At 37.0% G+C, this 72,089-nt stretch overlaps 1 protein-coding gene across 1 annotated transcript; it reads right to left on the bottom strand.

Annotated features, from left to right (window-relative positions):
- Positions 1–28,304: 28,304 nt before the first annotated feature.
- Positions 28,305–30,259, bottom strand: LOC132034401 (pectinesterase-like). The gene has a single exon (XM_059424749.1). The coding sequence runs from the start codon at positions 30,105–30,107 to the stop codon at positions 28,440–28,442; it is 1,668 nt and encodes a 555-aa protein (XP_059280732.1). The 5' UTR covers positions 30,108–30,259; the 3' UTR covers positions 28,305–28,439.
- Positions 30,260–72,089: the final 41,830 nt, after the last annotated feature.

The following is a 72,089-nucleotide window of genomic DNA, read 5'->3' on the forward strand; positions in this document are numbered from 1 at the left end:
ACATTTTGGTATTCTGGTTATTATGTTCACTTTCTGTACCTCTGTTTCGATTATGACTCAGATTTGTTACTATATCTTCTGCTTTGCATACTCAGTACATATTTCGTACTGACCCCCTTTCTTCGGGCTGCGTTTCATGCCCCGGAGTACAGACGCACAGTTCGGTGATCCGCCAGTCTAGGACACCTATTCTGCTGTTGGAGCGCTCCCTTTATTCCGGAGCCTACATTTTGGTATATATTCTCCCGTTGTATATGTATTTGTGTATTCAGGGGTACGGCGGGGCCCTGTCCCGTCATATGATTCTGTTGTTCTGTTTAGAGGTCTGTAGACATAGATGTGGGTTATGTATAGTTTTGTTCAGATGCGTTGTGCGAGTTGTGTTTGGGGCGGCCCATCCGCCGTGGCAGCCTTATCGGCTGCGTGTATGTATGCTTTGATACGTTATGTATATTATGACGGCCTTGCCGGCTTCTGTGCTGTATATATGTTCGTATGCATCGGTTTGGAGCCACGTTTGATATTTGTATATGTATGAGTCGTTTGTATGCCGAATCTGGTTAATGAGCGCGTATGGGTGCCCAGCTCGGGCACTAGTCACGGCCTACGGGGTTGGGTCGTGACACATAAATGGTGGATGAAAATCCTAGAACCCTAGAATTAGTAAACCCTTAAATAATTGAACGGATCCGAGGGTGAGTTCCTATCCATGCCATGCCACCTAAAGATCTCTATCTTTCAAATGTCTACTTTCATTCCATACATTATTTGTTATTATATTTGAGATATGCTTCATTCTTTAGACATTATTGGTTAGAGTCTTTGTACAATGACTTACAGATTCTGAAGATGTAATAGTTAGACTTCTGCACTTGTATCGTTTATTATTTATGGCTTGGTAGACTATTTATTCATTCACATGTTCATTGATTGTATAAGTATAACTGATTAAAGAAGTTAAAATTGGCTAGTAATTAAAGAGTTCACGGGTAAGGGTTCGCCTGCTAGTGATAATAAAGTAGGTAGCCGCACGACCGGTAATTTGGGTCGTGACAGTTGGTATAAGAGCCTAGGTTCGTGAATCTCGTTGTACAAGGACGTGTCTAGTAGAGTCTTGCGGATCGGTACAAAGACCTCCGTACCTATCTGCGAGAGGCTATGGGATATTTAGGAAACTTTCACTTCTTTCATTCTTTTGTGTTACTTCATTCAAATTGGTATCTAGACGATTCTAATTGGTATCTGCAATTCCGTGTCTTATTCTTCCATGAATGGTGAAAACCCCTTTCCTAAACTCTTATGCGAGTGGTTTGTGTTTGTGAGGCCTCGGATGAAGTGTTGTGTGGTAGAGTGGAAAATTGGTGGAATTAGCGAGCTCACTGTTCAGTGGCACCACTACGGCGGATAGTGTGCCGGCGCGGCGAAACCGGCCGCCGTTTTTACATTAATATGCATGTTTCGCTTATGTAGTGTGATATAGGAAATGGGGGATTCCGCTATGGCGGACACTGGACCGCTGTAGCGCTTGCGTTATGGCGGGTCTGTGCTCGCCACAACAGAAGTGGACAAAGGTACAGGAACCCTACAGCGAACCCTTGCCCACTATAACGAGACTGTTACAGCGGACAGAACAACCGCAGTGGTTGATAGTTACAGTAAGTCGTGTTTTTAAATACTTAGTCCGAATTCTTTATTCATAAAACTCCAACACAGTTCCTAAGAAACACTTAGGGTAACTTGGAGAGTTCTTGAATTTGTTTCTTTTGGGGGTGAGTTCCCTTGCCTTATCTTATGATTATCTATCATCTTAGGCTTGAATTAATGGTGCAAATGTATGGGGACTAGTTGGAGAAGATGAGTTTCTACCTTAGCATTGAGAATTGAATAATAGGCTTTAAATATTAGTTTAATTGGTGAGTCTTGCCAATAGTAAGATGGGATTTCATGAAGTAGTAAATCATAAGCTTGAATCTCTAATCTAGACTAAGATTGATTAAGCATAAAAAAGGGGGATCATTCGAAAGAAGAGATAATAATTTGAGAGTTATGTTGAGGTTGTACAATGTGAAGTCGACTCGAGGATTATGTATGAATTGGTAAGTTTTAGTACGTCATAGGATATAGGTGACATTGGTTGGATAACAGAAACGGAGACTCTAGTAGTTATTGTGTTACTTACGGCTGGTGCGAGATGATAGTATTTATTGTACTATATTTTTGTAATTACCTATGTGGCTATTGAGCTTGACTATATGTTTGTTTGTTAGTGTTCCCAAGTTTCACAACATCTTGCTAAGGTAAGGCTTAATTTCGAGATCTCTGAGTTAAATTCTGTCGTATTAAAGTAGTGGTGATCTTAGTTAAATTAGTTGTCTAAGTCAAAAAAGGGTTAAGCATGAACTTAGTGAAGCAGGTGTCTGAGTCCTGGTTTGTTGAGATAGATATGAGGAATAATTAATAAATTGATAGTAGTTGAGATTTGTCTAAGAGTTGATATACTGTTGTGACTTCCAGATAAATAGTAAATTTGTCATAATGTGGGAAATATAGGGAGGTTAAACAGTTCCGATAGGGCGAGATGTTGGGAAGTGTGTCCTAATAAAGTAGTCTCGAGGAAAAAGGGTAAATGAGTTGGTGGAATAGATAAGGCTGTTGGGTTTCACGTGGTCCTTTTGTAGTATTAAGTAAGTGATAGAAACAGGGAGTCTCGGGTAAGTCCATGATATACTGTTACTTGGCTTGAATGGTTGATAGGTAAAAGGTTGACATAGTAGTATTAAACAAAGTGTGTCGAGATATGAAATCCTAGTGTACTGATCTAAGAAAGATTTGTTGTTTGCTTTGGTGATCATAAGAGGAAGTTGTAATTGTTAAAAGTATAAATTGGGATTAGTATAATCAGACTCCGATATATTAGATGACGCCTATGTGTTGCAGTAATTCCTGTGGTAGGTTCGAGTACAGAAATAAGGAAATTGGGTCTTTGAGCTAAAGTTAGAAAAAGTTTTGGCTGATAAGAAGAATGGATAGCAGTTAGGGCGCACTTGGTGTCGTGGAGGATTCCGTGTGGTTATGATGCATATCCTTGGGTTTTCGGCAACCTTCGTACGCCCATTCTTCGTTTGAGGATGAACATTGGGTAAATTGGTATCTGATGTAACGACCCGTTTAGTTATTATAGTGTTTTGACCCATTTAACCTTGTTGACCCTTCCCCAAGTCCCGTTAGCATGGTTTATGACTTAATGAAGTCATTGGGTTGGCTTCCGCAAGGTTCGAGTGTAAATTGAGTCATTGATGGAGAAGCTAGTTAAGTTAGCGAGTTAGAGTTGACCACGGTCAACGTTGGATTAGAATGACCCCGTGTAAATGTTTTGGAAGTTCCAACATGTTAATATGATGATTTTGAACTTTTCTACAAGATTTGGTGAGGTTCCGAAGAGTTTCAGATGGGTTTGGGTTTTGTCGCGCTCGTATTCGATGTTTTCGCCGTAGGTCTGTGGATAGAAACGGATCCAGATTGATCAAATGACCTTTTTTTGTCTGAGGTTTGAACCATTAGGTCCATATCATAATTATGAAGCTATAGAAAAAAGAATCGTCGTGTTTCGCTTCCGGATAAGAGAGTTATGCCCTTTGTCGTTCGGGCTGTTCCAGCAGGTTCATTGGTAGCGGACCTAGGGCCACTATAGTGGATCCACTGCAGCGATCAACTGGCCGCCGCAGCAACTGACGGGGGTAGAAAAGCCCTATTTTTATACTCCAACTCCTACCCATTACCCACAAGACCGTAAAGTCAGTTTACAAGAGAGAAAGAGGCAAACTTCATTCCATTCTTTGGTGAAAGCATCTTGGAGGGTAAGTCCCCACCTTTATTTGTTCCTTTTCCTTTCTTCTTCAAGTTCCATGATTATTTTAAGGTCCATCAATGGTAGGTGAAAATCCTAGAACCCTAGAATTAGTAAACCCTTAAATAATTGGTGGGTTGTTATTTTTGTTGTTGATTAATCATCTAGGAGTATAGATTATCACTTTCTAGGAAAGGAATTTGATTTCTTATGGTTGAAATTGCATGTTGAGACTTAGGGTTCTAATAAAAATGAAATTTTTGTCCTAAAATCTTTTTGAAAGGGTAAATTGATTAGAAATACATTAATTGAAGGTTAATGATTGTAGAGATAAAAGTTATGATAAATTCACCATTAAAGGATGGTTTCACTAATTGAAAAGGGTAGAAGTAAGTGGGTCTTCGTCCCCAAATTTTTGTTCTTGTTTAAATACATGGTTTGTTGCTTACATAGGATCATATTGTTAGACTTTGACCGTTATGAGGTGCTTCAGAAATAGAAGACTCGTGTGGAGTAGTTCGTGGCTCCTGTTCTGCATTCGAGGTAGGTTACGGCTTACTTTAGTTAGACTTTGATTAGCGAAACGTATGTATTGTGTAGAATTGACGGGATAAAGCATGATTAGGTCCTTGGACATGGTGTTTTGGTTAGATATTAGCTAGGTTGGTATGACTTCTGATTTTGTGGGCTCGTCGCCATTACTTTATGTACTAAAATATGAGATGTAGTTGTATTCATACTGTGGCGATTCGGGATGGATTTCTATTAGGTTGATTATTGTTGCTGCTGGCTCGTTGTCCTATTATTGTGATTAGACTTATTACCTAAATTGTCGTGTTGTACTCAATTCTATCTTATTGTGACACATATCATCGGAGAGAGGAAGGATCCTAAGTTTAGACCTGAATTGTGATTTATATAAATATGATAGTACGTAGATGAACACTTGATGTATGATTTAATGTTGATGATAACATATAGAAAAATGAAGCATCTTGGTGATACAAGACTTAGTTGGGAGGCGTACTTGTTATATGTTGAAGTAAAGAGGGACATAGACTCTTATGTTGGCTAAGGCGGGTTGTATGATCCATTTCATGGTTGAGTTGATCCAAGTCTTGATATGACTTGTGGCTTTGTGACTTGTACCTTCACTGTTGCTTTATTGATTTGCGTTGATTTACTATGTATACACTCATTTATGCATTCATACACTCATACATGATGGAAATGGTTCGGTAACGATTCATCAAAGATTTGTGGCATGATGCCTTGTGTTTGACATTGATATTGCTATTGTTCATAGTATACATACTAATGAACTGGAATACGTGGAGACATACATTGTGATGTGGAATTAGTGAAGAAGTTAATATAATCTTCTTGTTGAACTTGTGATACTTTTTGATGCTAGTTGAGAGCTCGTGGTCCGAGGTTCATTCCAGAAACGAGTGGTAGATGATGTGGATCCGCGTCCAAGGTTCTTTCCGGAGCAGAGGATTTATGGCTCGAGTCCGATGAGTATCCGGAACAAGTGGTACATGAAAACCATGGGTCCCCTGCAGGTCATGACTACTGAGCAATGACATCAGTTAGCATGTGTGTATAGTTCGAGTGATTGGCCAGTGCATGGCATTGCATTGCATTGCACATAATAATATTTTGCATTGTACATCATTAGATTTTATTCTGCATTATGATATGCTCATTTGATTCTGATTTTGGTATGGATGTTGAATGCCTATTAAGATATAAATATGACCATTGACTGAGTTAAATTGTGGATTAGTGACTCTACCTAGGGACGGAACTTGGACTTATGATTATCAGGTGAGATTATTTAAACTTGACAGACTTGTGGTTTAGAGGCTTCATCTTAGGTTGTGACTCTGTTATGAGATGTTCTGTGACTTGAATTTGAGTATTAAGTGCCTATATGTGTATCTTGTTAATTTTATACTTATATACATGAACTAATCTTAATCGGCCTATGTTGCTTACCGGTACATAGTGTTTGTACTGATACTATCTTGTTGCACCATTTTTTAGTACAGATTGTGTTCCAGAGATTTCATCCAGACCACATCTCTAGCTTGAAGCGTATCTTGAACGGATCCGAAGGTGAGCTCCTATCCATGCCATACCACCTGAAGATCTCTCTCTTTCAGATGTCTACTTTCATTCCAAACATTATTTGTTATTATATTTGAGATATACTTCATTCTTTAGACATTATTAGTTAGAGTCCTTGTATGATACCTTTTAGATTCTAGGGATGTAATAGTTAGACTTCCTCACTTGCATCGTTTATTATTTATGACTAGGTAGACTATTTATTCATTCACATGTTCATTGATTGTTTAAGTGTAATTGATTAAAGAAGTTAAATTGGCTAGTGATTAAAGGATTGACGGGTAAGGGTTCGCCTACCAGTGATAATAAAGTAGGTGCCCACATGACCGGTAATTTGGGTCGTGACATTAAAAAAAAAAAAAAAAGACAAAAGGAGTAAGAGAAAAAAAAATTGATTGTTTTATAAAAAAAAAAATTGATTGTTTTATATCTTTAAAGATCTAGGATTCCCTCTTCTTGTTTTCTATCTTAACAAGAGAAAACAAATAGATGAAAGAAATTCTTGAAGAGCAAACAATATTCTTATTTATTTTTTTTAATTTTAAAAACTCTACTGTTCACTGCTACAGTTTTTTTTTTTTTTTTTTGATTTTTTTTTTTCAACAAATCCTCAAGTTCATTAAGAACGGAATCTTGATAGAACCGCTCTGATACCACTTGATAACAACGAGGTTAGGGAGATCCCAAATTTGTAATTAAAATATAAGGAGTGCAGAAGCAAATATAGAAAAGAATCTAAAAACTAGAAAATAAAAGATTTGGGAAATTCGAAGGAACAATCCATGAGTTTCCAAGAACGTAAGTTCTAAAGTCTTGACAAGATCCAAGTAATAACGTATAGATTTATAGGAAGAAATCTAACTCCCTTACTTGAGATAACAAATCAAAAACAATAGATTCGGATCTTGACTGCTTTGTGAGTAACTTAAGACAACAATTAGTGTTTAGAACTAATCGCCTTTCAAAGAATACCAAAAAGAAATAAAAAATATGAAAGAAGAAATTATCTTACTACCTTGAACTATGAACTAGTTAGGTTGAAAGATAAATCCCAAACTAATGATATAAAGGTTCAAAATAACTTTCAATATAATATATTCTTCAAAATCTGAATTATAATGAAAGAACAAGCACCCCTTTATATAGAAGGAGCTAGTCAAGACTTCTTATTTAACTTCAATAAATAAGAATTATGTTCCCTAGAAGCATACACTTAGACCAACGCAAGTCAACATACACTTAGACCAACGCAAGTCAAGATAGATTAAAATAACTATTAAATATATATTCTAGAAACTATTTTTGGACTGATTTGGGCTACTGGAAACTTCTTCTTTTGGAGCTGATTTGGGCCTTATTCCATGTCATTTTGGACTTTAATTTGGGCCTCCAAATAGATGTAAGACTTGAGAAAAATATCTTGATTGGGCTGGACCTATTCTTCCACCACCAGACACTTTTTAATTGCTAATTGAAGCCGATTGATCTTGGCATAAAATTTACTTGTCCTTCAATGGAGTTGAGCTTCCATGGCTGCTATCATTCTTACTCAAAGTTAAATTTTTAGGTCTTTGTTTCCATTCATCGGAATCCGATGTGGGCGAAAAGATGTTCGTCGACTCTCGTCACCCTCGTCCCTACTCGGGAAAACATTTCAAATCCCAAATTTCCTTGAGGTGATTCATGGATGAGTTGCTACCAAGTTCGGTCGAGACACTATGTTTTATATCATATGTTGCTGTTGTTTCTGATAAGCAAATGCTGCGCCAAAATATTGTATTCGATGAGAAGAGTTACTGCACTTGAGTTTCCATTTTCATGGGATAGCTTGCTGCTACATTTGGCTATACTTAACTGTTGTTTACATTGATGTTGCTATGCATGTTTGAGGGCTGATGGTTGCATGTTTGAGGGCTGAAAGATGCCACACGCTCAAGGTAAAAAGCTGCTGCCTTTGGTGTAACTATAGCTACTCTGCTGCTGCATTTTCTGAGTGACAAATTCCTGAATTGCTGCTACGATTTGAGCTGAGTTTTCTGCTGCATTTTGGGATGAACTATTGCAGTTCTTTAAGCCAAATGGCTGTTGCGTTCTGAGGCTATACTTGATGAGCTCACTACTTGTAGTTACTGCTTTGCTACTACTCGTTGATGCTACATGTAGCTGTGGCATCAAGCTAATTGCTGCACTTTGGTTGAATTGATGGCAGCATTCGTTTGAGGGAAAAATGAACCGATGCTGCATTGACTTAAAAAACTACTGTTTTGCTACTCTTGGCCTAAAAAAATGAACAGATTGCTACATTTGGTGAAAAACCTCATAAGCGATTTGAACATGATACTATACTTGAGCCGATGAGAACATTTAATTTGAGGCCACACCCTCCCGGAAAGGTTGTCCCTTGGTTTAGGCATTTTGCTAAAAGGCGATGATGATATTTATAATAAAATCACAAGGTAGAAATTGACGAGCACATGACTATGAACTAGTATGGCTAACAAGCAAACTTGTATTCGTGATTATGAAGTAGTATGGCTAAGAAGAAAACTAGTATTCGTGATCATGAACTAGTATGGCTAGCAAGAAACTAGTATTTGTAACCATGACTCGACTTGATTCAGTTTCTAACTTTAATTCGGAAACATAAATCTGAGCCTCCGTAATCAAACTCTTAAAAGTTTGATACGAGTCTGAAGAACATTATTGTTACGTTTATGGATGCCACACCATGGTGTGGAGTATCGTTTGACTAATTATTTTCTTTTCATCTTGCGAGGTATAAATTAAGCGAGTTCATAGAATGTTGCAAAGATGAGGCAAGGACTTGGATAATTGGACCTTTGGACGAGGAATTAGGAAGGAGCACGAATGCATTAAAGGTCCAAGAAGGTGAGGAGATAGGATTAGCTTACTAACCTATTTCCACCTTCCCCTCTCTCCCTCTCTTTATTTATTTCTTATGACATCTGCTGTAATACTTGTAACTATTGAAACCCGTTGTTTGGAACTTAGTTGAAAATAGGGAAACGATACATATATCGTTAGAATGAATAGGAATCCGAATGTATTTTTAAACTCGGACCGAACAAAAGATAAAGAATACCATTCTACCAAAAAAGGAATTAAAGAAAATATGATTTCAAAAAAGAAGTTTTTTTTATTAGGAAAGGATTTCACATGGTTTTAAATGACTTAAATAGTTCTCAAGAATAAAGTCTTGTTATTGGCAGAGCCCACTTTAATTGAAATAAAATAAAGGAAATTTCATTTACTTTAGTTTTAGGAAAGGATTCAAAATGGGTATAGTTGACCTTCAATATAAGTAAATAGATAAATGACTTGTAATTGAAAGGGAGTACTTTTTTTATAAACTTGCATAAATTAGATTACACTTTTTATGAAAAGAGATACACTTGGAATTTTTTATGAAAACTTATAAGGATAAAAGGGACATGACATTGGACCAAAGAAATCTTAAGTGTGTTTTGGAACGAAAATGGAATGACTCTAAACCTTACACATTTTTAAGGGAAATCTAACTCTTTTTACCTTTAAATAAAATGACTTTTGCCAAAAAAAAAAAAATGCTTTATGATATGCCATGACAGTTTTACAAGAAAGAAACCATTTTAGCAAATAATTATAATCAATCACACATTGAAGCTCAAAGGTCAACCGTATTCTATGGATCCTTAATACTAGGGTGCTTAAAACCTTCCCTTGGGGATCACCAGAACCCTTATCTCGAACTCTATTTTAAAAAGGATTTTTCTCTTGTTTGAAAAAACCCTTTTAACTCGGTTTTCCTAATTTTCCTTATAAGTTAGGTGGCGACTCTAAAAATCCAAAAATCCAAATAGAGTCCACAACCTCTGAGTAGCTTTTATGCACCCGCATAAAAGTGAACTGTAACATATGGAAGCTCCGTTGGGGATTTTCGATGTTCTAACCATAAGGGTTTCAATATAATGTGATTTAATTGTGAATATTTGCTTACTTGTTTACTTTCTTGCAAATATAAATTGGCATGCATTTCATATCATAAACTTCGCCACCTTTGGCAAAAAATATGGTTTCAAAGGGGACATGCGGGCTCGCGGTCTAACCTTCACTAAAAAACTGAAAAAGCCTTTCTTTGGAACACATTGAATGCGGAGTTGGTATGCAGTCGTCCAACAGACGACAACGGTTCACCCTAGGTAGTCTGCTCGGGTCCCTGTCAATTTGAAAAGCCCACTCTAGCATTGACTATGATAGAGTCAAGCCAAATCCTAACAGACTAGCGCATAATGACCTAGACGAGCTTGGATATTTGAGATGTATCTAAGCCCATTAAGAGGCCACCTTGTGTCATGGCAATCTATAGCCCGAAGACACCACATCCAACTATGTGAAAAATTGATAGATGTACATGCCGTTATGCGGACCGTTTGTTCTTGTGGTTGGGAATTTTTCCTTTACTTTTTAGACTTTATTCAAGAGGAGCTCGGAAAGTTCGAGAGACGATGAAGGACCCCCATGATGGTTTAGTTTAGGATTTGGCTTGACTCTATCATAGTCAATGCTAGAGTGGGCTTTTCAAATTGACAGGGACCCGAGCAGACTACCTAGGGTGAACCGTTGTCGTCTGTTAACGACTGCATGACATCCGCATTCAATGTGTTCCAAAGATACGCATGTTTTTAGTGAGCTATCCCATGGTATGTTCTATGTCCCACGCAAGATATGATTCCAACGGTGGCGAAGTTTTATGATATGAATGCATGCCAATTTATATTTGCAAGAAAGTAAACAAGTAAGCAAATATTCACAATTAAATCACATTATATTGAAACCCTTATGGTTACATACATAAAGAAAGTGACGGAGCCCTCTTGTTACGAGTTCACTTTTATGCGGGTGCATAAAAGCTACTCGAAGGATTGTGGACTCTATTTAGAAGATTTTTGGATTTTTAGAGTCGCCACCTAACTTATAAGGAAATTAGGAAAACCGATTAAAAGGGTTTTTTTCAAACAAGAAAAATCCTTTTTAAAATAGAGTTCGAGATAAGGGTTATATGTAAGTCCCTCCGGGAAGGTTCGACCCTATGTTATTCCATGAATACCGTGTCACGAGTCTTATATGTGTGATTTATTTATTTGCTAAAATAGTTTCTTTCTTTCTAAGCTTGTCATGGCATATCATAAAGCATTACGGTTTTTTTTTGGCAAAAGTCATGGGGTTTAAAGGTAAAAGGATTAGATTTCCCTTAAAAGGGGTGTGACACCTTTAGTGTCATTCACCAAGCACCGTGAAAACACACTTAAGATTTCTTTGGTCCAATGTCATGTCCTTTTATCCTTATAGTTTTCATAAAAAATTCCAAGTGTATCTCTTTTCATAAAAAGTGGAATCTAATTTATGGCAAGTTTATGAAAAAAAAGTACTCACTTTACTTACAAGTCATTTATCCATTCACTTATATTGAAGGTCAACCATACCCATTTTGAATCATTTCCTCAAATTAAAGTCTAAATGAAATTTACTTTATTTTATTTCATTAAAGTGGGCTTTGCCCAAAACAAGACTTTATTCTTGAGAACTATGGTAATCCAGGATTTAAAACCATGTGAAATCCTTTCCTAATAAAAAAAACTTCTTTTTGAAAGAATATTTTCTTTAATTCAATAGAATGGTATTCTTTATCTTTTGTTCGGTCCGAGCTTAAAAATACATTCGGATTCTATTCATTCTAATATGTATCCGTTTCCCTATTTTCAACTAAGTTCCAAACAACGACCTTGATCAATATTTACAAAGTATTACAACACATGTCATAGAAAATAAATAAAGGGACGAGAGGGGAAGGTGGAAATAGGTTAGTAATTAATCCTATCTCCTCACCTTCTTGGACCTTTAATGCAATCGTGCTCCCTTCTTTTCCTCGTCCAACAGGTCCAATTATCCAAGTCCAATTTAAATTCTATGAACTCGCTTAATTTATACCTCGCAAGATGAAGACTTAAATAATTGAAAGTGTACTCCACACCATGGTGGCGTCCATATAACGTAACAATAATGTTCTTGAAGACAAACCTATCAAACTTTTAAGAGTTTGATTACGGAGGCTCGGATTTATGTTTCCTAATTAAAGTTAGAAAGCTGTATCAAGTCGAGTCTCCGTTACAAATACTAGATGATTGTAATACTGCTAGTTCAGTTCACGAATACTAGTTTCTTCTTATGGCATCCTACTTCGTAATCACGAATACAAGTTTACAAAGCCATACTAGTTCATAGTCATGTGTCGTCAATTTCTACCTTGTGATTTTATTATAAATATCATCATCGCCTTTAGCGATAACATAGCACCAAGGCGAGAACCTTTCCGGGAGGTGTGGCCTCAAATTAAGCTGTTCTCATCGGCTCGAAGGATAGTATCATGTTCAAATCGGTCTTTTTCACCAATATGTATAATTTTTTATTGCTTTTGATTCGCTTTAGCAAAATATCTTTTTTATCAATAAACTCGGTTCATTTTTCCCTCAAACGTGGTGGTTCTTTTGGCTAAAAAAAATAAAGAAAAATGGCTATTCTACATGTAAATAATAAAAATAAAAAAGATTGGCAGTCTGTGTTTGGCTCATGATAAGCCTCGAGCCTTGGGACCAACTTTGGCTTAAGGCAAACTAGTTCATCCCAAAATGCGGCCTTAAGCTAGAAGTTTGCAAATTTCGGGAATTTTTTTTTTTTTTTTGCGGCTTGCGTAGCTATAGTTACATGCCAGAAAATCCCAACTCATTTACCTTATTTTTTTAATTTTTCAGCCTGAGTATGCAATCCATCAGCCTGGGCATGCGTAAGACAAAAATTAAAGACCATTAAGTATGGCAAAATTAAAGACCTATCCCATGAAAATGGCAACTCAGCAAATTGCCCTAAAATTTTCTACTACAATATTTTAGTTATTTAATGAAACTAAAAGTTAAAATATGATATAAAACTATAGAGTTTCTCGACCGAACTTCTATTGATCCTAACTCATCCTTTTAGAATCACCTCGGGGATAATTTGGGATTTTGAAATGTTTTCATGTATTATACGGGTATCAATTATAAGAACATTCATTTCTTAAGTTGTAAAGCACTAAAATCTTTTTCGCCCGCGGATTCCGATAATGGATGAATTTATTAGGACCTAAAAATTTTACTTTTGAGTAAGAATGATAGCAACCATGGAAGCTACGACTCCATATGAAGGATTTTCGAGTATTAATTTTATGCTAAGATCAATCGGCTTTAAAAGGGAAACTTTGCCCCCTACTTATTCGAGCCAAAAGTGTCTAGGTGGTGGAAGAATGGGGTCAGCCCAATCAAGATATTTTTCTCAATCATTGAATTTGATTTGGAGGCCCAAATTATAAGTCCAAGATGACATGGAATAAGGCTTGTCACACACTCATACTCCAAAATAGAAGTTTCCGATGGCCAAATCGGTCAAAATAGTTTCTAGAATATATATTTAATAGTTATTTTAATCTATCTTGACTTGCGTTGGTCTAAGTGTATGTTGACTTAAGAAAGTCTAAGTGTATGCTTCTAGGAACATAATTCTTATTTATTGAAGTTAAATAAGAAGTCTTGACTAGCTCTTCTATATAAAGGGGTGCTTGTTCTTTCATTATAATTCGCTTTTTGAAGAATATATTATATTGAATAGTTATTTTGAACCTTTATATCATTAGTTTGGGATTTATCTTTCAACCCTAACTAGTTCAAAATAGTTCAAAAATAATTAAATTTTTCTTTCATATTTTTAAATCTTTTATTCTTTGTAAACATGATTAGTTCCTAAACACTAATTGTTGTCAATTAAATTACTCACAAAGCGAATTTAAGATCCGAAAATTGAAATTTTGATTTGGTCTCAAGTAAGGGAGTTAGATTTCTTCCTTATATAATCTATACGTTATTAATTGGATCTTGTCAAGACTTTAGAACTTACGTTCTTGGAAACTCATGGATTGTTCCTTCGAATTTCCCAAATCTTTTTGTTTCTAGGAATTAAACAACATTGCTTTTCTATGGAATCCAATACCTTATATTTAATTACAAATTTGGATCTCCCTAACCTCGTTGTTATCAAGTGGTATCGGAGCGGTTCTATCATGGCTCCGTTCTTGAAACTGAACTTGAGGATTTGTTGAAAAAAAAAAAATCCAAAAAAAAAAGCGAAAATATCGGTGAAATATGAAGAGTTTAATAAAATTAAAAAAAATGTTAAATAAAAAGATATCTAATCTTGGAAAACCCTTTCATCTGTTGTTTTCTCTGTGAAATAGAAAACAAGCATAGGAATCCTAAATTTTAAGAATAAAACAATCAATTTTTTTTTTTAAAAGTTATCAATTTTTTTCTCTTGATAATTCAAGAGCTCATTCATATCGACGACCCAAATTACCCACTCCGTTATGATGGGCACCTACTTTATTATCACTAAAGGTGGCGAACCCTTACCCGTTAATCCATTAATCACTAACAAATTTCAACTTTAATCATTTATTAATTACCAATAGATAAGTAAATGAATGAATAAATAAAACAAGTCATAATTAATAGATAATATAAATGCGGAAGTCTTAACTATTACACCCCCAGAATCTGAAAGTCATCGTACAAGGACTCTAACCAACAATTTCTAAAGAATGAAGTATATCTCAAATATAATAACAAATAATGTCTAGAATGAAATTAGACATCCGGAAAGAGAGATCTTCGATGTGGCATGGCATGGTAAAAGCTCACCCTCGGATCTAATCGAGCATACGCTTCAAAACTAGAGATGTAGCCCGGATGAAATCTCTCGAACACAATCGACCAAAAATGGTGCAACAAGGTAGTATCAAGATAAACACTATGTACCGGCAAGCATCATAGGCTGACTAAGATTAGTTCATGCATATAAGTATAAAATCAACAACATAAACATATAGGCACTCAATACTCAAATCCAAGTCACAGAACCTCTCATAACAGAGTCACAACCTAAGATGAAGCCTCTAAACCACAAGTTTATCAAGTTTCAATAATCTCACCTGATAATCATAAGTCCAAGTTTCGTCCCAGGTAAGTCACTAATCCACAATTAAACTCAATCAATGGTCATATTTATATCACCAAAGGCATTCAACATCCATATCAAAATCGAACTAAATGAGCAAAGATATAATAATGCAAATAAAATCTAATGATGCGTAATGCAAAATATGATAATGTGCAATGCAATGCACTGGCCAATCACTCAACCGTACACACACGCTAACGATGTCATTGCTCGGTTCACGACTGCAGGGGGACCCATGGTGTCATGTACCACTTTCGTTCGGATTCACTCCCGGACCAGACAAACCTCGGAAAAGAACCTGACGACGTTATCCACATCAATATATCCCTCATTTTCGAAATGAACCTCGACCACGAGCCATAATCTAAGCCAGATATGTGCCTTTCCATATATTTGTACGTAACGGTATTTCCAGTCCTCTTATTATCCATGCTCAAATCATGAAGTACCAAGAATCAAATAGTATCACAAGTTCAACAAAAATATTATATTAACTTCTTCACTAATTTCACATCACAATGTATGTCTCAACGTATTCCAGTTCATTAGTATGTATGGACTATGAACAATTAGCAATATCAATGTCAAACACAAGGCGTCATGCCGCAAGTCTTCCAAACCATTTCCATTATGCATGAGTGTATGAATGCATAAATGAGTGTAAACATGGTAAATCAATGCAAACCAGTAAAACAATAGTGAAGGTACAAGTCACAAGCCACAAGTCATATCAAGACTTGGATCAACTCAACCATGAAATAAATCATACAAACCGTCTCAACCAACATAAGAGTCTATGTCCTCTTTCTTCCTACTAACAAGTACGCCTCCCATAACTAAGTCTTGTATCACCAAGAGAACTTCACTTTTCTATATATTATCATCACGAAATCATACATCAAGTGTTCATATACGTACTATCATAAATATATAAACCACAATTCAGGTCTAAACTTAGTATACTTTCTTTCTCCGATAATATATGTCACATTAAGAGAGAACTGAGTGCAACACGACAATTTAGGCAATAAGTCTAATCACAATAACAGGGCAACAAGCCACAATCAACAATAATCAACCCAAAGAGAAATCCATCCCGAAACGCCACAGTATGAATACAACTACACCTCATAATTCAATACATAATGTAATGGCGACGAGCCCACAAAATCAGAAGTCATACCAACCTAGCTAATATCCATCCAAAACACTACGTCCGAAGACCTAATCAGGCTTTCTCCCGTCAATTCTACACAATACATACGTTTCACTAACCAAAGTCTAACTAAAGTAAGCCGTAACCTACCTGGAATGCAGAACAGGAGCCGCGAACTACTCCACACGAGTCTTCTATTTCTGAAGCGCCTCATAACGGTCAAAGTCTAATAATATGATGCTAAGTAAGCAACAAACCATGTATTTAAACAAGGACAACAATTTGGGGAAGAAGACCCGCTTCACTTACTTTACTCTCTTGATTTGAAACCATTCTTTAATGGTGAATTTATCATAACTTCTATCTCTACAATCATTAACCTTCAATCCGTAGGTTTCTAATCAATTTACCCTTCCAAACATATTTTAGGACAAAATTTCCATTTTTATTAGAACCCTAAGTCTCAACATGTAATTTCAACCATAAGAAATCAAATTCACTTCTTAGAAGATGATAATCTATACTTCTAGATGATTAATCAATAACAAAATCAACAGCCCGCCAATTATTTAAGGGTTTACTAATTCTAGGGTTCTAGGATTTTCACCCACCATTAATGGACCTTAAAATAATCATGGAACTTGAAGAAGAAAGGAAAAGGAACAAATAAAGATAGGGACTTACCCTCCAAGATGCTTTCACCAATAAAACGGAGTGAATTTTGCCTCTTTCTCTTCTTGAAAACTTACTTTAGGGTCTTGGGAATAATGGTTAGGAGTTAGAGTATGAAAAAAGAGCATTCTCGCCCCTACTCTCCCAGTAACAATGCCACTTACCCGTATAGCGGCACTGGCTTATAGCGTCTTTTTGTGACTTCAACAGCCCACCGGAAATGGCCGTACTAAAATGGTCATATCTCCCTCATATGGAGGAGAAACACGACGATTCTTTTTCCTATAACTTCCTAATTTCAATAAGGATCTACTAGTTCAAACCTCACCCAAAAAAAGGTCGGATGATGAATGCGAGCCGTTTCTATCCACCGACCTCCGAAAAAAACACCGAATACGAAAGGCGAAAACCCAAACCCATCTGAAACTCTTTGGAACCTCACCAAAACTTGTGGACAAGTTCAAAATCATAATAATAACATGTTGGAACTTCCAAAACATTGACACGGGGTCATCCTAACCCAACGTTGGCCATGGTCACCTCTAACTAGCTAACTTAACTAGCTTCTCCCTCAATGACTCAATTTACACTCAAACCTTGAGGAAACCAACCCAATGACTTCATTAAGTCATAGATCATACTAACAGGACTTGGGGAAGGTTCAACGGGTCAAAACACAATAACGACCCATTATTTACCCATTGTTCGTCCTCGAACGAAGAAAGGGAGTACGAAGGTTGATGATAACCCAAGGACATGCATCATTACCCCACGGAAGCCTCCACGGCAATAAGTGCGCCCTAACCACTATCCGTTCATCTTATCAGACAAAGCTTGTTATAGCTTAGCTAAAAACCCAGTTTCTATATTTCTGTACTCTAACCTACCACAGGAATTGCTACAACACGTATGCGTCATCTAATATATCGAAGTTTGATCATACTAGTCCCAATTTATACCTCTAATGATTACAACTTCTCTAGACCCTTATGATCACCAATGCAAACAACTACTCTTTCTTAGGTTAGTAAACTAAGATTTCATATCTCAACACACTTTGTTTAATACTACTATGTCAACCTTTTACCTATCAACCATTCAAGGCAAGTAACAGTTTATCACGGACTTACCCGAACCTCTTTGTTTCTATCACTTACTTAATACTACAAAAGGACCGCGTGAAACCCAACAACCTTTTCTATTCCACCAACTCATTTACCCTTTTTCCTCTAGATTAATTCATTAGCACACTTTTCATAACATCCCGTCCTATCGGAGCTGTTTAACATCCCTATATTCCTCACATTATGATAAATTTACTATTTATCAAGAAGTCACAACAATATATCAACTCTTAGACCAATCTCAACTACCATCATTTTATTACTTATTCCTCATATCTATCTCAACAAACCAGGACTCATACACTTGCTTCACTAAGTTCATACTTACCCCTTTTCCAACTTAGACAACTAGTTTAACTAAGATCACTATGACTTTAATACGACAGAATTTAACTTAGAGACCGCGAAAATAAGCCTTACCTTAGCAAGATGCCGTACAACTCGGGAACAACCAACAAACATATAAGTAAGCTCAATAACTATATAGGTAATTACGAAAATATAATACAATAAATAATATCATGTCTCACTAGCCATAAGTAACACAATCACCACTAAAGTCTTCATTTTTGTTATCCAACCAATGTCTCCTATAGCCTATGACATGCTAGAACTTACCAATTCATACATAACCCTCGAGTCGACTTCACATTGTACAACCTCAACATAACTCTCAAATTATTAGCTCTTGTTTCGAACAATCCCCTTTTTTATCCTTAATCAATCTTAGTCTAGATTGGAGTTGAAGCTTATGATTTACTACCTCATGAAATCCCATCTTACTATAGGCAAGACTCACCAATTAAACTAATATTTAAAGGCTATTATTCAATTCTCAATGCTAAAGTAGAAACTCATCTTCTCCAACTAGTCCCCATACATTTTCACCATTAATTCAAGCCTAAGATAATAGATAATCATAAGATAAGGCAAGGGAACTCACCCCCAGAAGAAACAAATTCAAGTTAAAAACACGGCTTACTATTTTTCATCGACCGCTATAGTGGTCAGTTGTGAATAAAATTCGGACTAAGTAACCAAAAACAGCGGACCAAAGAGAACTATCAGCCATGGCGGCCATGTTCGCTTATAGCAACATCGCCATAGCGGTACATTTCCCGCCATAGTGGACACCCGAATAATAAATGGCCGCTAGTGGCAAGAGACTCACCGCTACAGCGGAACCGCCGCAGCGGTATACCCTCCGCCACAGCGGTACTACTGAGGCAGTAGCTCGCAAATGTTTCACGATTTTTCACTCTACCACCCAACACTTCATTCGAGGCCTCACACACACAAACAAAACATGCATATTAACGTAAAAACACCATACGGACTCACCCGTGGCCTCGGAATCCCCAACAGAGGTCTAGTTTCCTAAGTCACCCACCAAATGGACTCAATACAACCAAACTTCAAGTCACAACTGGAAACTGAACTTGGATCATGCATCCGACCCAAGAAGATGCATTTAGTACCATACTAGGCCATGCCATAACACAAACCGCTCGCATAAGAATTTAGGGGAAGGGTTTTGTCCATTCGTGGAAGAATAATACAAGGAAGTGCAGATACCAATTGGAATCGTCTAGATACCAATTTGAATGAAGTAGCACGAAAGAATGAATCTCTCGCAGATAGATACAAAGCTCTTCGTACCGATCCGCAAGACTCTACTAGACACGTCCTTGTACAACGAGATTCATGAACCTAGGCTCTGATACCAACTATCACGACCCTAATTACCGATCGTGCGGGCACCTACCTTATTATCACTAGTAGGCGAACCCTTACCCATTAATCATTAGCAAATTTCAACTTCTTTAATTATTTATTAACAGTCAATAGATAAGTAATTGAATGAATAAATAAAACAAGTCATAATTAATAGATAATATAAATGTGGAAGTCTTAACTATTACACCCCCAGAATCTGAAAGTCATTGTACAACGACTCTAACCAACAATGTTTAAAGAATGAAGTATATCTCAAATATAATAACAAATTATGTCTAGAATGAAATTAGACATCTGGAAAGAGAGATCTTCAGGTGGCATGGCATGGGTAGAAGTTCACCCTTAGATCTGATCGAGCAAACTAGCTTCAAGCTAGAGATGTAGCCTGGATGAAATCTACGGAACACAATGCGTCAAAAAGGGTGCAGCAAGGTAGTATCAGTACAAACACTATGTATCAGTAAGCATCATAGGCCGACTAAGATTAGTTCACGCATATAAGTATAAAGTCAACAAGATAAACAAATAGGCGCTCAATACTAAAATCCAAGTCACGTAAACCTCTCATAACAGAGTCACAGCCTAAGATAAAGCCTCTAAACCACAAGTCTGTCAAGTTTCAATAATCTCACCTTATAATCATAAGTCCAAGTTTCGTCCCTAGGTAGAGTCACTAATCCACAATTAAACTCAGTCAATAGTCATATTGATATCACAATAGGCATTCAACATCCATATCAAAATCAGAACCAAGCGAACATATAATAATGCAGAATAAAATGTAATGATGTGCAATGCAAAATGTGATAATGTGCAATGCAATGCATTGGCCAATCACTTAAATTGTACACACATGCTAACTAATGTCATTGCTCAGTAGTCATGACCTGCAGGGGACCCATGGTGTCCATGTACCACTCGTTCCGGATTCACTCCTCGGACCCGAGCATAAACCTCGGCTCCGGAAAGAACCTCGGACGCGGGCCATATCAATATATCCCATATTTTCGGAACGAACCTCGAACCACGAGCCATAATTTAGGTCACATATGTGCCTTTCCATATATCTGTACGTAACGGTATTTCCTGCCCTCTTATTATCCATGCTCAAATCATCAAGTACCATGTACCAAATAGTCTCACAAGTTCAACAAGAAGATTATATTAACTTCTTCACTAATTTCATATCATAATGTATGTCTCAGTGTATTCCAGTTCATTAGTATGTATGGACGATGAACCATTAGCAATATCAATGTCAAACACAAAGCGTCATACCATAAGTCTTCCAAATCATTTCCATCATGTATGAGTGTATGAATGCATAAATGAGTGTAAACATGGTAAATCAATGCAAACCAGTAAAGCAATAGTGAAGGTACAAGTCACAAGCCATAAGTCATAACAAGACTTGGATCAACTCAACAATGAAATGAATCATGCAAACCGTCTCAACCAACATAAAAGTCTATGCCCCTCTTTACTTCTTCATATAGCAAGTGTGCCTCATAACTAAGTCTTGTATCACCAAGAAACTATATTCTTCTATATATTATCATCAACAGTAAATCATACATCAAGTGTTCATCTATGTACTATCATAAATATATAAACCACAATTCAGGTCTAAACTTAGTATCCTTTCTTTCTCCAATAATATATGTCACAATAAGAGAGAACTGAGCGCAACACTACAATTTAGGCAATAAGTCTAATCACAATAATAGGGCAACAAGCCCCATCAACAATAATCAACCTAGTAGAAATCCATCCTGAATCACCACAGTATGAAAACAACTACATCTCATATTTCAATATATAACGTAATGGCGACGAGCCCACAAAATCAGAAGTCATACCAACCTAGCTAATATCCAGCCAAAACACCACGTCCGAAGACCTAATCAGGCTTTCTCCCATCAATTCTACACAATACATACGTTTCGCTAATCAAAGTCTAAATAAAGTAAGCCATAACCTACCTGGAATGCAGAACAGGAGCCGCGAACTACTCCACACGAGTTTCTATTTTCAAAGCGCCTCGTAACGGTCAAAGTCTAACAATATGATGCTAAGTAAGCAACAAACCATGTATTTAAACAAGAACAACAATTTGGGGAGGAAGACCCACTTACTTTTACCCTCTTCAAATGGATGAAACCATCCTTTAATAGTGAATTTATCATAACTTCTATCTCTACATTCATTAACCTCCTATCCATGGGTTTCTAATCAATTTACCCTTCCAAACAGATTTTAGGACAAAACTTATGTTTTTATTAGAACCCTAAGTCTCAACATGCAATTTCAACCATAAGAAATCAAATTCACTTCCTAGAAGGTGATAATCTATACTCACAGATGATTAATCAACAACCCCCCCCCCCCCCCCAATTATTTAAGGGTTTACTAATTCTAGGGTTCTAGGATTTGCACCCACTATTGATGGACCTTAAAATAATTATGGAACTTGAAGAAGAAAGGAAAAGGAACAAATAAAGATGGGGACTTACCCTCCAAGATGCTTTCACCAATGAATGGAGTGAATTTTGCCTCTTTCTCTCTTGAAAACTGACTTTGGGGTCTTGGGAATAATGGTTAGGAGTTGGAGTATAAAAAAGAGCATTCTGCCCCTGTCGGTCGCTGGCAGCGGTCTCCAGACCACTGCAGCGGTACCGCTATAGCGGCCTTTTGGTCGCTGCCAGCGGCCAGCTGGAACAGTCCATACTAAAATGGTCATATCTCCCTCATACGGAGGCGAAACGCGACGATTCTTTTTCCTATAGCTTCATAATTTCAATACGGATCTAATGGTTCAAACCTCACCCAAAACAAATGTCGGATGATCAATATGGAGCCGTTTCTATCCACTAACCTCCGGCGAAAATACCGAATACAAGAGCGACAAAACCCAAACCCATTTGAAACTCTTTGGAACCTCACCAAAACCTGTGGACAAGTTCAAATCATCATAATAACATGTTGGAACTTCCCAAATATTGACATGGGATCATCCTAACCCGACGTTGACCATGGTCAACTCTAACACGCTAACTTAACTAGCTTCTCCCTCAATGACTCAATTTACACTCAAACCTTGTGGAAACCAACCCAATGACTTCATTAAGTCATAGATCATACTAACGGGACTTGGGGAAGGATCAACAGGTCAAAACACTATAACGATCAAACGAGTCGTTACACCAGGCAACTACCATCAATATAGCCAAGTTTCTTTTTGCCTGAGAGAGCTTTGAGCATGGATCTCCTCCATCTTTCATAGCCTTAACCATCAAAAAATGATGAAACAAGGATCATACCGCATGAGTCTGAAGCATAATGGAAATAGGGGCTGGAAGAGTCTAAGACTCCAGTTCCTACCTTCCCAGAGCTTGCAGAAAGAGAGGAAGTTTCAAATGGATTAACCATTGGATTGAAAAGGAAAAAGACTGAAGAACAAGGATCAGATCAAGGTCTCAAACCTATTCTGATACGATATGGAAAAGCAAAGTAAAAGAAAGGAATTGTGGAAATTTTGTGTGTTTTCTTCTATTCACAATGTATCAATTTATACATTAATTTGCAGCCACAGAACAAAAGGAAAAAAATATTCTTTGTACAACTGGTTGTTTCCTGTGGGTAGCCTAATAACAAACTATATTTGAATAAATTTCTACGCTATTCTATTTTGTATTCTACTGATTTCCATACGTATATTTGTAAAACTGTTTGGTAAATTCTGTGCAGCTCATGCATTGGGCCTCGTCATCTATGATTTTGGGCAATTCACATGAATGTTCCAATCTTGGGGTGGTCTGAAAATTGTTAGAAAATATACTATTAACCATGTATTTGGATATAGCATTTATTATAGAACAATTACTTATTCAATTTTTAATAAAGAGTTAAATAGATCATGTACTAGTATGTGTGTCCTTTGCTTATATAGTAGATGCTTTAGTGTATAGAGTTTAGCTTATACAAGGAAGATTAAATCACCGGTTCTTATAAGTATAAAGTTTATGTTCACAATTTAAGATGGAACTTGGACAAAGCCATCGGTATGATTGTAGCACAAGATTAATATAATGTATCTTCATTATGGGAACGGTATAGTTTTGTCTTCTTGTGCTAGTATATTTTGTGTGTATTGAACAGACCGAGTAGAGATAAGTGTTTTTGTACTGAATATATAAAACAAATTCTCTAGTTCATTAAATGCACTAATACTCTTAATCTTGATATAATTATTATGATCAATGTGATTTGTTCATTATTTTGATTTATTAAAAGGTACGACTCAATTGCTGGTCTATGTATTCTTGGTAAATTGGATAATGGCAAAATACATTTGTGAAATAATAATTAGTTGATAGAATCCATGTCTCAACTTTGAGATTGATGATACCCCTTTATGAATTCTTATAAGTTTCATGTGAAAACCCTGCAGGTGGATTTTGTATCCGTCACATGATCTAAGTTAAGCGGAAATATGAAGGATTCAATTAGTCAATGAATTAAATTGTTAGTAATTTAATTTAATTGATTGGTATCTGTAATCTTAACATAGGGAGTTAAATAAGATTTAATGAAAGATTTCAAAATTGAACTGAGGAGTGCAGTTACGATTTTTTAGTGGAATAATTCATAATTTATTATGGTAGGATTAATTCAGATATTTCGAATTAATTTCATAATAGGAAGCCTCGTTAATTAAATTTTGTGGTCCCTGTTGTGCCCGAATAATAAAGAATTAGATGGAATATTATTTCTTGATGGAAAATAAAGACCCAGCAGGTTTTGGATAAGGGTGAAAGCCCTAAAGCCTGTAGTTATAAAACAAGGGGTCTTATTCCATAAGGAAAAAAAAGGGTTTTACAAGTTTCTACACTTTTTCCGTAGAAATTTGCCCACACGAATTTCATAGATTCTGGTATTATTTGGGTTACACAGTAGAAGACCGTGGAACTGGAGGACAATCGCGTGGATGACTTTTACTCGTGCTTGAAGGCTAAATTCGAGGTTGCATTCACGCTTCAAGAGATAAGTATCAATTTTATGTTTGATTAATATCTTGATTATGTGTTGTCTATATTACATGCAAGATCGATCCTGGCTATTTGCTTCCGCTGCATATGTCTGTATTCCATCAAAAATACCTCTGACATTGAAAAAACAAAAAAGAAATTCGGATCTATGACCTATTTTCGCAAGGCAAAGTTTCATAGGAATCTTTTCGGGCAAAGTTTCATAGAAACTACATAGAAACTACGCCTTGTCGGGCAAAGTTACATAGAAACTATGCCTTGTCTGGTATAGTTTCGTAGAAATTGAGTTATGTGGCATAACTTTATTTCTACAGAACTTATGCCCGACAAGGCAAAGCTTCATTTCTACAGAACTTATGTTGGATAAGGAAAAGTTTCTATAACGTACGCCGAGCGAATTAATTACAACATAACTTATCCCAGATAACTCAATTTCAATAGACTGTGCCGGACAACACATAGTTTTTGTGTAACTTTGCCCAACAAGGCATAATTTCTATGAAACTTTTCATTGCGATTTTTTTCCGACTCTACTGGGGATCGAACCCAGAATATCTAGTTTCGTAAACCAACGAATAAGGGTACTTTTGTTACACCTCGGCCATTTCGTGATGTTGCGTCGTGAATGGACTGACGTCGGTCAAGGTGGACACGAGACCTTCGCGACTATAAGAGGGTGATTGGCAGCCTTAATGTATAGACAATAAGATTTTTGAGTCATCGGATTTGGCGAAACTAGGCTCGTCATGAAAATGAAGTATAAGTTATGTTTGGAAAGGATTTCATGGGTGTCGAACTAACGAATGTTTAGCGAGGATTTAAGGACGAGTTATAATGTCTGTTAGATCGTTAAGGAGGTGTCGCACAAGCACCAAGAAGGTTCCATAAGGATTCAAGATCGAACGAAGCGACGAGAACGAAATCGGGAAAATGGGGGATTATACGGTCATATATACGGACCGTATAATTTATACGGCCCGTATACTTGACCGTAGAACCCTTCCAGTGAAGGGTGAATTTTCTGGAGATTCTGGAAGGAACATACGGTCCAATATACGGACCGTATAAATTGTACGGACCGTATATTGAACCGTATATTCCGGGTCAGGTCCGGATTCTATTTTTATATATGCACGATTTCTCCTTCTTTTTCTCACTTTCCACTTCTCAAACACTCTCTAAACCTCTAGAATTTTCTCCATATCACCTTAACACATATCCAAGGAGGGAAATCAAGGATCAAACACCAAAAGTTGGCGGAATTAAGGGTGTGAATGCTTTTCAAGGGTAGATAGAAGTCGAGAATCTCTTCGGTATTGAGGCGGAGTCCTTCTCAAGTGAAGTATTCTCATTCAAAGACCATCTCTACATAACCAAAGGTGAGTATTACAATTGTTTCATATTAGTAAGGGTGTTGAGTAGTTGAAGAACTTGAATTAGAAACAAGTATTAAATATGAGCCTGAGTATGCAAATAATGGTATATTGATTAGAAGGGTAGTTGAATTGTGATTCATGGTATGATACAAGTATAATTTTAGTATAAATGGTGTTAATGATGTCGAGGAAGTATTATGTGAACGATATACGTGAAGTTGCGTTATAGTTATGGTTATGGAGGATTCCGGAAATGAGTTTGGAGATTGAATAATGTTTAACTTTAGGGAATTTGCATATTATGATGTTATGGACATCGTTGTATTGTTTGGGAGCTGTTTTGTTATGTGAGGGAAGTTGTCAAAATAAACGAAATGCTGCCCAATTTTCGTTAGCCTTATCCGTCCTAGTTTAGGCTTAAGCATACCTTCAACAATCTAACCTTCGTACGAATCCCTTTGTATGTAGAATCGTAAGTCGGAAGGAAAGCTTTTAGTCGACGTCGTTAAGGAGATACAAGGTATGTGAGGCTATCCCTTTTCCCTTCAAAGGCATGACTCCCATATGTTAACCCCATATATGTCATTTCCCATATTTCTATTCCTAGAAATGCCAAAAGTTTACAGTTCCTGAAGAATCTTACAATGACTCCGATTCGAAAGATTTTCAAGCTTAGCATTCTAAATGATTTCATGACGTGACTGAGTGGGCTATAAAGCATATGGCTTCCGCTGGTGTCCGAGCGGGCCATATAACATATGGTCCCAGGCTATAAAGCATATGGCTACAGCCTATGTCTGAGCTATATAACATATGGCCTCAGTTTATGTCATGGATTGCCCCGGACACGACCAATGATGATGATGACGCCATAATGTACTCGGAGGGTTACGACCTTACGTCACTCCGAGAGAGCGTATCTTTATTTGGGCTCTCATGCATGCTACGTATATTATATGTATATATATGATATCATCCCGGACGCGGGATGCCCGGACGCTGGCTATATGGATGATGGATCGGGCCGTACGTTCCACGAAAATATATTGATATATGGATCGGGCTACACGTTACGCGACAATATATGATATGATACTTACGCGTATGCATGCATGGCTCCGCCTTAAGAAAAGCGATCACGATTACCTTCTCATATTTACTTTATTTTCTTGTTCTACTGTTACTTTATGATGTATGCCTTACATACTCAGTACATTGTTCGTACTGACATCCTTTCTTTTTGGATCTTGCTTTATGCCCACAGCGTAGACAGGAGACGACCCGGCTTCTAGAGTCGGATCCGCTTGCACCGAGCACTTCCATGTAGGCGGAGGTCTTTGTCTTTGATATATTCTTTTGTGTATATATTTGGATGCGATGGGGTCCTGTCCCATCTTCATGACTTTAGAGTTTCAGTTAGAGGCTCGTAGATACCTGTATGTGGGTAACGGAGGTTATGTGACTCTTGATGTATAATTTGCATATTATTCTTTTGCTGCCGCGAGGGCTTACACATGTGGATATGTATACATGTTTTATGAAGCATATATGTGTACAGGTTAAGACGATAGTAGTATGATGTGTGGTGCTCGGTAGTCAGCTCCGGGTACCCGTCACGGCCCTCTAGGCGGGTCGTGACAACTTTGACCCACAAATTTCATTGATTGAGAAGCAAGGGCAAAAATTAAAGACCATCAATTTGAGGGTTAAAGTGGAAGGAGGGAGAATTTTCTAAAAGGTAATATAGTCTCTCAACTTTAAAAGGTTATTAATTTGATCTTTCAACATTTTACTTTGGAGTTCCCACTTTTATATTAGTATAGATATTGCTCGAGATACATAGACATATACATTAGAAACAAAATATAAGTATTTTTAGTATTTATTTTTATTTTGTATAATGTTGACTTGAGCTGATTTAAATGGATAAATATAGCAGGTAAATTTTTATATAGGCAACCCCAATTTGTTTGCTGAGGCGTGGAAGAAGTTGTTGTTGTAGTAGTAGTATTACAGCACAGTTTAAAAAGCCAAGCTATGTGTTGCTCAATAGAAAAGAACATATAAAAGAATTGGATGAATGAGATAATTTTTATTATAAAAGAATTGGATGAATGAGATAATTTTATTGAAATGAAGGAGCAAAAATAGAGAGGTAAAACAAAATAGTCCAATTAATGGACAAAATAAAAAGAAGAGGAAAAAGAAATACATAATGAAGGGTATATGTGATTAATTACATTACACCTTCATCATGCCAGGCTCATAGGGAACATCAGCCTTTGGAAGCCAGGTTTCTTCGGAGTTAAGAAATTTACTGGGAGTGAATTTATTAATCTCGTCTCCTGAAAGGCCCTTCTTGTAACCTCCCCAGTTAGATACCCTTTTGTCAAGTGCTGCACCTGGACCTCTATTCTGATACTCAGTGTAATAACATGTGTGTAGTCCAAAATCACTTTGGTTCCATGGTGCCCATCCTGTTGGATCAATGAACCCATCGATAAATGATTGCATGATAATGGTCCTTGAATACTCCTTCCATGGACGTCCAAGATATGCCTTGATTGGTGGTTGTGTGCTAGTAAATGCTGGCTCAGCCTTGATCTCACAATTCTGGATAACGAATGCACCTGATGACTTTAGGTCAACCCTTCCTTGAGCAGTGATCATGACAGCTTGGTTATGACCTGGTTTCCTCACAATCAACTTGCAGTTTTGGAACACAGCAGATGCATCGCCAAAGATGAAGTCGATGGTTCCTGATATGGTACAGTCACGGTAGAACTGTCTATAGCCATGAGCGTATAAGGTATCTTGGTGCCCATCTATTTTGCAGTTGTAGATCACTGAGCGATCAGCATTCACCCTCAGTGCAACAGCTTGTTCTTTCTCTGGTCCTGCAGTGTTCTCGATTCCCATATTCATAATCACCGCACCCCCTCCAGCCACGCAAAGTGAGCAAGTATGGTAAGTCGTCATGTTTCCACCATTCTTTACCCCCAGGTTACCTGTTATTATGGTCTTGGTTGGGCCTTCACCAATAAGCGCAATATTTGTCATGCTGTTCTCGACTGAAACGTGCTCCTTATATGTACCGGCCTTGATGAAGATAACGTAAGGTTCTACATTCTTCTTTGGCACGGCATTAACTGCAGCCTGAATGGTGTTGTATTGTCCGCTCCCATCTAGAGCAACCACAGCATTTGGCTTGGCACTAGAAATTTGAAGGAGCTTACGGTTCCTGGCTTCGACAAATTCATCATGACTACTGGTTGTTAACAATTTGCGGCTAAGGCCTGTAGTTTGACTGATCAATTCACCGAAGCTGTCGACCATGTGAAGCCCATTGATACTCAGCTCCCGAGTTGTGTTCAGTAGCTTCACCATTTTCGCACGGGTTTCACCTTGTTCTGTTTTGCTAAAAGCATCCAAGCAAGTTTCTTCATAAGTAACCACTGCGCTAAGCCACGTCTTTATGTCATCCACAATATCCTTGATCTTGGTGAAATCAATGTTATCCATTTTCATAACAGAGTTCCTTAGATCATCAACGGCAATATTAAACATCTCTTCACAAGCGAGAAGAGCGTCTTTCGTGTAAGGATCACTGGCAGCTTTCTTGATTGTTTCAGTGTTCATGATGACATTCTTTATGTCTGACACAGTTGCTTCGAATGCCACCTTGATGTAATCCTTTGGGTCAGTGACATTCTTGGCTGCTGAGAGGGTTTTCTCACAAGTTTGTTTGTATGGGGTGGGTTGGCACATGGATTCAACTGACTTTGTGGAAGTTCCAACTTCTTTTGAAGATGAGTTTTCGTCGTGTCTGGTCAGGGTGACACATGCTGCCACCACACAAGCCACCACAAGAACTGAAGCTATACCACCAATAAATACCTTTTTTCCCATTTTTTAGTTTTTCTTGTTTTCTTCTTCCTTTTTTTTTTTTTTTTGGGCGGAATTTTAAGGGGGGATTCCCTATTATACAACCCCTTTGGTTCTTCTCCTTAGCGAAGAACTCAGAGGGGTTATTGAAGGCTGTGTTTATTTGCTTTTGTTTTTGCCTTGTGATTTGTGTCTTATTTATAGTGAGGAGGAGCGACAAGTTTGTGTGGATTACCTTAATTTTCTTGTTGGAATACGATGGACGATACCGCAATGAACTGCTTTCCTCTCGGTATGCTTTTACTTTGTCAACACTGTCGCATGATTTGTTCCCTCCCTTTAGTTTTCCACAAAACTTGAGCTCCCATTCCTTCCTCAGCGAACCCCCTATTCTTTCGTCTCAAATTAAATGAAACAATTTTGAATATATAAACAAAGTTATTTTTGTTAAATCTTCAATATGGACTTCCCTCTGTAATACTACTCCCCCGTCCCAAAAAGATTGTCTTATTTTCCTTATTAATTTGTCCCCAAAAGATTGACACATTTCTATATTTAGAAACAATTTAAGCCTTGGGTTAAAATTGTCCCTTATCTATGGGAGTAGGTTCATTTTGGTCCCTCAAATATTACCCTGAGCATATTTGATCCCTTATCTATGGGAGTAGGTTCATTTTGGTCCCTCAAATATAACGCTAAGCATATTTAATCCCTTAACTATGCTAAAGTGAGGCAGTTTTGGTTCTCCTTGTAGAATCCGTTTAAAAAGTAACGGTGCTAAACCAATGTGACACTTACGTGACTTAAAAGAAGCTAAACCCATTGGACAAAAATACTAAACTCATTCTTTAAAACAGGGAGAAACTTTATCTAATATATTGAAATTTGCATTCACATGCTTCTAAATGCACATTAAGATAATTTATAACAGTTGTTAAAAAGAATTTGATTTTTTAATATTTAACAAAAAAACTTTATATTCCCAAAAATAAGTGGAACGGTTCCATGTGTCTTTGCCCGGATTACCGTTTAAGAGTTGGTTACCAACCATATGATCCAAATATTATGGGTTGCTTTGCTAATATCTTATATGAGTTGCATTTTTAGAGAAATGCCATTACTCGATTTTATCCGATGGGTTTAGCCTTTTACGAGTCACATGAGTATCACATGGATTTAGTAGTTATTTTTAAACGGGTTCTATTAGGGGAACCAAAAGTGCCCCACTTTAGCATAGTTAAGGGATTAAATATACTTAGCGTTATATTTAAGGGACCAAAATGAACCTACTCCCATAGATAAGGGATCAAATATGCTCAGGATAATATTTGAGGGACTAAAATGAACCTACTCTCATAGATAAGGGACAAGTTTAACCCAAAACTCGTCACACAGATATCTAAACCTTGTTTTAGACCACATACTTCAAAAGTTTTCATTTAATTTTTAAACTCCGTGTCAAGTCAAACTAAGACAATCTTTTTTGTGATGGAGGGAGTAATACTTGTGTTTTCAGAATATTACAAAACACGTTGTTAATTGATTATAAGTTCCAACTACAGTAGCTTCTAAAAGATATTCAAAACTATCCCGAGTAAAATAATCATAGGATAAATTCATAAGTCAACAAGGGATTTAAGTCATTTTAGTGATCGATAGACTCAATGATATTTCCTTTTAAAGAAGGGAAAAGGGTCAAATTTACCCTCCAAGTATAGTGTATAGTTTAAATTTGCCCTCCGTCAAAGTTTGGGATCAAATTTGCCCTCCAAGTATGGCTTATAGTTTAAATTTGCCCTGCGTCAAAGTTTGGGATCAAATTTGCCCTCTTCGTCGAAGTTTGGGATCAAATTTGCCCTCCCCATTAGGATACTTGATAAATTTGCCCTTATATAGATGGAAGTTTGACTTGGACTCCACAACACAAAAAAATTTGCCACGGCGAATCCACATAGGCTCCAAGTAGACTCCCAAACCCAATTCTCTTTTTAATTCGTTTCCCAATCCCAATTCTCTTAACCCGTCTAGACTATTGTTGACACTAAGGCACATGTAGTGATGTGAAGAGCCGGAATTTTAATCGCATCGAGGTACACACGTAATGCATAAAATAGGAGGCATGTAAGAAAAATTCTACAGCAAAGAACAACAAATGTTTAATACGACCAAAGATTTGTTGTTCTCTCCAGAAACATAGAATTTATCTGACCAGCAAAACTTTCTTCTATCTTAGGTGAACTTCGATGGAGCTAACTTAACTCATTGTTGTCGCCTCCCTGTCAGAAGCTCTTAAAAACTATTCAAGAGAACTGAAAATGGATTTTCAAAGCTGAACTGCACAAATTTATTTTGTTGTCTTCTTATCAATTTTGCAGGATCATGACTTTTCTGATCTTACTTTCGGTATACATTTAGGAATACATTCTGAGAAAAAATGTTTTTCTCTGTTCAGAAATGCTCTGAAGAGTTCATGAAGAAACCTTCACCATGACAAAACAAATGTTGTAGAGGCACTTTTTTTTTTTCTTTTCCAAAAGAGAATTGGGTTAAGAGAATTGGGATTGGGAGACTACGTGGAGCCTATGTGGATCCAACATGGCTAACTTTTTGTGTTGTGGAGTCCAAGTCAGATTTCCATCCATATAAGAGCAAATTTATCAAGTATCCTAACGGGGAGAGCATATTTGATCCCAAACTTTGACAGAGAGGGCAAATTTGATCCCAAACTTTGACGGAGGGCAAATTTAAACTATAAGCCATACTTGGAAGGCAAATTTGATCCCAAACTTTGACGGAGAGGGCAAATTTGATCCCAAACTTTGACGGAGAGCAAATTTAAACTATAAAACATACTTGGAGGGTAAATTTGACCCTTTTCCCTTTAAAGAATCACCAATAATGATGAATCTAGTTAAGCCAAAAATAGGGAAGGAAATAACAACGCAATTTGGTTTCGGCAGGATCAGTCAATTGAATGCTCTATATGTACTCGTTATTAATTGTAAGCACTTAAATATAAGCCGTTTGGTTACTGTCTTGCTGGTATCAGCTTGATATCGGTGTAAATGTTATACCAAAATTATCTTGGTATATAGGAATATTATTATCCCACATTGGTTGTGGAATAATAGTACTTCGTGCTAAGATTAGCTAAAATCATTATCATGACTGAAATATGTAAGATAAAAATTAAGAAAGTAATTTATCTAAGTTTACTCAACTTCAGGTCAAACACATATTGTTTTAGCTTATATATAGTATATCTCTTTTTTAATGCAATAACTGGAAGAAGAAAAAAAACTAGTCAGGACTAAATAAATTTATATATTATTCATTTAATATTATAATTGCAATATTATAATTCTTGCATAACTCTGTAGATGAACCAGATGACTCCAAGTAGGGGTGAGCATAAATACCGTAAAATAGTACCGAACTAAATTAATTCGGTTCTTTGATTTCGATTTGAGTACTTCGGTCCGCTCTCATTTTTTATTTTTATAAAATTTGATATTCAGTTTGGTATCTGATTTTACAGTCGCTGTATTTGGGTACTTTTTCTCCCCTAAGTCTTGTATTATTATGTCCTCCTACCATAGCAATTTTTTAAGAACACGAAATGGTGATAGGGTAACTATCCAAGCAAACTCTGCTCAGACACAGAATGAAGAATTTCTATTTGCTGGAGTTTGAGGCGTAAACACGAAAATATTCATTCTTATTGCAAAAGTATTGCATTTACTTTCAATTTCAGTTATTTATAAAATCTTCGTTCTAGGGGAAAAAAAGAAAAAAAAAAGAGCAATATGAATATGAGATGTAGAAAAGGAAGAGAACTTTTTTAATTCAAGTATATCTCCCATGGAGCAAAGAATTCCTTATTTATAGGACACAAAATACATGAAAGATTACAAGAATACATCCCAAAGTTTACACGCATTAAGTGATGACTTAACTAAATCATCTCAAATGGTTCATGGAATATATGTATAGGGAAACTAAATGGAGCACCCCTGAAAATTTTCAAAATATTTAAAGGCTATTAAGAAGTTCTACACGTGCTAACTACCTTAATTTGCATGTGAACAAGGGCGAATGATACACAATATATCACGTGGACTTGATGATAAGTATACGATGTATATTGAAAGAGATTTAGGGTCTAAGGAGAGTCCTAGGGTCAAAGTATCAAACCAAGTTGAAAACGACTCTATGAAAAAAAAAAAAAAAAAGTTTCGAATGAGTGCACGGTAGGCCTAACTTTAAATGAACATAACTCATGGTATACAAAGAGTTATGGTGTGTACCATATATCAAATTAAAGCTCTTCGAATCTACTTTCTAATAGTTCAAATTGTTCATCACTTGACATTCCTACAAGGAGTTATGACCATTTTACCAAAGATTAGCAGTGTTGTCAAAGACCATGCGATGGCCATGCGACGCATAGCTATAGCACCAGATTTTCAGGTCTATATAAAGATCAATTCGAGACAGAATTGAATTTTGAAAAAAGAGTTGGGTTGGGGAGCTTGAAGGAGGCGACTTTTAGCTCCAACTATGTCCAGCCAACCAAAGTAAGTTATTAATGGGGATTTGAGTTTATTTCACTCAACATATATGGATTGTAACACCACTTGTCCATACAAATCATTAGATGTTTTCATCATATCTTCAAGAACTCAAAAATAACCAAAGATGTGATTTTCAAGTTTAGACTTCAAAAAGGTAATCTCGACACGTGAAACTCATATATGATGTAGTTGAGTATGGGTAGATATTTTATGAATTTGATTTGAAGTTTGAGATGAACCTTAAAGCGAGTCTTGCAAAAGAGATGATCAAACCTAGGGCTACGGAATAATTTGGACAATCATTCTAATGTCTCTAATGAGTTGTGAATACCAAGTGTGGTTAGCAAATGGACCTAAAGTACGAGAGTAATGGAAAAATAAGAGATTGGGTGGCTGAGGTTGATTGTGAACTCGAAATGGGTTATGTTGCAGTGTATGAACTTATACTGACAACGCTCCATTATAATTAATGTAGTTGAATATAGTAAGACGCATTGAAGCATATTTAGATGTATTGAGGATGTTGGAGGGTTGAGAAAGAAGTTGGGCTGTCGTAGTATTACGTTTGGAGCTCGGAGTACTTGAAGTCAGTTAAGGCTTACTCTTCTTAAGGGATTTTTCTCTAAATACATAATTCAAATCAGTATGTGTGATCGTTAGTAAATGTGCATCAATGATTGTGGGGATAAACCGGTAGAGATGTCACCATGTGTTAAAAGTATTATTGCATATGAAGTGTCATTTGATTTTATAAATAAATTATTAGTAAGAAAATTTTGTTTGAAATTTGTTGATGGAATGACACTTGATACAGATGTTATAAGTTTATAAAAAATTATGTTGATGATTAAAACATGAATGGTGATTTGGATAGATATTTCAATTTGCTTTTATAATGTATTGTATCAAAATTGCTACTTGTTTTGAATAAATTATTTTCATTTGTACTTATGTTTTAAGATTGGTTTGAAAATACGACTTGTTGAATACATTTGTGTTTTAAATTCACATTTGCTAAATATTTAGTATATTTAAAAAGAGGTTTACATTTGTGTTGTCATGCACGTCCTACGTTCTATCCTAGTCAGAACTAGATTTTTGCCTATAGGATAGAATACGTTACTCTAGTGTTCCACGCTAGTGTTTACAGAATAATAAAGTAGAGTAAAGTAAAAGACACAACAATTTTACATTGAAACCACCCGGCTCACAAGGGTGAAAAAACCATGACCTACGTCTCTGTAGGATTTTTTTCAAACTCCACTACAACTGTGAGCCAATGCAAATTCAAGTTACAAACAATGTAACCTAGGAACTAACCTCTAATTCCTATCTCACTAATCTCCCTAAACTAGTACCCTTCAAGTTATCCCAACTTGAAGTTGAATTTGACTAACAATTTATACCTAAGATTTATGCTTCTATGAAAGCGGATAAAGGTACAACTCGATAAACAAACCTAATACACAAAACTAGACTCAAGAACTGTAACACATAAACTCTATGAAATAACTTCTTCAATCTTCTTCTTTGTATTAGGTGGCACGTCAGTAATCAGAAACCTATAGTTATTGCATCAACAGTGTTGCTTAATATTCTGATTTTCTCTCTTTATGAATGTGCAAACTTTCTTATTGGTAGGACTTGGATATATATAGCATTGAGTGCGCAGCAGTCGTCATAACCTAAACCCTTTGTGAATCGGCCCATTAGTTGTAATAGGGTTTTAGTTGACTTAGGATTCTTGCCTTTCCATGCGGCTTCATTGTCCTTGTAGGAGTATGAAGTATATTTATAAGTATGGCAAGGAATACTGCAAATCTTGACCGCTAAGTCTTTACCATAAAACAAAATCCTACTCCGAGTAGGACTGTGATTTGGTATACATTTACAAACCTATTTCATCCTCCTGTTTCGTCCATCTCTAAATCTCTGCACTGTCTGAGATGAAACATGTTTATGGACTTGTTTCATCAACCAACTCTTGTTCGTTCTTCTACGTCAGATTAAGGTACGCTTTTGAAATGGGTGATGCAACATGTTTATAGACCCGTTTCAGTCATCATGCTCTGTGTCTGTATCTTTCTTCTGAATTGATCAATCAACTTACACACTCTTTCCCCCTATGTTCTGTACTTGCTCACTTTTGCATAGCCTGGTTTACTTGCTTTTTCGTCATTCGCTTTTCTTAATCATCCAAAACTCACATGAGTTATGCTAACAAATTCCCCCATTTTGATTATGACAAACTCAGCAACTGTCTAACCCGTTTGAAACAATTTATATTCTAAACAAATGAACATTATGAATGAACAGTCTGTCTTAGAACTTAAACTAGGTTAGTCATACACATTACACAGTACAGTATTTTCCTTTTGGCATCATTAAAAAGTTATCCAGTTCAGTTAAGCATTAAGCAATATAAAATTCATGGCGACTAGGCCAATCAAATGTACACATGATAAAACCTTGCTCATATTTTATCTGTCTTGAATACTGTAAGCTCCAAAATAGCATAGAAATATAAGAGAGTAAAATACATTCCATCATCAGTAATTAAGAACATTATCCGAGTGATTAGACAAACATACAGACCAATAAGGAAGCAAAAAAAAAAAAAATGAGATGGACTGAACACAATGGGTGCTAGGAAAGATTAGGAGGACGGTTTGGAGGTGGAGGAGGGATCGTTAGTAGGGATGCAACCAAGGCCTGAATGTTCTTTGTATTTTCTGCCTTCTCCTTATCCAGTGTTGTCTCTAGAGACACTAGCTGAGCATTTAGGATCCCGTTCTCACATTCATACTTTGCGCGCAACATACACAATTCATAGTGATGCATCTATTCCAGTGCTACACACTCAGCCTCCTTGGATGCAAGTCGATCCCTCATGATTTGCATCTCTTCTTCAATATCATCTACTGAAACTGGTTGATCGACCAAATCCACACTACCAATAACTTTCTTCGTTATCTGATACTGCCAGACTTGAATGGGCACTTTGAAGTAATCAAACACTTCAGCTTACCAGAATCCATATGCCTGCCCATGAGCTTTGTTCTCATGTAAAGAGATCCTCTGTATATGTTGAATCATGAGACTGGGCAAATTCATTTGGGTGCCAGTGTCAAGAAGCTCCATGAGTGCCATGTCCAGGAAGCTTTCCTTTACCCTTTCTTCCTTTCTAGGAACTATCATGCGATGAACCACTTCAAAGTACAGTTGATAAAGCTTTGGCATATCTCTCTTTAAAACCCTCTTGTGCTTTATGATGGTTGGGTTATTCGATGTCATATCCACAACACTTCCCTTAAAGTGATGGCCATTTATTCTTTGCATACCTTACCCATCCCTCAGAGGGCACATGCAGAATTTCTCCCAACTTCTACGCATTCAGCACTCCAACACAGTGCTAATGAGTTGTTCACCCTTAAAAATTGCATTGACATAGAATCCAGTAACATGCTCCTTGCACATCTTCCTGTTCACGTCTCTTGGAAGGAATATATTACTCCATCCTTGGTGATCAATCTTTTACAAGAGTGTGACAATTTCATGTCCTCCATGAACAGTAATTATCCTTCCTCTTAGAATTGATTGCCTTTTGATCATCAGGATTCTCCTGTTGGATGGATCTTCTAAATCCTCAGAGTCATAATACTTATCAATGTCCTTGAAGTCTTGGTCTTCTAACTCAGAAGATTCATCTTTTTCACTTTCAGTTGACTCATCCACCAAGTTATACTCTATTTTTTCCTTTACTGAACCAGATCTTCTCACTCCTTTCTTTGTCACACTTGGTCTTGACTTTGAGGTGACCACATCCTTACCATTTCTTTTTCTTTCCCTCTCAGCAGCCTCTTCTTCATTAGCTGATTTAGTCATGGATGCTAACACAGGCTTAGCAACCCTTGTACTTGGAACAAAGCTTCTTTTGCTAGCCCCCACTGCCTCTTTCAGATCTTCCTCAGCTTTTCTCTTTTGTCCTGTGCTATGTGGGATCTTTCATACAGTTGAGGACTTTTCTTTCTCATCCATTTCCTCTTTAAGCTTTAGAACAGGCTTACCAGATGGCTTTCTGAGCCTAGTCCTGACTTCCTTTACAACAAACTTAGTAATAAGCAAATCATCGTCATTATTATTTCCTTTTTTAGTACTTACTTCTTCTGGAACAGGTTGAGATTATTGTTCAAGCGAAGGATCCTTTTCTGTTGATTGACCAGGTTTATCAACTTTTTCCATGGACACCTGAATATTTGATGTTTGTGGTTCTTCTGGCGTACCAACTGAGGGTTCATGATTTTAATCTATTTTAATTTCTCTTACATCACTTTCTCCAAGACACTCCAATACCTCAACCACTATTTCTTCTGCAAATTTTATCGTTTCCACCAAGTCCTCCACCACCCTTATCCTATTTCCAAGTCCAGTAACACTTACTCTGTCTTCAACATCATTTGTTCCTAAAAAAGACTCCACTCCCTCAGTGGTTTTTTCGCAACTTTCCCCCTTTCTGCGTACTTCATTGATTTCTTCCTCTGCCTTCTCCTGTTCAGCCACTAATTCCTCAATGGATTTTACCACATGAGCCACTCCTATCTCTTCTACTACTATGAGTTTTAGAACAATGGCTAGTGAAATCTGTTCTAGTGGTCTTGTACTTCAAAGAGATCACCGGGTGTTTCAAGTACATCAGAATAGTCAGAAAAGACTGTTAATGATGGGAGAATTGGGAATCATCAGAGAATATTGGTTCATCCGTGCGAAATTCTCTAGCTTTGGTTTTCCTAGGGTTTTAATTTTTGTGGGTTAGGAATTTGACCCTTTCTAGTGGGTGTTTTAGTGTTGGATGATTTAGAGATCCTTAGGTTAGGCATTGTGTTGGTGGTGGTGGTTATGGGGTTGAAGATAATTAGAGTAGTCATTTGAGCATATTGAGGTATAGAGGGAGTTGATGATTGTCATTCCATTTAAGAGTTGAAGGAGGTTGTACTTCTTCTTCTAAGAATAATCTTGTGATGGTGAGATTTTGAAACTCAGAGATAGTGCACGAGGTGGTTTCAATGGTTTAAGTAGGAAGGGAGAGATTTAGTGCTGGAGGTGGGTGGGTTACTTGTTTCAAGGCAATTTAGACCGTGTAGGAGAAGAGGAAAGTGATTGACTTGATGATTTCTAAAAAGGCCATTATTAAGAAAAAAATTCTATGGATAATGAAGGCTGCGCACTTTGTTTTTGGCTTAAAGATATAAAATGCTACTGTTACATGGTCTGCACATTTACTTAAAACACAAGACTGGTGAACATACCTTTCTTTGATGAATCCTTGCACATCTCAACATCCATGCCACTTTCTGTGACATTCAATAATCAATATAATTCAATAGAGGGTTTTCTTTCATGATACATGACATATAAGTGAATGTATAAAACTGAGTTGAATATTGTTTATTTTGCTATTACTCCCTCCGTGACCCTTTTTGCAACATATTACAGGAATACTTGTTTTTGTTTTCCTCCTTTTTTTTTTCTTTTCAAGGATTTTACTTTTCTTCAAAACTTTAGGATATGTTCCCCTTATCATCTTGTCCTTCTTCTCTTTGCCTGTTTTCTTCTCTCACTCATCCCTGCAAAACAGTCAAACGTTAGTCTTAAGCGCCCATGATAGCTTGGGTCCTTTCCTCTGATCGATGGGATGAATTAACTCCTTCTTTGTCCACTTTGGCAAGTTTCCTGGAGACTTGTTCGTTCAACTTGTTTCTGACCTGCTATCAGACTTGGTATTATTTTTTTTGTGCCTTTCAGATTTCCTTTCTTATGCTTCCTGTTCACTGGGCATCTAAGTTGTTTTTCACTAATCTCAACAGATCTGGTCTTGGTGTTTAGCTTGATGAATTCAGATTTGAGAGTCAAGATAGTAGAGCTTTGTTGAGTAACATGTTCCTTTAAAGACCAATTTTACTTTTCAACCTTTTCCTTGCTGACTTTAACCTCCATAGATTCATTCTTCACACTAGATAGAACATTGAATGACTTGACTCTTTTTATACTCATGTCATGATGTTCATCAAGGAGGGTGATCATTAATGATATGGTCCTTTTCTTAGAGAGGATATTCAGCTTGTCTTTCAAATTTTGAACTCTTACAGGTAAGTCCTATTTTTGGTTAAGGCTTGATTCCTCAATTGCTATGAGTGCTGAGTGATCACCTTCTTTCTCTGACTCATCATCTGAAACACAAGCTGCTACCATAGCCTTCCCTGCCTCTTTATTTGTCTTGACATGAACTGGTTCCTTCTTCCTTTCTTTCTCAGCTCTTTCTTGCTTCCATTCTATTTCCCATAGTCGACAATCCCTAATCATGTGATCAGTTTTCTTGCACTTGAAAAATCCTCAAGCTTGTAGTTTTTCAACTCCCCTTCCCTTTTCAGATGTGTTTGAATTTCCAACTTGTTTTGCCTTTTTGAGGAACTTCTTGAAATTTTTGGTGATCAAGGCCAATTCGTCCTCATCATTTGTTCTAGTGCTTTTGAATGTCAGGGACTTTCCTTTGCTTGCTTCCTCTTTACTGGAATCCTCCATATCCATCTTAAACGTCTTCAGATTTCGTACCAGTTCGTCCATATATATGGTTTTGATGTCTTTTGCGTCCCTTATGGCAGTGACTTTAATCTTAAAAGCTTTTGGAGGGGTTCTTAAGATTTTGTCCACAGAGTCTTCCGTGGTGATAGCTTTTCCAAATGAGGCCAGCTCATTTGCGATGGAGGTGTATCTAGTAAACATCTTAGAGATTGACTCTATATGCTTTATTTTGAAATTCTCAAAGTCAGTTGCCAACATGGACCTGAACTTTCTTACTTGAATAGCTCCTTCATGAGCATTCTTCAGGGCATCCCAAATTTGTTTGGCAGTCATACAACCTAAGATCCTATTGTATTCATCTTGTCCAAGACCTTAGGTCAAGACATTCTTGGCTTTTGCATTCTTTTCCAAAGATTTGTAATCACTTTCCATATACTCCCTCTTTAGCTTCTTCACTTATGTTCCATCATCAGCCTTCTTCATGGGATATTTTGGTCCTAATAACCCTGTCCAATAGTTCGTAATCTTCAGCTTGTAAATGATCCTCTATGCGCGCTTTCCACCATCCATGACATTGTACGTTGAACAGTGGTGGTCTTCTAGGAGAATACCTTCACTGTGTTCAAGAGGTGGTGCAATATTCATTATGTTTCTTTCTTGAGATGTCAGCCTTTTAAAGAAAGCCTGCTGGGATACCACTTGTTGTGCTGCACGCTCTATGTTATATCCTAGTCAATATTAGATTTTCGCCTTCCACGCTAGCATTTGCAGAATAATAAAGAACAATAAAGTAAAAGACACAACAATTTTACATGGAAACTACTCGACTCACTTGGGTGAAAAAACCACGACCTACACCGCTGTCGGATTTTTCTAAACTCCACTACAACTATGAACCTATGCAAATTCAAGTTACCAATTCTGCAACCTTAGAACTAACCTCTAATTCCTATCTCACAAACCTCCCTAGACTAGTAAACACCCTTCAAGTTATCACAGCTTGAATTTGAATTTGACTAACAATTTATACCTATGATTTATGCTTCTAGGAAAGCGGATAAAGGTACAACTCGATAAACAAACCTAATACACAAAACTAGACTCAAGAACTGTAACACATAAACTCCATGAAACAACTTCAATCTTCGTCGTTGTATTAGGTGGCACTTCAGGAATCAGAACCCTCTAGTTATTGCATCAACAGTGTTGCTCAATATTCTGCTTTTCTTTCTTTATGAATGTGCAAACTTTCTTCTTGGTAGGACTTGAATATATATAGCCTTGAGTGGGCGGCAGTCGTCAAAACCTAAACCCTTTGTGAATCAGCCTATTAGCTATAATATGGTTTTAGTGGACTTAGGATTCTTGCCTTTTCATGTGGCTTCATTATCCTTGTATGAGTCTGAAGTATCTGGATAATTATGGCAAGGAATCCTGCAAATCTTGACCGCTAATTCTTTACCATAAAACACAAATCCTACTTTGAGTAGGGCTGTGATCTGGAATATGCTTACGAAGCTATTTCATCCTCCTAGTTTGTTCGTCTCTAAATCTCTACACAGTCTGAGATGGAATATGTTCATGGACTTGTTTCATCAACCAAATCTCATTCATTCTTTTGCATTAGTTTTAAGCCTGCTTGTAAGATAGGATGATGTAACAAGTTTACAGACCTATTTCATTCATCATGCTCTGTGTCTGTATCTTTCTTATGAGTTGATTCAATCAACTCACACACTCCTTCCTTATGTCTCATGTACTTGTTCACTTTTGCATATCTTGGTTTACTTGCTTTTCTTCATTTGCTTTTGTCAATCGTCAAAACTCACATGAGCTATGCCAACAATTTGATTATGTTCAAATGAGTGAGATTGGCTATGAATGTCATGATACGATAAAAATAACAGTGGATGATAGTTGAACATGTTATTATCTATTGTTGATTGCGCGTGCTTATTCAACGATTGATATTTGAAATAACTAATTTAGCAGTTGTAATACTTGTTTATTATTTGCACTGTATTACTTGTGAGCAAGACATTTATATAATGATTCCACGTATCTTCTCTTAGGTTGGTATCTTATTTCATTAGTAGATTGCGACTCGACAATGCTGAGCGCTTATCGGGTAAGATGGGTAGTTGATGCACCTCACCGAGCGGGTTAGACAGATGCCTTACACATGAAGATAGGTAAGAGATGTGGGCTAAAGAACCCATGCTCCTATAATTTATTTAGTAACAACGACATGATGTTTATCTATTTAGAATTAGTCTAGTAGTTTAAGCTTATCTGTGCATCGTACTTGATATGCGACTTAGATGCTTGCCTATATAATTATTTATACTTGTTGAAACTGTTATTATGTCATTGTTGACACCTAATTTTTGCCCTCCAATATTTTTATTTAATTGCCCACAGTTCTTGGATCTCAAACAGAGTGAATATGTATTTTATAAACCAAAATGATTTTTAAAAAATTATTTCAATAATATTTTTCGGAAAAATGAGTTCAAATATATATTGTAAGTCATTTAAAAATACTTTGCATATTTTTTCATTAATATTAAAATATTTTTCTAGATTAAATAAAAAATAGTTCAAAACAATTATTCAAAATTCCTTACTCACAGAAGTGTCTTGGAAAGGAGAATATTACACTTGGTCAAACAAGCAGGTTGGGACAGATAGGGTATGTAGTAGACTTGATAGAGCCTTTGGTAATGCAGATTGGATGATGGCATGGGGACATATTCCCATTGTATATGATGTGCCCCATATCTCTGACCATGCTCCAATGCTACTTGAACCAAAGCATGCAGTATGGAAGGACAAAACACCTTTCAGATTTTTTAACATTTGGACTGATCATAGCAAATATCAGGATATTGTAGTAGCCACCTGGAACAAAAATCTGGCGCATTCTAAAATAAGGAATATATGGGAAAAACTGAAGGCGCTCCGCGGCCCCCTCAAAAAGCTAAATACTGAGGAGTTCAAGGGTTTTGAACACAGGATAACTCAGGCTAGAATGGAACTTGATACCATCCAACAAGAAATGTAGAAACAGTACTCAGATGGACTGCAGCTACAGGAGCGAGAGTTGCTGCACAAGCTAGAAAAATGGCATCTTGTCGAGGAAAGTGCTATGAAGTAGAAATCGAGAATCACTTGGCTGAAACTTGGTGATGCAAATACCAAGTATTTCTCAGCAGTGGTTAAGGAAAAAACACAAAGAAAGACCATTCAAGAATTATACTCTAACACTGGCGCGGAAATCACTGAACCTGAGCAAATAAAAGAGGAAGTGGTCACTTTCTATAAAAATCTGATGGGGTCAGCTGCTCAAACACTACCAGCAATCAATAGGGACATTATGAAAAATGGGCCGACCCTTACTCATACACAGCAGATAGAGTTGGTAACTGACATTACAAATCAAGAAATCTATGAGAGCTTGAGGTCCATTGACAACGACAAAGCTCCAGGGGTTGACGGGTATAATGCCACCTTTTTTAAAAAATCTTGGCAAATAATTGGAGATGAAGTATGTGAGGTTGTTTTAGAGTTCTTTCACATAGGTAAACTTTGTAGGTTTATCAATTGCACAGTAATCACCCTGGTCCCCAAAGTAGCTAATTTAACTTCCGTGAAAGAATTTTGACCTATCGCATGTTGTACTGTATTTTACAAAATTATATCCAAAATCTTGGCTACTCGACTACAACGAGTGATAGCGGGACTGATAAATGAGGCTCAAGCAGGTCTCATTCCGGGCAGAAGAATTGGGGATAACATAATCTTAGAGCATGAATTGGTACGAGCTTACAATAGAAAACGCTTATCACCCAGGTGCATGGTAAAGATTGACTTAAGGAAAGCCTACAACTCAATAGAATGGATATATATGCAACAAATTCTGGAAGAACTGCACTTTCCCAAAAAATTTATAGACTGGATCATGGAGTGCTTGAGAACTTTCAACTATACAATCATGATAAATGGTGAATCTACCAAGCCTTTTGATGCAGCTAAGGGGTTGCGACAAGGGGACCCAATATCCCCCTTTCTCTTTGCAATCGCTATGGAGTACTTGAGTAGAAGTTTCAATAGGCTGCATGCTAATAAAATTTTTAAATATCACCCTAAATGTGATAGATTGAAGATTACTCATCTCAGTTTTGCTGACGATTTACTTTTGTTTGCCAGAGGAGACTTGATTTCTCTACAAGCCATGTACCAATGCTTTACACAATTCTCTAACTCCTCTAGATTGCAGGCCAACTTAGAGAAGTCTTCTATCTACTTTGGGGGTGTTTCATAAACAGTCCAATATTCCATCCTACAACAACTTGGTTTCGCATTGGGCGAACTGTCCTTTAAGTACTTAGGGGTGCCCTTATCAACAAGGAAACTCACCCTAGTCCAGTGGAAGCCTCTTATAGACAGAATCATCGCACGGATAGCTACTTGGACCGCCAAAAAACTTTCGTATGTCGGCAGAGTGCAGTTGGTTCAGACAGTCCTTTTTGGCACCCAAACGTACTGGTCCCAACTATTTCCAATGCCTTCGAAGGTGATAAAGATTATAGAGGCTTACAGCAGGAGCTATGTATGGTCTGGAACAAACTCCATCACCAAAAAGGCACTAGTGGCCTGGGATATAGTTTGCCTACCTAAAGCAGCGGGTGGACTTAACCTCACCAACCTACACATCTGGAACAAAGCGGCTCTTGTAAAGAACTTATGGGATATAACACATGGACAGGACAAGCTATGGATTTGATTGATCCACACGTACTACATAAAGGACCAAACACTAGACACTATTCAGTCCCGGCCCAGGCTTCTTGGATGGTGAGAGCTATAATAGGTACTGGCCCTCTCTTGGTGCAGCTTCAGAGTCAAGTTCAAACTCCCACACGACTGATAAGGACTTTCTATCTACAACTACTGGGAGACAATGTCAGGGCTCCATGGAAATGCCTCATGTACAACAAATGATGCCAGGCCTAAAGCTAGAATGATAATGTGGCTACAGCTACAAAACAGGTTACTCACGGTGGACAGGCTAGAGAAATGGGGAATGGATGTGGAGACAACATGTGTTTTGTGTCAAAATAGCCAAGAAACTCGAGATTACATTTTTATGGGTTGTGTGTTTACCAGGTGTTTATGGGCTAGAGTAATGCAATGGGCTCGACTGCAGTCATATACAATAACTCATTGGGACCAAATGCAACAATGGTTCATTCGGATGGCTAAAAGGAGATCAACAAAGGCTCAGGTATTTAAACAAATATATGCTGAACTAGCCCACACAATCTGGATAGAGAGAAATCAAAGGATCTTTGAGGAGAAAAGCAGAACAACGGACGGCCTAGCAAAAGAAATAGCAATCATCGCCACTACACGAACCTGCGCAGGGCCAGAGCCTATTTCCAGTCGTGCTTATTTTAGTAACTTTGTAATAGGCAATTTGGGTCACATAGAAACAGTGTTATTTTGCTAAGGGACTGTAGAGGGGAGAACTTTTCCTCATGCTACTTAGTGCCTACTAGTTTTGTTGACTTGCTAGATGTAGAGGCAGCACCAGTGAATGGAAGTCATAGCTATGTATTGAAACACTTTGGTGGTTAATAAAAAATCTTAATTACCAAAAAAAAAAAAAAAAATCAATTAATTGCTAATTATTCACAAATATTTTACTCCGTTGACTCAAGAAAATTGATTAATTAAATCAAATAATATTTTTACCTCTCAATTTTACAAGTTATATATCATATTCCATATGTGCTTAATTGTGGTTACATTTAAATTTATTTATTATATGGTAACTATGGCCATGATGAAAATGGCCAATTGCATGATTTAAGTCAATTAGGCTATATTTTGCAAAATTAGTCATTTTATGGACATGGACAATTTTTAAAATTAAGTAATTAGTTAATTATTGTTAATTTGGCCCTAATTGGAATGTTCAATTAATGGACACCTTTTAATTTGGGCTATTAGTGAAACGTGACATATTTTTCCCCTCCATATATATGTATGTATGTATAAATTTTGGGCCACCTTATCGTCCCTCTGAAATTCGGCCAGTCCAGCCTAATAAGGGACTGACCTGGCCCATTTCCCCATTCGCCACAAACATATACATTTAGTGTATCGGCTAAACACCCTCTCCACGTGTAGAAGAGGGTTTCTCCTACAGAAACCCTAGCCGCCACTCCTTTTTTTTTTTCCTCTCTCCTTACATCATCATAGCCGGAAATGGCAACAAGTCAGACGTACTATGCTTTTCGTAGGCCTGGCATGGCCGATCGAGGTAAACATTAAACCGTACTTCAACCAAACGAGGTATTAACCCTCCTCTTTCTTACTTTTCTGCATTTCTAAGGTAAAAAATGAGTACACACCTTAATTGTTTTTTTTTCTCATTATGAATTTGAATCCTCGATTTTCATTGGATAGTATAGGTTTGAGAGGGAATTCAACAGAATTCCCCTCAAAGTCCCTTAGTAACACCTCGAAGTTAACGTTTGGTGGGGATCTATATAAAGAACCCCATATCTCACTTCAACATAGACATACACAAGTATACACACCCAGAAAGTCTCTAATCAGAGCAAAAAGATTCAATATACTTAGGGATCAAGCCTTTGCTAGAACCTTTAACTTATTGAACTCATTAGTTAAAATTTTAACTTGGTTTTTCTTTGCTTGTGGCTGAGCTTTAGAGAAAAAGGATCTTCTCAACTCCATTTTCGACCTAGGCTGCACTCAGAAAAGGTAAATGGCCTCTCCTCTAGTTATTTTGATTATTTTATGTGCTTAAGTTTATGTTTATGTGATTAGTATATGTTATTTAATTGTAACACCCCGTAAAATTGAAATAGGTGTGAATGTGTAAAAATCTAGTGTTAAGATGATATTTTATCTATATGAATACATTCGGGATGAATTCGGGTGGAAGGTAGTTGTTTTGAAGTCAAATCAACTAGTGAAGTTCTTAAGGGCTCTTAATCTCGCCTAAGTTTCGATAGGTCTGACTTCTGGGCGATTTTCGAGAAAATTTGTTGAGAATTTTGAAAATCCTCCTTGATGAAAGTTGTATATCTTTGAAATATCTTTCCAATGGTAGGTCTTCCAGCCCAAGCAAAGTTACGTACAAAATGTTATGCCTGTTTTGCTAAAGCCTGTCTTTGCTGAAATATTGGTCCACGTTACGGTGAGGCGTTACGGACCGTAACACGTGTTACGGACAGTAACACCATACCATAACGTCACCTTTTTCACCAAACATTCTAAAAATTTTGGTCACATTATGGTGAGGTGTTACAGTCCGTAACACGCGTTACGGGATCGTAACACGCTACCGTAACATCAATATTTTCACTCGAAAATTATAAATAGTTCAGTTATTTTATTCACTCCTCCACTTTCTGAAAAACCCTAAGAATGAAAACCATTCCTCCAAGTCTTCAACTCTTAGGTAAGAACATCTTTATCATTATTAATCCATCCTAGCATCAAACCCATGATTCTTAACATAATTCTTGTAACAAAAACCTAGGGTTTGCAAAGTAATCCTTCTCAACGTGACTCAAGCTAGGGTTTTGGGTGTTCTTTATTAGAAAAGTGAATTGTTAAACTTCGTTTAACATATTAAGGTATGTCTCTCTTTTAAAAACTTATTTTGAATGAAAATCACTTTTTGAAACTATTGTTGGAAGTATAAATTTCATTCAAGATTTTTTAATGAATGAAAAGAAAAGTAATCTTTTCATGTTTCTTAAACTCTAATTCATGTCTAAATGGTGGTTAATGTGTGTGAAGGGACAAACCCACATTAAACCTAGATTGTAACAAACCCTATATACGTATATGTTATTATGAACGTTTTCCTTTATAAGAGATGCTTAATAATGATAGTTAAGGGTTGGTAATGATATTCTCATTGGTGAATTAGGACATGGAAATCTTTCGTGTTAAGTTAAACGTTTTCAAAACATTGATTGGAATGACTTATTCTTTCAATATGACATAATGAACCTTAATGGCAATTGATGATGTGACTACATTACAAATGAATTATGAATTGGCTTCTATGCTATGAAAACTGGTTGTTGTGTTTTGCCTAGCTACTCGGGAGGAAGGGTAGCCACTATGGATCCTAGTATGATAATGCCTAGCGATTCGGGAGGAAGAGTGGCCACTTCCGGGTTCGCTACTTGGGGTGTGATTATGCCTAGCTATTCGGGAGGAAGGATAGCCACCATTGAATTTCATATTCCAGTGTGATGCGCTGCTATGATTAGGGAACCTCAAAGGTCATCCCTTTGTTATGATTGATTTTTGGGCCTGTATTGGCAAGTGTGATAGTCCTATCTTTTAATGGAACTGTTGTTAATAATCATGATCAAATTAAATGGCGTATTTAGAGGTTGGAACTTAACAAGGACTTTATAACCTGTTTTGATAATTGTCTTTCATTGAGATAAAAAAGCTGAATAATTGTTTCCATGTTGTGTCACACTATCCTCAGAACTGATTTCTTTATATGTTATTACACTTTATTTTCATATCACTTGTTGTCCCCGAGGCATTCACTGAGTACGAAGTACTCAGGCATACCATTGTTGTTTTTTATGGTATGTTAGGTAACGAAGAAGAAGCAGTTTCGTGACATTCATAACGTTTAGGAGAACTTCAATGCTTTGTGATTTGGTGAGCCCACATGCTTGTTCGTGGGACACCCCATTTATTGATTCCATTTATTTATATTAGTTTCTGGAGAAGAGTTAGATGTTTATTCCTTATTCTTAGAAGCTCCTTAGTATACATTTGAATGTCGGTAGAAGAAGAGTTGTTGTTTAACTGTTTCGGGCACACTATCATGTTTTAGGTTGAATTATTTAAATTATAAAGACTTCCGCTGATTTTATTCTTACATCATGACTTGTTTAAATTTATTTTATAAACTGTTGGAGGTGATTATTGAACCTGGCGGGTTCAAGTGTCATTGTGCATCTTTTAGGTTCTTCCGATGTTGTTCATGACGTCGGATGCCGGTCACGTCTAGGGTGGGTTTTGGGGCGTGACAAGCTTGGTATCAGAGCCTAGGTTTAAATACGTCCTAGGATTATTTTCGGTGTCTGTGGAGCTGTGTCTAGTGGAGTTTTCCTTGTGCAGCCTGATCACCTGCATGACTGAGAAACTCCCAGGACATTCATAGGTGTTTCCTATTCTTCTTGATTCTAGATTGTGCTGTAGAGCTTAAAGTCCTTTTAGGATCATTCTAATTCGCTCGTTAATTCGTGCCTTGCAGAAATGGCTCTGACGTGATCCAAAAATAGTAACAGAGGACGTCCCACCGGAGTTAACCAAAATTTTTAGGGTTCGAATACTGGTAACGAAAACAATGTTGGGAATCAAGCACCACCTCCAGCACCGCCTGCTCCTGCTGTTCCTGTTGTGGGTGTGCCAGAGATTGGTACTATGCAAATGGCTATTCAAATATTGACTGCATTGGTTGCGGCTCAGCAGCAGCGTGGAGGTGTGGGACCTCACGGTGGAGGCAGACTTAAGCAATTCCTCGACTTGAAGTCACCAGAGTTCTTCGGGTCACGAGAGGTGGATGACCCCAACATTTTTTTAGATGAGACCTTCAAGGCATTGAGGGCAATGGATGCCCAGGATTCTGAAGCTGTGAGGCTTGCTTCTTATCAGTTGAAGGATGTTGCTCACGCATGGTTTGAGATGTGGGAGTCTGAGAGGGGTGACGCTGCTTTAGCTCCGACGTGGGCTGAATTTGAAGAGGCATTCATGGAAAGGTTTTTGTCTGATGAGGAGAGATTTGCTATGGCTATGAAATTTGAAAAGCTGGAACAGGGTAACAAGTCGGTTCGTGAGTATAGTTTGGAGTTCACCCGTTTGTCAAAGTATGCTTTATACATGATTCTGACTGAAAAGCATAAGTTGACTCGTTTTGTGAAAGGCTTGGTACCACGTATCAAGTCTGCATGTGCTATTGTTGCTATGTCTCCTACTTGCACTTTCTCATCTCTGGTTGGGTTTGCTGAACAGCAGGAGAGTTGGAAAAATGAGGAGAGGGTGGATCGAGACCAGAACAAGAAGGCCCGATCTGCGGGTGGTTTCGATGGTAACAACTATAATGGAGGGTAGAAGAGAGGGTATTCTGCACCTGCTCAGTCTGGTTCTTATTCCCATGCTAGTGTGCCTTCTAGTAGGCAAAGCCAGAAAATAATAATAATAGTAAGTTTTCTCGGGGAAGTAGTCGTCCGCCGTATGTGGGAAGAACATATTTATCATAATTGAGGGATTAGAGGCCACATCAAGAGGGAATGCAGAAAGTGACTACGTGAGATAGCTGCTATGAATAACCAAAAGAATGAATGCAGAAAGTGACTACGTGAGATAGCTGCTATGAATAACCAAAAGAATGATTCGCCTGTTTCTGCATCTGCTAAAAATCCGCCTGCTGGTAATGCTAACAATAATAATCAGAATGCTCGTAATAATAGCAAAGGAAAGAAAGTTGCTAATACTTCTAGTAGAGGGACAACTCGACTTTATGGGCTGGCTCGTAGGAAGGCAGCTGAGGCTTCTGACGCTATGGTTACAGGTATCCTTGCCATCTGTTCTCATGATGCTTACTCATTGATTGATCCGGGTTCAAATTTATCCTATGTGACCACTTATTTTTCTCTTGATATGGGTATGAAACCCGAACCTTTGTTGGAACCTTTTGCTATTGATACACCTTCTAGTGTTCCTGTTATTGCTTCTAGAGTGTATAGAAATTGTGTTGTTGTGATTAAGGGACGTGAGACCGTGGCTGATTTGTATGAACTTGAGATGGTGGATTTTGATATAATTATGGGGATAGACTTATTGTCCGCGTGTTATGCTAATGTGGATTGTCGCCATAAGTTAGTTCGTTTCGCCTTTCCCGATGAGCCTGTTATCGTGTGGGAGGGTGAAATCGCTAAGCCAAGGGGTAGATTTATTTCTTATCTTAAGGCTCATAAGATGATTACTAAGGGGTGTATTTACCATTTGGTTGCTGTTAATGATACAAAAGCCGTAGTACCTGAATTTGCATCTGTTCCCATAGTTAGTGATTATCCCAAAGTGTTTCCCGAAGATCTCCCTGGTATCCCTCCTGATAGGGTTATTGATTTTGGGATTGATGTTATTCCCGACACCCAACCTATTTCTATTCCACCTTATCGTATGGCTCCAGCGGAGCTAAGGGAGTTAAAGGATCAGTTGAAGGACTTGTTGGATAAAGGTTTCATCCGACCAAGTTCCTCACCTTGGGGTGCTCCAGTCTTGTTTGTTAGAAAGAAAGATGGTTCCCTTAGGATGTGTGTTGATTACCGTCAACTTAATAAAGTGACCATTAAGAATAAATATCCTTTGCCTAGGATAGATGATCTATTTGACCAACTTCAGGGTGCTAAGTTCTTTTCAAAGATTGACTTGAGGTCTGGGTATCACCAATTGAAGATAAAGGAAAAGGATATCCCGAAAATCGCTTTCCGTACTCGTTATGGGCACTTTGAGTTTCTAGTCATGTCCTTTGGGTTGATTAATGCGCCTGTTGCATTCATGGATTTGATGAATCATGTGTTTAAGCCTTATCTAGACCGCTTCATTATTGTGTTTATTGATGATATTTTGGTGTATTCTAAAAGTCGTGAGGATCATGCAAATCACTTAAGGATAACTTTGACAACACTTGAGGAGAACGAGCTTTATGCAAAATTCTCTAAGTGTGAATTTTGGCTTGAGTCTGTGGCTTTCTTGGGTCATGTGGTGACTGGTGACGGCATTAAAGTAGACCCTCAGAAAATTTCAGCGGTTAAGGATTGGCCTAGACCAACTAGTGCGATGGAAATTCGTAGTTTCTTGGGTTTGACAAATTATTACCGAAAGTTTGTGGAAGGCTTTTCGTCAATAGCCTCTCCATTGACTAAATTGACACAGAAGACTGCTAAGTTTCAGTGGTCCGAAGCTTGTGAAAAGAGTTTCCAAGAACTTAAGACAAAGTTGACTTCGGCTCCTATTTTGACTTTACCTTCTGGGTCTGGTGGATATGTGGTGTACTGTGATACTTCAAGAATTGGTTTGGGTTGTGTATTGATGTAGAACGGTAAGGTGATTGCTTATGCTTCGCGACAGTTGAAGTAGCATGAGAAGAATTACCCGACTCATGACTTGGAGTTAGCTGCCGTGGTATTTGCCTTGAAAATTTGGCGTCATTATTTGTATGGTGAGCATTGTGATGTTTATACTGACCATAAAAGCTTGCAATACATCTTCAAACAACGAGAGTTGAATCTCAGACAGAGGAGGTGGTTGGAGTTGTTGAAAGATTATGACTTGAACATTTTGTATCATCCTGGTAAGGCTAATGTGGTTGCTGATGCTTTGAGTAGGAAGTCTATGGGCACGTTAGCTTATTTGCGTGCACATGACATGCCCATGGGGAGGGAAATTCGAAGACTTGCTAGTCTTGGGGTCAGACTTGATGAAACTGAAGATGGGGAGTTAGTGGGAATCACGCCATCACGGTCTGACATGGTGGAAAGGATAAAATCCAAGCAATATGATGATGAACTTTTGGCAAAGCTGAGAGATGGAGTGGAAAGGGGTGAGTACACTTCATTTACTGTTGGTACTGGTGATAGTGTTCTACGGTTGCAAAGACGATTGTGTGTTCTTGATGTTGATGGTCTTCGACAAGAATTAATGATGGAAGCTCATAGTTCTAAGTATTCGGTTCATCCGGATCCACCAAAATGTATAAGACTTGAAAAGACTATTGGTGGAGAAGCATGAAGGTCGATATTTCTAACTTTGTGGCTAAGTGTTTGAATTGTCAACAGGTGAAGGCTGAACATCAAAGACTAGGTGGTCTGGCTCAGAATATCGAGATTCCACAGTGGAAATGGGAGGTGATTGATATGAATTTTGTTATGGGTTTACCCCGCACAAAGGCCAAATTTGATTCGATTTGGGTGTTGTGGATAGACTCACAAGGTATGCCCATTTTCTCCCGAAGAAGACGTTATATACCGAGGCGGAGTACTTTAAGTTATATCTAAAAGAGATAGTTAGATTGCATGGTGTTCTGACATCGATTATATCTGACAGAGGTACGCAATTTACTGCTCACTTTTGGAAATCCTTTCAGGAAGGTTTGGGTACTAGAGTGAATTTGAGTACCGCTTTTCATCCTCAAACTGCTGGGAAAGCAGAGAGGACTATTCAGACTTTGGAGGATATATTACATGCTTGTGCAATTGATTTTGGGGGAAGTTGGAATGAACACCTACCTCTGGTGGAATTTGCTTACAACAATAGTTATCAGGCAAGTATTCAGATGGCTCCTTATGAGGCTCTTTATTGGAGGCCTTGTAGATCTCCAATTGGGTGGTTTGAACCCACTACAGTAGAATTATTGGGTCCTGATTCAGTTCATGAGGGAATTGAAAAGGTAAATCTTATTGTGCAACGACTTAAGACCGCTCAGAGTAGACAAAAGTCTTATACGTACATGAGGCGTAGAGAATTGAAATTTGCTATTGGTGACAAGATTTTCTTGAAAGTGTCACCTATGAAGGGCGTAATGCGTTTTGGCAGAAAGGTCAAGCTTAGTCCTCGCTATATTGGTCCTTATGAGATTACTAGAAGAGGTTGGAAGGTAGCTTATGAGTTGAGATCACCAGCTGAGATGTCCATGGTTCATCCGGTGTTTCACATTTCGATGTTGAGGTTGTATAAACCTGATCCTTCTCATGTGTTGAACTATAAAGAGGTTGAGATTGATGAATCCTTGGCTTATTAAGAAGAACCAGTTCAGATTTTGGATCGCCAAGTTAGAAGGTTGAGAACAAAGGATGTTGCGTCGGTTAAACTGCTGTGGCAAAACCATAATACTGAGAAAGCTACTTAGGAAGCGGAAGAGGACATAAAGAAGAGATATCCTCACTTGTTCCCAATTTCAAGTATGAGTTAAGTTTTGAGCTATTCGTTCGTAAGGGGATTGCATGGTTAAAATTCTTGGTGGTTAGTGACCTTCCTAGAATACAATTTTCATTCGAGGACGAATGATCTTAAAGGGGGGATAATGTAACACCCCGTAAACTTGAACTAGGTTTGAATGTGTAAAACTCTAGTGTTAAGATGATATTTTATCAATATGAATCCATTCGGGATGAATTCGGGTGGAAGATAGTTGTTTTGAAGTCAAACCAACTAGTGAAGTTCTTAAGGGCTCTTAATCTCGCATAAGTTTCGGTAGGTCTGTCTTCTGGGCGATTGTCGTGAAAATGTGTTGAGAATTTGGAAACACCTCCTTCGTCAAAGTTGTATATCTTTGAAATAGATTTCCAACGGTAGGTCGCCCAGCCTAAGAAAAGTCACGTACAAAAAGTTATGCTCGTTTTACTAAAGCCTATCATTGCTGGAATTTTGGTCCACGTTACGATAAGGCATTACGGACCGTAACATCATACCATAACGTCAATCTTTTTCACCAAACATTCTGAAAATTTTGGTCACATTACGGTGAGGTGTTACAGTTCGTAACGTCAATTTTTTCACCCGAGAATTATAAATAGTTCAGTTATTTTATTCACTCCTCCACTTTCTAAAAAATCCTAAGAACGAAAACCATTCCTCCAAGTCTTCAACTCTTAGGTAAGAACATCTTTATCATTATTAATCCATCCTAGCATCAAACCCACGATTCTTAACATAATTCTTGTAACAAAAACCTAGGGTTTGCAAAGTAATCCTTCTCAAAGTGACTCAAGCTAGGGTTTTGGGTGTTCTTCATTAGAAAAGTGAATTGTTAAATTTCGTTTAACATATTAAGGTATGTCTCTCTTTTGAAAATTTATTTTGAATGAAAATCACTTTTTGAAACTATTGTTGGAAGTATAAATTTCATTCAAGGTTCTTTAATGAATGAAAAGAAAAGTAATCTTTTCATGTTTCTTGAACTCTAATTCATGTCTAAATGGTGGTTAATGTGTGTGAGGGGACAAACCCACATTAGACCTAGATTGTAACAAACCTTATATATGTATATGATATTATGAACGTTTTCCTCTATAAGAGATGCTTAATAATGATGGTTAAGGGTTGGTAATGATATTCTCATTGATGAATTAGGACATGGAAATCTTTCGTAAAGAAGTTAAACGTTTTCAAAACATTGATTGGAATGACTTATTCTTTCAATATGGCATAATGAACCTTAATGGTAATTGATGATGTGACTACATTACAAATGAATTATGAATTAGCTTCTATGCTATGAAAACTGGTTGTTGTGTTTTGCCTAGCTACTCGAGAGGAAGGGTAGCCACTATGGATCCTAGTGTGATAATGCCTAGCCATTCGGGAGGAAGAGTGTCCACTTCTGAGTTCGCTACCTAGGGTGTGATTATGCCCAGCTATTCGGGAGGAAGGATAGCCACTGTTGAATTTCATATTCCGGTGTGATGCGCTGCTATGATTAGGGAACCTCAAAGGTCATCCCTTTCTTATGATTGATTTTTGGGCATTTATTGGCAAGTGTGATATTCCTATCTTTTAATGGAACTGTTGTTAATAATCATGATCAACTTAAATGGCATATTTGGAGGTTGGAACTTGACAAGGACTTTATAACCTATTTTGATAATTGTCTTTCATTGAGATAAACAAGCTGAATAATTGTTTCCATGTTGTGTCACACTATCCTCAGAACTGATTTCTTTTTATGTTATTACACTTTATTTTCATATCACTTGTTGTTCCCGAGGCATTCACTGAGTACGTAGTACTCAGGCATACCATTGTTGTTTTTGATGGTATGTTAGGTAACGAAGAAGAGCAGGTTCATGACATTCAGAACGTTTAGGAAAACTTGCTGATACTGTTGATTTGGTGAGCCCATATGATTGTTCGTGGGACACCTCATTTATTGATTCCATTTATTTATATTAGTTTTCGGGCTGCGTTCCGATGAGTTAGACGTTTATTCCTTATTCTTAGAAGCTCCTTAGTATACATTCAAATGTGGGTAGAAGAAGAGTTGTTGTTTAACTCTTTTGGGCACACTATCATGTTTTGGGTTGAATTATTTAAATTATAAAGACTTCCGCTGATTTCATTCTTACATCATGACTTGTTTAAATTTATTTTATAAACTGTTGTAGGTGATTATTGAACCTGGCGGGTTCAAGTGTCATTGTGCATCTTTTAGGTTCTTCCGATGTTGTTCATGACGTCGGATGCCGGTCATGTCTAGGGTGGTTTTTGGGGCATGACATTAATGCTTCATTGTTTAGTTTAGTCATTTACCTGTGTAAGTGCTTGTCTAAGCTTGTTTTGCTTATTGTTAGATAATAGTTGTCATGACCCGATTTAGCTAACTTGTGCGGGCACATGCCTTTCCCATCTCTGTAAGCGAACCCTCCACCCAACGTTAGCAAAAATGTGAATAGATAACTAAATAAGCGAAAGAGAATAAATCACATAAGTCTGACGATAATAATATAGAACAAGTGCGGAAATAAGGAAATACACCCCAGAGTCTAGTCTAATCCATACAAGAGCATCTAGCTAGAAATATACAAGTGTGGAAATATAATGATACATCAAGTCTGAATATGTCTCAGAATTGAAAGTAAGGCATAGATAAGAAGAGTCTTCAAGGCAGCGAACGTCTCGTGCTCACCCTGTAAACTCGAAGTCACTGATAGCAACTATCAACCACGGGAGATGGAAGTAGATCCAACCTAAAACTCTGCATTCATAAAAGAATGCAGCTTGTGCAGGTCAGTACAAAACCACAGTACTTGTAGGTATCATAGGCTGACTAAGTATAGCTAACATAATTCAGACAACAAACCAAGATAAGCAGATCAATTAACAGGTCTAAGTCAACCACAATCAGGACAAGTACATGTCATCACCTAGGTTGAAGCATCTAAACCCAACTGTGCCAAGTCTCAAAATATCCAATAGGAACCCAAACGACATAAGTAAATCACCAGATCATCACAATATAAGCCATAATGCAATGCAATGCTGTGTACACATGTACTCCGGACAGAACTATCGACCTCTTGGCAAAGACAACCCATGGGGGACCTACGAAGTCCAAGTACCTCACGGTTCCGACACAAACCTCAAAGAACCGTGTCACTTAATCCATAATTTCGGAACAACCATCGGATATTGGACTCTCACATCACTCTCATGCCAAATGAGCCCAGCTCATCGCAGTGTTTCCTCAAGTATCATCAATGTATCAACAACATATCATGAAGGATGAGAATGCGTGTAATGTATGAGTCAACATCAATAATCAGATCAATATCACAAGTACTAAGCATGGGTACCCTAACCATATTATGAAAGACAACACAAGTCATATAGAATACTATCCTTGAATCAACATGAAGAAGTGAAGTACCACCATATCATAAACAAGATATATCAATTGTCTCCAATATCTACTATTGCGATGCGACATCAAGCCAATAAAAATAGAGCAATCAAGTCATAACACAATGGGGTGGCTAGCCCCAATCACACAACAGGGCCCAACCTAAGACAATATCCAACCCAACTTCATACCCGAAGGTTTACATGCTTCCTACGATAATATCATCTAAATATATGCTTCACTAAATGAAGTGTCACCAAGGGTAAGCCATAACCTACCTGGATGCCGAACAACAATAACACCAACAATCACTCCTTAGCCTTCCCCTTCCGCTGAGCCTCAAGATCAAGAAAGTCTAAGCATATTCGAAATCTAGATTAGAAATATGAAGATCGATACTTATATTCCTATCATTCAAATTAGGTCAAGACCAACCCTAAAATTTGGGAAAACGGGGCCCATAAGGTCAAAACGAGAAATTCGAGGGCAAAATATCCAATTAAATACTAGGTGATCAAAACCCATCAACTAATTGCTAAGTTAACTCAAGGATTCATCCAATTTCCAAAATCCAAGTAAAACCCCCAATTTTGGGTGTAAACCCTAACTCTTAAATTCAAAAATTCAACACTAATAATGGAAGGTATATGATTAACAACTTTGGATACATCATAATCTAGCATAAACCCAACCAACAAATCTTGATTTAGAAGCCTAGATAGAATATCCATTAAACCCACTTTAATCTTCCATTACTAATGAACTAACAAGGAAAAGGGATTCTAAGATGATTAGGAATAATGGAATAGCAAAGAGATTAGAAGGACTTACCACCAAGAATCTTCTCCAATAATCCTCTAGAATAGTTCCCAAGAGGTCAATTTTTGGAATGGTAATAAATGATAGACTAAGGGCTTTTAATACACATTTAATGAATATAATAGGCCCGATACCGATACCGACGGCATCGGGACCGCTACGACGGCACCGTTCCGACGTGCACTGAGACCGTCAAGACGGTCAGGCCACAAAAGAACTTGGCAGCCCCAGCGGCCATCCCACCGCTATGACGGTGCCGCTGGGACGGTACTGGTGCCGCCCTGGCGGACACTAGTACCAGAAATCCTAAAAATTATCTCAATCGCAACCAAAATCTGACTAACTCCCGAGGCCATCTGCTCAAAAACCACATACACAGAGACACATAAAAACACACTACGAACGCACTCGTGGCCTCGGAATTCCCAATAAAGGTCTCGTTGACCGAGTTAACCCCCGATACCTCAATTTCAACATTCCAACTCAAGTCCCAAAATGCATCCAAGTGTATTGGGAATCGAACCACATATACACAAAAGTTCTAAAAGACCATCCGGACCTCTCGGAATCGACGAATTTCCGAAAAAGGTCCGTTTACCCAAAAGTAAACTTTGAGTTGACTCTTTTTCGCTTAAGCCCAAATTTCACAAAAAGTCATCTGAATCAAATTTAGACACCTCGAGAAGCATGTCAATGGTCTCCTCGGGTCAAAAGTGAGCTAACCAAGCTCAAAAAGGGCCAAAAGTGTCGGAAAGACTATAGCGACTAAGCGGGTCATTACAATAGTTGTGTAAAATGATTGTTAGTTTAGGTATAGTTGCTATTTAGTTGAATATGTTGTATATTAATCATTACTGTACTTAGTTTTGATTGCTTTAAATGCTCATTACTGTTTTGGTTTGATTTAATATAGTTAATCTATAAGTTTTGGTAATTCTAGACCAAACATTCTGATATAATCAAGTGAGAGCCTTCCTATGATAGGATAACTTGTGTATTGATTGTTTTTAGCTAAGAACAAATGTTAAAATCCTGTTTTTGATCAGTATTCACCTATTCAAAATGTTAGTATGCTTGCAGCCTAGTTCAGTTGCTTTGTAAACAAAAATGCATACCAAATCAGAATACTTGGCTTATAGGGCTTGTCTAGCTCCCATTTTTACTCAAACTAGGTATTTATTTGGCTTATCAGTACCGTTCTAATATTAGTCTAATCATGTCACCATGTTTGTTCAACCGGATTCATCTGTTAGTATTTAAATATGTGAAGGATTGATTATTTGTGACCCTATCTCATACATGGTGACACTGTAAATCTGTGCCCATTGGCCTAACCTAGTCCAACTGCTATTTTTAACTAAAATATGAGTCGAGTCAATTTTAATGTCATCATTAGCTTGCCCCCTAAATATGTTCAGCTTAAATATTGTCTAAGGACATACTCATTTGAAACTAGTCAATCTATTTAGCTTTTCTGAATGCTTCCCATACTCAGTTTTGAATAATCACATATCACTATTACCCCAGTTTTGAATAATCACATATCACTATTACCCTAATGCTTAGATTATTGTTTAATCTCATGTCTGTCAGCTCAAATGGGAACTTACTTGGATGTTAGATAGCTACTGCTGTGCGTGCAATTGTGAGAATGCTCACTTGTTGGTGGTTTGTATATGCCTAAGCTTAATAAGTATGCACATGTTTGCCATGTTAAAAGAATTGACTGAGGTCATGTCAATGAATCATTGAGTTTGTGGAAGAGGACTGATAGTGGTTAAGGATCTTAAGGGGTAAACTACTGAACATTTTTCACGTATCTGAACCAATGGTGCCCATTTGAGGTAAAAAGAGAAATTTGTTCACCTAATTGTAAAAAGGGTCAAGATGTTGTCACTTAAGCATGGTAAAGCAATGAGTGACTTACCCAGGGCTAGGGAAAGGTGTGGAAAAGCTTTGAGTTCACACTCAGCCTAGTACAACCAATCCTAGGCTGCTGGGGTTCCTCTTTGTTGGACCATGTTTCAATAGGACTCTCTTATGTTTACAATGAGTAAAATAAGGGAATATTTTGTAAGAAGTTACAAATTTGACATGAAATGAATTGGGAGCCTGCCCACATTGTTTAACTGTTTGTGTGTTGTTGGTTGTAAGCCTTGAGTCTGATCAGTTTGGTTTAGGTGCACTGTATGAACATGTTAAATTAATCTGAATCTTCTTTTGTAAATGTCTTGTCTGCTGAATATAGAACATTGTGATAAAGGCTAGGAACTAGACTGTTAATTTGACTAGGGGTATATGCAGTTAGAGTTAACATATCCCCTTACCTTCTATGTTATGTGAAAATGCAGTGTGTTTTGAAACTTTATACTTGATCTGTGTATACACATGTTTACCTCTATTATCTTCATGATGCTCTAGTTATGCCTACTGGTTATGCCTATGACTTTGGTATGTTGAGAGGTCTATTTAATGACTTGATCTTTAAAGAGGATGTTTCCTTTGGTTGTGCTTATCCTTCACAAATGACTATTCTATTAACTTCCTTGGACCTTAGACTGCTTGACATTAGAATTTCCTTTGTTTGAATACTTTCACTTGAAGATTGAACTTTAAAATGTGTATCACTTATTGATGAAGCAGACATAATTCATGGGAGTCATGTGAAATGAATAAGAAATAGGTATCTAGTTTTCCTCTAATCAATAGTATTGGGAGAAGTGAGTATATTGATATGTAAATGATGCATGCTTGTTTTGTATGTGGATGGGTATAGGTGCTGAAACTGATTTGAGAAGGACATCCTGCTTCATTTGTTAAGACTATCTCTTTCTTTTCTTTTTTTTTTCTTTTTTTTCTTTCTCTGATGTGCTGTAATGAGAGATACACACTGGATATACCTTATATACTCACCCTTTATCTAGTTCTCTATATGGGGAGTTATATATCACGTATACCTGTGATATATCACAATATTGCTTGTGAATTTAAATGGTCATCAGTCAAATTGGGTCTCTCTTTAATGACTTTCTTCTAAAAATTAAATCTATTTTTTTTGTTTTGTTTTTGCTGTAATTCAATATGATGACTTCTTGGGCCTACTATTTTTTCTTACCTTAATATGGAGTTGGCCTACCTCTTTTAGCTCTTGTGATTTACTCTACATATACCAAATATGCTTGATATGTATGACCATGTTTAAGTGTCCTTCTCTTTGTATTTCATAGGGAAAAGTGTTCAAAACACACTCAAACTATGGCCAAAGTTGCCATAACACACCTAAACTTTGCGGGGGTCCTATGACCGACCCCCTCTCTCTCCGGGACTTATTTTTTGTGTATTTTGTGTGCTTTTATATGGTGACCTGTACAAGCGATTGAACCTACTCTCTTTGAGCGCGTAAAATTCCATATAAAAGCGTAAATAATACACAAAAAATATGTCGGGCGGGGGGGGTGGGGGGGGGTCATAGGACCCCCACAAAGTTTAGGTTTGTTATGACAACTTTGGCAAACTCTGGGCAGCAAACTGTTGTTCATCTTCTTCATAGAGAACTGGACTGAAATGTGATCCTAATGCACTTCAAATCTCAACCAAACATCACCAAATTTCAGATTCGAATTCCTCTCGACGTTCCGGTTCTTTTGATATATCACCCATTCGAAATGGAGCTTATTTCCTGCAAGCCGAAAATTCGAGTTCGAAGCTTCAAGCTTTGTTCATGGTAGTCATGGAGTCGTTCAGTTCTTCTTCACGTTCAGACGTCTTATTAGCTCGAATTCAGCTTCAAACAATCAGCAACCAAGAATTTTATTCATCAAATCCGGAATTTGAAGACCCAACTTCAAGCTTTGTTCATGGAGTCATGGAGTTTTTGTTTACTGGTTCTACAATCTTAATCCACTATTGATAATCATGTTTTCAATGACTACAATGTCACAAATTCTATATAATATCGAAAAAGACCCGTTTGATTTGGTCGTTACAATGGAGTTTTCAAACTTGGAAAGTTCAGAAATGAAAAAGGCCCGTCTGATTTTAACATTTTAAGGGGCGCATACATATACTCGTTTGAGTTTGGGTGACTTTGTCCATATAAAAGCGTAAATAATACACAAAAAATAAGTCCCGGGGGGGGGGGGGGGTCATAGGACCCCCTAAAGTTTAGGTGTGTTATGGCAATTTTGGCCATAGTTTAAGTGTGTTTTGTACACTTTTCCCTATTTCATATTAAACTAAATACTAAGTATAGATACCCTCTAATCGTATCTATCTTTTTTCCCTCCTTTGTCTTGCATGGAATGCAACGTAGGCCATTCGGGCGGATTTCTTCATGTGCCACTATTGGGCCAGAGGCCTAACATTCCTATCTTTTCATCAAGTCTGACATTTAGAAGACCCAACCATGGGTGAAAATAGTATAGTGAGCTTCGGTTGGCCACTAGCCTAACCTTCTCTTTTCATTTTCATAATCATATATGTACATGTATATGTGAAGAATACTTGTGTAAATTTTGAAACCCGAATGGTTAGAATTTATATATATCGCGTAAAATGGTTAGGAAACTTTTCAAAACAATTTTCAAACTTGACCCAACAAGGATAAATATTGCATGAAACATGAAAAATGATCTTTTAATTTGATGATTTTTAGGAAGCAAACTGGAAATGAATGGATATATACATCTTTTAATTTAATTTGCTCCAAATTTCTTCATCTTCACACCGCTTTATTCCTATACAGTAAAATATAATATTAAGCACAACTCATTATAATTAATACTCAAAGACAATTAAAAGTACTAAAATGTGAGGCAACAATGGCTAAATACATGCAATTTTTATGGCCGAACATCAATATGCTACTAATTTCAAAAGCTAAAAAGGGATACTTATACTTGTGTTGAAGAAAAAATCCTTTTTTCACTTGTATAAACCCATGGCATATTTATAAAGGAAATGCACTTAAACTTCTCAAATAAATTTATAAGGGATTAAAAGCATAACATTTGGACCAAGTTAAGTTAGACTCTACTTAAGAGAAATCTTAAGTGTGTCTTGGCCCGGAAATGAATTGACTTTAAGACTTTATATACTTTTTGGAAGAAAATCCAACTCTTTTATCTTTAAAATAAAGGACTTTTTTCCAAAACATTTTAAGATATGCCGTGGCAAGTTATACAAGAAACTAAACTCTTTTAAGAAAATAATTACAATAATCACACATTGAAGCTCGTAGGTCAACCGTATTCTACGGATCCTTAATATTAGGGTGCTTAAAACCTTCCCTAGGGATCACCAGAACCCTTACTTCGAATTCTGATTTTAAAAGAATTTTTCTCTTATTTGAATAAACCCTTTTAACTTAGTTTTCCTAATTTGCCTTATAAATTAAGTGGGGACTCTAAAAAGACAAAAATACAATAGAGTTCACAACCTCTTAGTAGCTTTTATGCCTGGCGTAAAAGTGAACCGTAACAGCTATTATGAACTACAATTTTCTAATTATGTACTACATCAAATCAGATAAAGAGAATATTAATTATACTTGATTTCTTATATTACTTCATATAGTTCGCAATACGTTTTTAATCATTATCTAGCTATAGCTTAAGTATAGTCATATTCTTCTTTTTGAACTTGTAATTCTATTTTACCTATAAAGTTTTTGTAGGTTAAACGGATAAAACAATAGAGACTCCCACAACTATCAAGTCCGACTTATTTTGTGGGAGATGTCTTTCAATATTTCCCTTTCTTAAATGTGAACTTCACATTACACAAAGCAAGCTCCTTTTTGTAAATTAAATTTGATCTTTCTTTAGTTAAAATTGGTCTAACTTTAGTTTTATTTGCAGATATTGACAATGAAATTAAACATATATATTGTACTAACAAAAAAAGAAGAAATTAAAGTAGCTATCTGTCCAATCAATTTCTCGATAAGTCCTCAAGAAATTAATGTTTTTCTCCCAATTCTGCCCACGTTGACCTATTGATTAATTAGAACTTAAACCCTTAAAAAATTATAAATTAAATACTATTATAGTTACGATATTTGACCAGGCACAATTTTTTCTTTTAAATTGTTTTCTGAAACATGCCTTAGATTTTTGTGTGACTATAAAATCATGTCTAAACATAAAAAAATACAACGTTAAAACTAAACTATCAGCATATAAAAAGTAACCATTTTCAGAAACATATGAAAAAAAGAAAATGTACATAAAATGAGATTAAGAGAATGTTAATTCTGCTTGATTTCTTATATTACTTCGTATAGTTGGCAATACTTTTTAAATCATTATCTAGCGGTAGCTTAATGGAGCAACCACCTGTATTCAAGAATCCGATCTTTCCAAACCACGTCTGTTTACTCAAGAAGGCTCTTTACATATTGAAACAAGCTCCAAAATCTTGGTTTCATAAGTTTAACATTCATCTTCTTCATCTTGGGTTCGTATGTAGCAAAGTTGACCCTTCACTTTTTGGTGCTTCATTCATCGAGAGGGTACAATCCTTCTTCTTCTTTTTATGTCGATGACATAATTTTAACAGGAAGTCACTCATCCAGCCTATCACTGCTCATGACTAAGCTACAGTCCCATTTCGCCATGAAAGATATGGGAAATCTCCATTACTTTCTTAGGATTGAAGTGTTCATGACAAACATGGTCTCTTCCTTAGCCAAGTTAAGTATTCTCAAACGCACAGATATGTTGAATGCTCGAGCTATTCAGGCACCTCTTGCACAAAAGCACCAGCATCATGAATCGTCTGGTTCCCGCATTGATGCCTCTGCAGGGCCGGCTGAAGCCTAAAGCAAGTAAAGCACCTGCTTTAGGCCCCAAACATTTTAAGGCCTCAAAATTACTAATATTACTAACTATTATTTTATGAAGAATACAATATACAGTTTATTTAGAGTGAACTAATGATTTAATTCATAAAATTTAATTTTTTTTCAAGTGAAAGTCATGTCCAAACATAGTTTCAACATTCAAATACGCCTTTTAAATTTCAATTATTCAGCTTTTAACTTCAAACAAATATTGTCCAAACGAGCTGTAAATAATTTGAAGTACATATTCTTTTTTATTCTTTCTTGATCTTTTTTTTTTTTTCAGATTCTCAAACAATATATAAATATATGTATATACGAGTCGTATCAAATACTCCATTTATCTGAATTTATGCTCCTCACTTTCTGTTTTAGTTTATTTAATAAAAATACATCTTTCATATTTTATGTTTTTAGCCTTAATAATGCACTCTTTATAGGAATGATATGACATGTTTAAGATTACAAGATTCAAAGAAGATTTTTCTTGGCTCAGCTTGTCTTCAATTAAACAAAACACAGTCGCTAAATCGAGTGTCGAGGCTGAATATCACTCTCTGTCCTCCCTTGCTGCAGAACTTACTTGGATGACCTATCTTTAAAGGATATTGGTATTTTCTTGCTTACTCCTCCATTGTTGTTTACTGACAACATTAGTGCTCTTCATCTCTCGGGGAATCCAGTCTTACATGCTCGCACGAAATATTGAGTTTGATTAGTGCGCGAAAAGGTTGTGCAAGGAGCCATGGTGACTAAATACATTCCGTATCTACATCAAATTGTGGATATCTTCACCAAACCTCTGCCTAAGCTACAGTTTAAATCACTTTGCACCAAGCTAGGCGTTCTCCAAAATCCCAACTCTAGATTGCGGGGGTTGGGGGGGGGGGGGGGACCTGGTTAGCCTAGCCTAACTCCGTGGTTGCGCGTCCTCATAGTATTTATTAGGAGTCTGCCTGTGATGAAGCTTATTAGATGTCTAACTCCTAGAGATAATAGTGATGATGCATTTGTGACGTAGGATTGATGTATAACTCCTAGAGATAATATTGGCTATGTAGATCTCATCCTTACTATGCATGTACAAATACATGTACCTATTGTTGAAAATCTTACGGAAAATACTTGATCACGAACACTTGTACGAAATTCCTGAAAGCTTGAGGCATGTCAATTAAGATACTGTCCTCAAGGATATTTCACCCTGTATGATGTATCCCCCAGAATTCAACAAGCTCTTCTAGTACAAAACTAGGAACCAGAATCTAACAAAGATTTAAGTAATAAGTGAACCCAAAGACACATAATATATAATATGAAAAATTATGTATTGATCTGTTAAAATTCCAAAAGAAAATACTAGATGTATATATAGGTTGATAACTCAAATGGTTAAAGGTTAATTTGAAAGTCAAACATAACATTAAATACTAATAGCAATTTACAGCTTTACCACATTGAATGTCATTATGACCATTCAAATCATTTTAATATAGCAACCATTAAAGCTCTTAAAATAGTCAAACACTGTCACGACCCAATTTAGCTAAGTTGCACGGGCACCTACCTTTCCCACCTCGGTAGGCGAACCCTCAACCCAACAATAGTAAAAACATAGACAAATAATTGAATAAGCAAAAGAGATAAAATCACGTAAGTCTGTCGATAATAATATAGAAAATATGCGGAAGTAAGGAAAATACACCCCAGAGTCTGGTCTAATCCATACAAGAGCATCAAACTAGAATCTGCAAGTATGGAATATCAATAATACATCAAGTCCGAATATGTCTCGGAATAGAAAATAAGACATAAATAAAGAAGAATCTTCAAGGCGGCAGACTTCTCATGCTCATCCTATAGACTCTAAGCAACTCTCGGACCGACTATCCGCCACGAGAAACAAAGGTCGATCCCACCTGGAATTCTACATTCATAAAAGAATGCAGCAAGTGTAGGTCAATACAAAATCACAGTACTGGTACGTATCATAGGCCGACTAAGTTTAGCTAATATAATCCAAACAATAAAGTAAGATAAACCGGTAAATCAAGAAGTATAAGTCAAACATAAGCCAGAAACCAAGTACACGTCATCACCTAGGTTGTAGCATCTAAACTCAAGTGTGCCAAGTCTCAATATATTGGATCCGAATCCAAATAACACGAGTATATCACCAGATCATCACAGTAAAAGCCATAGTGCAATGCAATGCAATAATGTATGAAATGTGAATGCAATGCAATGTTGTGTACACATGTACTCCAGACGGAAGTATCGATGTCTCGGTAACACAACCCATGGGGGACTCGCTGTAACAGTGTGCATTTCGCGGGCGGAGTTAGGGGTCGGAAAGCTATTTCAAACTCGTTGGTGCTCTTTCAGACTTTGTTTTAAGAGAGTCGCCACCTAATTTTTAGGAAATTAGGAAAACCAATTTTGAAGGGTTTATTCATACACCATGTAAAATCTTTCTTAATCCAAAATTCTAGGTAAGGGTTCTGATGATCCCCTAGGGAAGATCCGTACTATACGGTTGACCTTCGAATTTTAATGTATGAGTATTTGCATAAATTGTTTATCTGGTGTTTATTTCCCGCATTATAAAATCTGTCATTTTTTGAAATAATTTGAGTATATCTCCTTTATATACAGGGTATTTAGGTCCGTACTTATAATATCCGAATACAATTAATTCCTTTTACATATAAGGATGGTAGTAGTTTTGTAAAGATAAAAAATTTCATTTATTTAAATTACGGGATAAATGAGTTTTGTTCATGCTTGACTCATACCTGGTCCGGATTAATCCGTTTAATACGTTTTTAGAATTTCCTTATCTAAAACTTTATGTTTACAAATGATTTATACGGATTTAATTTATAAGAAGTTTCTTATATAACCAAACTAACTTTCTTGATCCTGAATTTTTTAAACTTAAGGCCCAATATTTGTAAATAACAATAACATTTGTATGTGGGTTTTGTCCCAAATTTTATGCCTTTTCTGAGAAATCAATTGAGTGTCTAGATTTTGTTGGGCCTTAGCCCAAAATTTCATTTTTTCTTTTGTTACTAGGCTCAGCCCAAAACAGTCTTTCCACCTTTTTTAAAATTTTTTTTTTTTTGTTAAGTGGGTGTCACGACCCGATTACGGGCCATGACGGGTATCTGGGGCTAACTACCGAACACCACTCACCCTGTTACTCATCTGCTCTCATTCATTATATATATATATATATATATATATATATATATATATATATATATATACTCGTAATCATTGAAAGCTATAAGCACTTGAAACATATCTACTTTTATAAACATAAGCCCTTCGGCTATCAAAATAATATATATATATATACATGCATATACATAAAGACTATGGGACCATAATACCCACACTGCGTATCTACGAGCCTCTATTAGAGTACTAGACATATGGACGGGACAGGACCCCGTCGTGCCCAATCATGAATATATACATATATGTACCAAAAGAATAATCAATGGCACCTCCGGAAAAGTGGAGTACTCTCAATCAGCTAATAGCTCCTACGGATCTGCACCGTCTCCCTGCCTACCTGTGGGCATGAACACAGTGTCCAAAGAAAACGGACGTCAGTACGAACATTGTACTGAGTATGTAAGGCAGGAATGAAATAAGCATAATAAGAATATCGTAAGTCATGAGATGAGGATACAACCTGTGTGCTCCTTTAAGTATAGATACATTTCATATACATACATCATACATAAGCATATCATGTGCATTATCATAGCGTATGCCTTACCATATCACATATACATCATCATACCATACGTGCATCATCATGTCGTTAATCCGCGTCCGGGTAACCATCATATGCAGCCCACTAGTGGTGCATGCCCGGCCCTCTCGGCTCGGTGTTAACATAGCAGCCCGCCTTAGCGGTGACATGCCCGGCCATTTAGGCACGGTGTAATCATATTATCGTACATACCATGCATTTGTCATCATACATATCATAGACTCATCACTATCATTCATTTCATGGACATATCATGGCTCTATCATAATTTTAATATCATTACACATATATCATCAAATCATACCTTAGAACTTGAAAGCAACTATAGCTGTGTCGGGGTGACGCAAGGTTGTGGACCCCCGACTACGTTATGGAGTAATCATAGTCGTTATATCTCACCTTGGAGGGACTAAGTTTAAGGTAAGTGCACATGAGGAAGACATTAATGGATCGTAGTCAACATCATATCATAATCTCTAGAATCTTTAGACTTACACTTATCATTTTCATTATCGTACTCATAGCGTATTTCTTATCTCGTATGACCATATCTCGTATGACCATTCATGAACATAGGCCTTTAGTCTTTCGGAATGTAGGAAATTCACGAAGAAGGAGGAAAATCATGCATAAGATTCATGCCTTAGGAAGAAGGGTTGAGCCTCACATACCTTTGTCGCTTAACTATTCTATCGCTTGCTCGTTCTCCTTTAATGCTCACGTCTTTACCTTCAAGAGAGTTCGTATCGTCGTTAGCTAGGAAATTACAAGAACGCGCTTCTTAAGGCTAAAGAAAATTGGGCAGCGTTTCCTTTGTTTATGTTATAGCCCGTACTTCGTACGTTCGAATGTTGCGAGACAATGGTGAGAAGTTAAGGACAAGACTATGTTCTAAAATAATTTTAATATGCGGGTTGTTAGGAATATTATTTGTGAACAATGGTAGTATGGAAATATTGAGAAAGGTCGAGGGTGGAAAAGGAAATTCATGAAATGGCTCATAGTAATATTGTGAAGAATTAGGGGCAAAATGGTAATTTCATGAAGTGTTCAAGAAAGTTCATGAAAGGGGCCATATTTGTATTTTAAGAAAGTTCTTAGTGGAAAGGAAAAGAAGAAAGGGAATTAAGTCATCTTTGGGGAAATTTAAAGAAAATTCTAGAAAAAGAAAAAGAAAAGAAAAGAAAAGTCTAGAAAAAAAGAAGAAGAAGAAGATGAGGGCATGTGCCCCTCACATGACTTGAGAGATATATATATAAGTGAGGAGTCTTCTTTTAATTCAAGAAAACTAGAACAAAAAAAAAAAAAAAAAAAAAAAGATGAAGAGAGTGGAGCAAGGAGGGTTCGGCCATGGCTCTCAAAATTGAGCCATGGGAAATTGACCAAGGAAAATTATTTTCTCCTAGTTTTCCTACTAAATGGAAGGTCCTCTACAACGTGGTATAATTGTTTCGGGAGATAGGCCATCCGTTTCGTCGTTTCCGCATTCTAGCCAAGTGAAGAAGTTGAAGAGGAAAGGTAAGATTTAATCCCCTTATATGTTGTGAAGGGTTTACTTGTGTTGCTGTGTGTGGGAAGTAAATGAAATTCATGAAATATGTATGTATGGTGTGTTTGGCCGTGCATGTGTGTGTTTAGTAATGTGTATGTAAAGTTGTGTTGGAGTGATGAATCAATGGTACTCAACATGTTTGTGTGTTGTGGTAATATGTAGAAAATGAATGGAATTCATAGAATGATGAATAATGAGGAATGGCCGTGTAGGGGTCTGCTTTGGTATGCAAGAAATGAATCAATGTTTCTTATTATTTTAGTCGTCGTTGATAAGAATTATGTGATGAAAATGGAAATTATGAAATCATCCATGTTGGAGTTGTAGTTGTGTATACATGGTGTTGGTCAGATGTATAAGGTGTTGTGTAAGAAA

This window comes from Lycium ferocissimum, chromosome 10, assembly GCF_029784015.1.
Source record: "Lycium ferocissimum isolate CSIRO_LF1 chromosome 10, AGI_CSIRO_Lferr_CH_V1, whole genome shotgun sequence".
Lineage (NCBI taxonomy): Eukaryota > Viridiplantae > Streptophyta > Magnoliopsida > Solanales > Solanaceae > Lycium > Lycium ferocissimum.

Coding starts and splice junctions, on each gene's coding strand:
- LOC132034401 (XM_059424749.1), bottom strand. CDS start 30,107: ATGGGAAAAAAGGTATTTATTGGTGGTATAGCTTCAGTTCTTGTGGTG.